Source organism: Coptis chinensis, chromosome 6, assembly GCF_015680905.1.
Source record: "Coptis chinensis isolate HL-2020 chromosome 6, ASM1568090v1, whole genome shotgun sequence".
NCBI classification, from domain to species: Eukaryota; Viridiplantae; Streptophyta; class Magnoliopsida; order Ranunculales; family Ranunculaceae; genus Coptis; species Coptis chinensis.
The window spans coordinates 3,657,498-3,721,616 of record NC_141461.1 but is presented as its reverse complement, the minus strand read 5'-3'; the positions used below and the strand labels follow the sequence as shown (position 1 = coordinate 3,721,616).

Sequence of the window (64,119 nt, the reverse complement as noted above, 5' to 3'; positions counted from 1 at the left end):
GATAAACCTTTATCGATAAAGATAACCTACATTCAGGTCCTTGACCATGTCTTTGATCTAATAAACCTTTATCGATACCTGAATATGTAATTGTAGGTTATCTTAACTTACATTGACAAAGTCGAAAAACTTGATGGAAGTCATAGACCCTTGACTGCGATTTACGACAAACTCAATGAGTTGAGTGACTTCAACATGCTTGTAATCTAAAGGATAATCGTAAGGATACTTTATCAGTACACGCCTCCTAGTAAAAAGAAAATATTCAATGTACAAAGAAAAATCAACATCTCTCCATAGAGAAGGATCCTTTGATACTCAGTGCCAAGAAGTATAACATAGCGGTGCTTCCACTGTCAAATCTTTGAGATCCAATTTCTGGTATATGGGCACATCTTTGTCCAAATCTTCCCATCCTCTACTACCACTCCCATCATTCTCTTTTATCTCAATTTCGTGTTGTCCTACTTTGTATCTCCTCTAGTATGAAATGGTTTATTTGGGCTAAAAGCATAACAAAATTAAGTCTACGTTTAAGTGATATAAGAAACAAAATAAAGTTCCTTTGTTAAAAACATAGTCAAATAAACTAGAAAATCAGAAAATTTAATGAAGAAAATAGAATGAAATCTTCACCATGAGTACAAAATATTCCAACATTATTAAAATCCTTATATTCTTACTTATGATCATCTATGTTGTCAAGGCGTGTTAAGAAGGTAGTATGCATAGTTTGTGTAATTGCAGCTTGAAAGGGAGTGTTAAGATGTATGTAGGCGTGCGCTATGATTTGTTCCTTGTATATAGGCGGGAGCCTATCTGTGTGTTAAGAAGAATGGTAGTAGGTAGGCACCTATCTATTGTGCCTTATATATAGGCGCACGTCTATCGGTGTGAAAGTCTGAACCTAGTCTAGTTGTCCTATTTTCATGTCTTAGGATTATATATATATATATATATATATATATATATATATATATATATATATATATATATATGAAACTCTGGGTAGAGTATGACAAACTCTCTAGTTCTCATCTTATTTTCCCGTCTCCATTCTTCTTCTTCTTGGTTTTTCCAATTACAATAATTTCACAATTCTCCTAACATTACCATTAACAAGTACAAACCGAGACGCTACTATTTTTACTAAAATTATTATGTATCTTCCTCACACTATAATATCCTTTATTGTATGAGGAAAACACTTTACAATCCAGTTGTAAAAATTGTATCAATATTATATAGTATACAATCATTTGAGAGCTTTGAACAAGCAATTAACCGAAAAATGGACATAACTCAAATATTTAACAAGACAAGATCAGAACAACAACAAAAAAATGCCATCAAGATACCCTCGATAATTTAAACACGTGGGTAACTGACAAAGCAAGCAAATACCGTTGATAATTTAACAGAAAAAACCAACTAGTTCAGGTATAAGAAGAAGAGACCGGTTCCTCTATAACCGGGTACAGAGATCAATTTCTGTACCACACACATACACACACATCTCGTATCTCGGCGCACACACACACATCTCGGAGCACACACACAGATATCGAGGCACACACACACATCTCGGATTCGGATCAACGACGAGATAACACGGTTACAGAGATGATCTCTGTACCCGGTTGTAGAGATCTCGACTCCTAAGAAGAAATCACCTACGTTGGACTGTTGGAGACCTTGGAGTTAACCCCGTACTTCTGTTTTTCACTTTGACTAGAGAAGGCTGAAATTTTTTCCTGGACTTAGCTTCGTGGTCGGTAGATTTGTCTCTACCAAAATCTGAGGAACCGAAACGCTTTCAGCAAGACCCAAACTTTAGCCTTACGAAACTTGGAAGGTTGATGATGGAACTTGGAAGCATGGCTAGTTCGAGCCCCCCGACCTAGGTATTATCACCTAAAGGTTTTACCAAAACTAATCCGATTTCCTATCTACCTGACAATCAGTTTATTTTAAGGATATCGAGTAAATACTTTTTACACATAGAGACACTTTTTTACGGGGTATGTTAATACATCATCTTAAATGAATGCCCACCAAAACAAACTATAGAATATATATAGATGCTTATAATTTTGGAAACAAGGAAGGCATACCGCATACACAGATATTGTTGGAATCTCTTAGTGTATTTCGAAATACTTGTGTATGTGTGCAAAGTGGAGGAGATGGACTATGTGTGTTCTCTCCACTTTAGTGCATTGTGTTTAGTCCCACATTGGTTAACCACCACTAGCAAGTGAGGTATATAAGGAATTCCTCTACCATAACCACCACTAACAAGTGAGGTATATAAAGAATTCCTCTACCATAAGGGCGTGCCCTTAAGGTACAAATGCTTTTGTGTTAGGAGGGAGGACTCACCCAAAGCCACACGCGCGCCCGCCCACACCGAGTCGGGTCAGGCTTGGGCTTGGGCTTATTGTCATTGTCTAGTGGTTAACTAAAAGCCTGCTACCTTATCAATTTGTCATTGAAAGGGGCGAAATCTTTCCTTAAGGACAGCCTAATCCGCGCTTTGGTTATTACCTTTTATTCTGTCCTTGTCTCTTTATTGTTTTCTTTATCCGCGTACAACAATTTTAAGAAAAGAACAAGATGTCTACACCTGTTGACACCACGCCGATCAAAGAAACCAATTCTGGAGTCATGGAAGTTACTTCGACTATGAGAGATGTTACACCTCTATTGAATGCTCGCAACTTACCCAATGTGTCAAAGATTGAATCCTTCAACTGTTCACACTTCAAGCGATGGAGAGAAAGGGTATTCACAGCCCTGGATGTACTCAACTATGCAAAGTATATATCTCACTGATACAGCACCCGTGGAGGGTTCTAATGATTTCGAAAGAAATCAAGCTACTTGGCTCAATGGGAATAAGGTATGTTGTCATGCTATTTTGAGTACATTGTCCAATGAAATTTTTGATATTTATTGTTCAAATAAGAATGCACATGATATATGGGAGAGTTTGAACAAAAAATACATAATATAGGATGCTGGTACTCAGAAATATGCTATTGGGACTTTTCTAAAGTTCCAGATGAGAGAGGACAGAGATGTTACGTCTCAAATCCATGATTTTCATGTGCTGATTAATGATTTGAAAACTGAGGGTATTAATTTACCCGAAACCTTTGTTGCTGGATGTTTGATTGAGAAACTCCCCGAGTCTTGGAAACACTATAAAAATAGTATGAAGCATAAGAGCAAACAGATGACTCTTGAGGATGTGATCATTCACATTCACATAGAGGAAAAGAACAAGACTCGGGATGATGTGTTGTCTAAGGAATTCCATTCTAAAGCCAATATCATTGAAGGTAATCCCAGCAAATCTAACAAAACCTCTAAAAAACAGAACTATAACAAAAAATAAGAATTTCAAGGTTAAAGGTAGTTCTTTTAAAAGGAGTGGTACTGGCAATGGAAATTGTTATGTTTGTGGTAAACCTGGACATAGGGCTTTTCAATGCAGGCACAAGAAAGACATTGATGATCCTCCTAATGCTAATATAGGTGAGGGAGATGATATTATTGCTGCTATGGTGTCACAAGTGTTCATGGCCACTGGGAAGAAGAACTGGGTACTAGATTCTGGTGCCACCCGCCACGTCTGTGGTAATGTTGAAGCCTTCTCAGACTACATACTAGTGAAAGATGAAAAGGCATATATGGGTGACTCAAGGTCTGTTCCTGTTGAGGGAACATGCAAGATTCTTCTGAAGTTAACTTCAGGGAAAACCCTTTCACTTAGTAATGTACTGCATGTTCCTGAGATTCGTCAGAATTTGATTTCTGTGTCCTTACAAGGAAAAGTCAAGGCCAAGGTGACTTTTGAGAGTGACAAGTTAAAATTCGATGAAGAATGAGGGTTTTGTTGGGAAAGGTTATTGTAATAACAATGGTCTTTTCATGTTGAATGTACTTGACAACATTATTATTAATAAAAATGAATCTGCTTCTGCTTACTTGCTTGACTCTTTTAATATATGGCATGGTAGACTAGGACATGTGAATGTTCAGTATATGAAAAGAATGAAAGCATGTGGTTTATTGTCTGATATTTCTGGTTTTTTCTAATGATAAATGTGAGATATGTGCTGAGACTAAAGCCACAAAGAAACCTTGCAGAACTATTTCTAGAGATAAAACTGGATTGCTAACTCTTATTCACACGGATTTGGGTGAATTCAGAAGTACCATGTCTAGAGGGGGGAAGCTTTATTATATTACATTTATAGATGACTTCTCTAGGTACACCATGGTATATTTACTTAGAAACAAGCATGAGGCAGGTGAGATGTTTCTCAAGTACAAAGCTGAAGTTGAAAACCAGCTTAACTGTAAGATTAAAAGACTTCGGTCTGATAGGGGTGGAGAATATAAGTCTAACCCCTTCCAGGACTTTTGTGACAAGAATGACATTATTCATGAGACTACTCCACCATACTCTCTTGAGTCAAATGGAATAGCCGAACGGAAAAACAGAACACTAAAAGAGATGATGAATGTTATGCTTGTAAGTTTTGGAGCTTCCCTAAACTTGTGGGGGGAAGCAATCCTATTTGCTTGCCATATACATAATAGGATACTCAACAAGAAAACCGAGAATAAGACACCATATGAATTATGGAAAGGTCATGTACCTAACCTGAAATACTTCAAAATGTGGGGGTGTCTTGCAAAGGTTCTAGTGAACGAACCTAAAAAGAGAAAATTGGGACCTAGAACTGTTGATTGTATGTTCATTGGTTATGCTCATAATAGTCTTTATATAGATTTTAGTAGTAAAATCTGATAATAACCTTGTCGATGCTAACACTATTATAGAGAGTAAAAATGTTGATTTCTTTGAAAATTTGTTTCCTTTGAAAATTGGCATTGAGAGGTTGGTTGCTCCTAGTGAACAACAATCAATGAGATCCTGAAATTTCTGAACAAGAAATTCGGAAGAGTAAAAGAGAGACGAAAAATCCACCAATTTTGGTGATGACTTTTACACGTTTCTTCTTGATGATGATCATGTGACGTATAATGAGGCAATCAGTTCTCGAGATGCACCTTTCTAGAAGGATGCTATAAACTCAGAACTAGATTCGATTATAGCTAATCACACATGGGAGATAGTTGATCTACCTCCCCGAGGCTAAACCTATACGTTACAAGTGGATCTTCAAAAAGAAACTGAAGCTAGATGGTTCCATTGAGAAATACAAGGCTAGACTAGTAGTCAAGGGATTCTCCTAGAAAAAAGGTATTAACTATTTTGATACTTATGCTCCTGTAACTAGAATTTCTTCTATAAGAGTTCTAATGGCTCTCGCTGCTATTCATAATTTATTTATTCATCAAATGGATGTAAAAACTGTATTTTTGAATGGTGATCTTGATGAAGAAATATATATGATGCAGCCTGAGGGTACTGTAGTACCAGGGAATGAGCAAAAAGTATGCAAATTGGTTAAGTCTTTATATGGGTTAAAACAAGCGCCAAAATAATGGCATGAAAAGTTTGACAGTGTCATAATGTCTAATGGATATCACATAAATGATGCTTTGATAAATGTATTTACTTTAAATCTTTTGATGTGAATACATATGTGATTATCTGTCTATATGTGGATGACATGTTAATCATGAGTCCTAGCCTTGATGTTGTGAGAAACACCAAGATGTTCTTATCCTCCCAATTTGAAATGAAGGATTTGGGAGAAGCTAATGTGATTTTTGGAATCAAAATTATCAGAAATAGTGATGGTTATACGCTTTCATAAGAGCATTATGTTGAGAAGTTTTTGAAGAAGTTTAACTTTTATGATAGTAAGCTTGTGTCGACACCTTATAAGGCAACTAGTGAACTTCAGAAAAATGATCAACATAGTGTCCTTCAGTCTAGATATGCCCAAATTATTGGTAGTCTCATGTACTTGATGAATTGCACTAGACCTGACATTGCTTATGCAGTTAGCAGGTTGAGCAGATACACTCATTGTCCTAGCAAAGAACATTGGAGTGCGTTAAAGAGACTAGCCAAGTTCTTGAGAGGAACAATGAATTACGGCATACATTTTAGACGAACTCCACTTGTGATAGAGGGTTATTGTGATGCAAACTGGATATCTGATTCTCATGATATCAAGTCCACTAGTGGTTATATTTTCACTCTTGGTGGAGGTGCAGTCGCTTGGAAATATTCTAAGTAGACCTTGATAGCTCGTTCAACCATGGAGTCCGAGCTTATTGCTTTAGATAAAGCAAGTGTTGAGGCTGAGTGGCTTAGAAACCTCTTGGCAGATGTTCCTATTGGTACAAAACCGCCTCCAGCTGTACCTATGCATTGTAACTGTCAGGCTGCAATAGCAAAGGCAAAAAGCAAATTGTATAATGGGAAAAGCGACATATCCGGCCCGGACTTGATCTATAAAGCAACTATTTGGAATGCGAGTTGTGGCTTTTAGGTTATGTGAGGTCGAGAGTTAAATTTGGCCGATCCTCGACAAAAACCGCTTAACAGAGACAAGTGGTTGAAACGTCGGGGATGGGACTTTTGCCTTAGATAGAGGGCTTACACCGACGGCAACCCCCACCTATGTGATTGGAGATCCCATGAAGTAAAACAAGTCACCTGGTCCCTCATGCTATGCTATTTCTTTCTTTGAGGCGTCACACCCTATGACTAGATAGCATTTTTGTATACTTTGTATAACTTGAATTACAATGAGAAAAGGATGAGTTATTTTACTCTTATTGGAATCCATAATCCATTTTTTATGAGATAGTGTATTTTAACTGCAATGTACACTTGATGGATATCCACCTACGTGAATGTAGAACTGGTCGGTTCTTATGAGTATCCGTGCAAGTACTCTAGAGAGCATTCATGGAACACGAAGGCCCCGGGGCCAAAAAAGCAACACCGCAGAATAGGCATATAATGAAAGAGCAGTGTGGATGCATGTGATCTATTTTACTACAAGGGAATGTTGGTTCAAAGATTTTTTAATCCACCACTTTCACGTATTATAAGACATGTTACCCTATGATTTGGTTCAAGCACGCAGCAAGCACCAATCTTCTTATTGTTTTTTCGATTCTCTCTGGCATTTCGTTAACCCATTTCTTTTGTAATATCATATTCCAAAATAGTGGGGGACTATTAGTATTTTGAAATAGTGGGGGATTGTTTGAATCATCTCTAAGTGTATTTCAAAATACTTGTGTGTGTGTGTGCAAAGTGGAAGAGATGAACTATGTGTGTTCTCTCCACTTTAGTGCATTGTGTTTAGTCCTACATTGGTTAACCACCACTAGCAAGTGAGGTATATGAGGAATTTCTCTACCATAAGGGCGTGCCCTTAGGGTACAAATGCTTGTGTTAGGAGGGAGGACTCACCCAAAGCCACGCGTGCGCCCGCCCGCACCAAGTCGAGCCGGGTCGGGTCGGGACTTGGGCTTACTGTCTAGTGGGTAGTGGCTAACTAAAAGCCTAAACTTGTTTTGCTTTTGCAGCAAGTTTCGGTGGGTGTCCTATTACGAGTTGGTTTCTGCTACCTTATCAGTTTGTGAAACCGACTTTGAGCAGTCCTTCTCACATCTAAACACCGGCTACCTCCTCTATATAAACACTATTGTGTGTCCATAGAGAGTATCCATTCCAGACTAGAGAAACAGAACTCGTGAATACCAGACAGCCCTTCACCCCACCCCACACGAATCAAAGACAGAACCTCATCCCTATTCTTCTTCTCTTCTTCCCCGCCGGCCGCCGGAAAGAGTTATATTCTTTGTTCTAGAGGGTAGTCGTTTCTAGTGCAAAGTCGGACTCTTTAACCATTGAATCCTCGTGGAGGAAGACGCCACCTTTGTTGTCTTTCGCACCATTGGAAGGGCTTAAATTTTTCCTTAAGGACAGCCTAATCTGCGCCTTGGTTATTATCTTTTATTCTGTCCTTGTCTCTTTATTGTTTTCTTTATCTGCATACAACAGATACACGTCATAATTTTATCAACAATAGGCAAGTAGCTCTGGAAAACGATGAACCTATAGCCCCTGTTATCCCTCTCCTTGGTCCGCCGTCCGCCTCTGCTTTTGTTGCTGTCAAAAGTTCAACCCGGAAAGGAAGAACCAAGCTTGCTAGTGCTTGCAAAGACATGATAATGTATTGAGACTATTGTCAGTATTATCGAGTATTAGTACTGAAACAAGACGAGTTTCATTGCAAGGCTTAATTCCATAACTGGGTCTCCTCTACAAACATCTTCATGGTGTTGAACACTTTCGGTCAGGGGCAGATGCAGGATTCTCCACAGGGGGGACTTGTATGCACAGTTCCGCTATATGTTTTTAGGATTCTCTAACAGTGTCACTACAGTATGAATAGTTACCACTATTTTTTTTTGTGTGGGGAAGTTAGGGAGGGCTGCAGCCCCAGTGAGCCGTCTATTGGATCCGCCCCTGCTTTCGGTACATTTTGTCAGTTTCTCCAACAAATACTCCACAATGTGAACGGTGAACACAACATTTTGTCATAGAAGTCTTGTGTTACACTTTCCTATAATACAAAAGTAACAAAACCATATATATTCTGCATATAGAAAGAACAATCAACGTGAATATCTTCTATATTCTCCAACAGTCATTAACGAAGGACTGCGTTAATTCTCGCAGAACACAATGTTTGATTACAAGTTTTGCAACACTAGCTTCAGTATGAAGTTTTGTCAGTCATCACATAACAAGTAGTATCATAAAGTGCTAACGAATGAATTACAGACCAATCTCCCACAATACAGAGACAAAACGTGATTTAAGCACAACATAAAACAGACTCACAACAAAACCAAAACTGACAGAAATTCTTGGAATCATTTCCACTTGAACACCTTTAAATGGTAAGCACTTTTTCGTGTTTCATCATCACCATCAATTACTTCACTAAGCGGACGATACCTGCCCCAGTCTGGTGAACACCTGGAGACATCAAGGTGTTCAAGCTCCGTACAACCTTTAAGTATAACTAGCAATGCCCCTCCTAGTAAACAGAAAATATTCAATGGACAAAGAAAAATCGATGTCACTCCAAATAGAAGGATCCTTTGATGCCTTACACCAAGAAGTACAGCACAATGGTGCTCCCTCTGTTGCATGGGTACACCCTAATTTTCTCTGTATCGCGTACCCGTGTTCTGCAGACACAAGCAAAACAGACCCTAATTCTCAGATCTCGCCGTGTCCAAATCATGGTACCCGTGTCCAAACTAGACACTCCGTCCCGTTCCCATACAACACAGGTGCTCCCACTATTAAATCTTTAAGATCCACTTTCTGGTATATAGTTATCAGCACATCTTTGTTCAAATCCTCCCATGCACTACCACCACTCATTTCTATTTGACTTTTACTTTGTATCTCCTCTAGTATGTCAGAAAACTGCAAACAAGTAAAACAGGAGCACAACAATCAGATAAAAGGCTTGAATATTCTAAAAAACGTCATTCTGCAAGAAGTTGTACGCGTAAAAGGCTGAAAGTCTTTGTTGAGTTTGCTTGTGTCGAAATATTAGTGGCCACTTAAAACCGAGGCCCAAGGGAGTGCCCTGATAGAACTTACAAGCATGATATTGCACTTGGCAATTAGACTTGGGTAGTAATGAAGTATCTACCTATTGAAGAGTGCACATAGACCCATTATTGATGGTCGCGGGGCGCATGGGTACGGCAATGCAAATCGAATAATGAGATCAAGTCAATCATCATATCATATCATATATGTATAGCAAAAGTTAAATCGTAATGCAAACCCTAATCGGGCTCAGTTAGTTAGTTTTAAGCCCACTTGAAAACGTAACTGTTTTGGAGTAAATGCAGTTGAATCTGATACCCCTTTCAATTCCCCAAAAAAGAAGTACTCATCCACAAATTCTCAAAAAATACAAGGACTAAAAAAAAACAAAAAAATACAGCTTCATAAATTTTACAGTCTAAAAGAGATGCAAAATTGCAAAATTTGAGGTTAAGCCTTAGAAGACGAAGAGTTTTTTTTATTTTTATTTTATTTTTTCATTTCATTATTTCCGCGCGCCAAATCTCAAAACCTTCATTCTCTCTCTCTTTCTCTCTCCTAATGCCCTAATATTGTTCCAAGTTTGATTCTTTAATGGCTGAGGAGAAGGTGGAAGGCGTTTCTGGTGGTGGGGAAAGTGGTGTTTCTAGGGTTACAACAGCATTTCCAAGTGGGGGTGTTGTAATTGGTGGTTCTTCTTCATCTTCAAAACCTAGGCAAAGATTTAGTATTGAACTTAAAACAGATGAGACAACTATTGTTTCATGGAAGAAACTTGTTAAAGAATCTATTAACAATAATAATAATAATAATCCATCTGTTTCTTCTTCTGCTGCTGCTGCTGCTGAACCTCCTCCTTCTGGTGCTCACCCGGCTCTCCAGTCCAGAATTGCCCCTCAGGTATGTTTTTCAACAACCCCTCCCCCTTGTTTGAATTACATTGAATTGTATGCTTTGTTTTATTTCTAGGCAGTTTTTGTTATATTATATATGAACATTACTAACTTCCCAATTAAACGTTAGTATTGAAAAAGTTTGTTTTTTTTTGTTTTTTTATTACATTGTAAAAAACTATATGGAGAGACTAGATGAATGTAGATACACTGAACCTATTTCGAACAATCTCCTTAGACAACCTTGAGTCACATCAACTCTTTGTTGGATTTTTAAAAAAACATTGCTTAGGAATTACTGATTCTGTGCTTCTCATGTATTACATCTTTTGGTTTGGGTTTTTGTTTTGTAGGGTCAACCTGCAGAATGTGATGCACCACCGACAGATCGTTTTAGTGCTGTTATTGAGAAAATTGAACGCCTCTATGTGGTATGAATTATATGAATGAGTTCATGCTATTGCTTTTTGTTTTTGGCATCATTTCGTTGTTGCTTAGCAATTTGTACCTTTCAGGGTAACGAAAGTAGTGATGAGGATGAACTTGCCGAAGTTCCAGACGATGATCAGTATGACACAGAAGATTCATTCATAGATGACGCTGACCTGGTTAGTGTCAAGTCTAATTTCTCATTTATTCTCTTATGTAGGCGTTGCTCCTAGTTATTCTCTTATATACTCATTACTAACTCTATCTCTCGTAGCCACGCTTATAATCCAATGTTAAACATTCTCATTTCCGCTTCATGAACCAACCTGCTTGTTTGATGATTTTTTAGGTCATTCACATAATGTAGTGTCTGGAGCTCATATGATAATCATGCTTTACCATTTTCTTTACCTTCCTACTTGGGATGTCGTGATTAGATTTTAGAATCCTCGGTTACCTATTATACCATAATACAAAATGAATATCCCTTGTTTTCTTATGTGCAGGATGAGTATTTTCAAGTTGACAAGTCGACAACAAAACACAAAGGATTCTTTGTTAACAGGGGAAAATTAGAACGCACGTAAGTTTATTCAACTCATCCCTTTTAATCATCTTCCTAGATTCGTGATCGTGTGTTTTCAAGTTTTTATCAGCTTCTTATTGTGTTTGTTTGTCCTAATTTTCCTATGAACTCATTTTCTTTTTGGCATTTATTATTATATTTTGAATATTATCACATACTAAATCAATGGAGAGAAAGAGATTTTATTGGAGATTGTTACAATGTTTATCGAAATTCTGCGAAATGTCTGCATCATATTAAGAATTCTTCTGTAGAATGATAGACAATTTTTTTCACGAATCCCAAAGTTTGATTCCTTTCTTTAATCTGTTTTTCCTTTTTCTATATGCTAGTAATGAACACAGCTCGTCCCCTAAGCACCAGCCAAAGAAAAGGAGAAGAAAAGATTTGACAACTCATTCTGAGAAGGAAGATGACCATTTACCAAATAAACAGGCAAAAGTCGGAAACGTGAAAATGAAAAATGCCGCTAAAACTGCACCATTGGTGGATAGCAAGTCCTCTAGCCCTTCTCATAGTTTATCTGGCAAAAGTGAGCATTGTCAAGATGAGAAATCTTTTGATAAATCAAACGCTCCACTAGGACCTTCCAAGAAGAAACCTTCTGACTTGAACATTAAACTGGAACAGTTTACGTCTTCAGATGTACATAAGGATCGGTTGGAGACAAAGGATGGTGAAAAACATAAGAGTGGAGTTAACCAGTCCAGGGATCTTGGCAGTAAAATGAAGGCCGCTAGTGAATCCTCGGATGCTATGCACCACATATATCAAGATAAAAATTATTTTTTACAAATGGATTCCCAACCCAGAAGACTGACTAATGAGACAAAAGAGTTGGAGCCGTCCCACCAAAATTCAGCCAGAGAGAGAAGCATAGCGTTCTTAATCGCCTAACTTCAATGTTTCCAGAACTAAGAATAATGTGCAAACAACTGTAAGTCCCTATTATTTATTATGACGTTTCTCAATTATGATCATTTTGAATTATTTTAATGTCTTTTGTTTTTTACCTTTATATATTCATTTATTTTTGGATCGGTAAGTAACATGTGATTTCTTTAGTCCAGCCTAATTTGCATATGGGCTGGCATCTGGGTTTCGACTCGGTTATTCAGCTGAAATCCCAATCAGTTACTGTTTCAATCTATTAACAATGATATTTGCATACTTATCTCAAATTACTATTTGCATCCAATGGCAAATGCCCTCTTGCGTGAGTCCAGACGCTAACCCCAACATTTTTGGGTAATACAAAGATGATGCGGTCGTCTTGATAGCTAATGAGTTCTCTCTGTTTTGCATTTTATTTGCAGAAGTTGACATCAATGCATTTGAAGGATGGATCTAGTGTTCGACCAAAGGGCAGTATGCTTGAAAGAGCCATTAGGGACTTGGACGACATCGTTAAAGAGTGTAAGTTTGGCAATTATCAGAAACCTGAAATTCTTTTCCTGGGATTGTTAGAAGATCCTGGATTTTCTTTTATGGGGGAGGGTTCATTGGGAAGAAGTTCGACTATACAAAATTTAGATTGGTAGTTAACTTTAAATTTCTCAATGTTTTTGCACCTAACTGTGGTTTCTTGTTTTGTGCTATGCATAAGGGATGTGCAGTTTTCCGAAAAATTACCATTATCAAATTTGCATTAAAATCAAATTTAGAAATCGGAGTGTTGGGTGAATTGAACTTCAAAGAAACAAAGAGCTGGTTGTTGGTAATCTTCATTTTTCTTGATCGACGTAAAACTGAGTCTAACAATGACAAATTGAAAATTGAAAATTGTAATTAACTGCGTTTAGTTGTACAAAATTTAGACTAATCGTCAATCTAATTTTAGGTTGTACTCAAATTCAAACACTTTGGTAAACAGTTTTACAGATATCTTTTGTTAGTTTGTCTTTTCCTTCTTCTTACATTTTTCGGAATAAATTCTTCATTGCAGCAAGACCAATTATGGAAATTGATAATACGGATAGTTCATCCCAGGGAGTCAAAAGAAGATTGCCTCGAGAAGTAAAACAAAAGCTTGCTAAAGTTGCTAGACTAGCGGTACGGGAATGTAGTTAATTGTCTGTTGCTAGTTTATTGGAATTCCAAGATGCTTGTTATTGCCCCCTTGGATGGGAGTTCAAGCAATTGGTTGTGGTTTTTGTCTCTCTTGATTTTGGTAAAATCCTAATCAGTTTCAGTTTTGAGGGTTTCAGCAGTCAAGCCAAGGAAACATATCAGATGAGCTAATTAATCGCCTTATGAGTATTCTTGGCCACATAATGCAGCGGAAAACGTTGAAGGTATCTTGTTTCAGGAAACAAACAAGTTACTATTTGTTGCTTTTACTTTTCACACCATTGATAGTGACTAATTATTTGGCTATTTCTGTCATTTTTGTATGAAATTTTAATATGCATGCTGAATTTCTTATTAACCAATCTTTTGCCTTGGGCGTCCAGATTTTAATTTTTTTTTTCCTGGTATTACATGGAAACCTAACTGTTAGCCTAATATGCCTTCAACAGAGAAATCTGAGGGAGATGGTTGTACTTGGATTGTCTGCAAAACAAGAGAAAGATGCTAAATTCCAGCAAATAAAGAAAGAGGTGGCCGAAATGATTAGAATGAGGCCCCCCTCTTTGAAGTCAAAGGTAGGCGACAACCATGATTTGGATTAGGTTATTATTTTTAGTAGATATTATACTCAAGCCGAAAGTAAAAGACATAGTCCCGACTCCACCAAAAATCTTATTGCTGCTCTTTGTTATTTGATGATTTTCATATTGGATCTTAATGCGCTATAGAGTTCGTTGCACTGTTCATCAAACTAATGTCAATTTCGCCATGCTCCTTTAGGGGTCTGGGCAACAAGATGGAGCATCTGATGACTTCCAGGAAGTACGCGGCTCTGAGGAAAAGGGAGTTTTGAAACTAAAGAGTAGCATGGACAATGCAATGGAGGACAAAATATGTGATTTGTATGATCTGTATGTTGAGGTACTAGGTATTTCATATAATTCTCATTTTTAGCTATTGGAATATCTATGGTTTAATCATATATGTTTATGTCTTGTAGGGAATGGATGAAGACAAGAGCTCGCAAGTCAGAAAGCTATATGTTGAGGTAGTTGATATGTCTGTTTCTCTTCTTCTAATTTTAATTCTTTTAGGGTTTATTTGCATATATATGTTTTTAAGATTTTACTGACTTACACAACAACATCCAAAACAAAACCCGAAACCCCATAGCTATTAACACAAAAGGAGCTCTTTAGGAATGGTCTTCGAGGATCATTTGTTTAGGGTTACCATTAACAATATTTCTTTTCTCAGCAGAGCTCCATCTGTGCACTTAATAACTGTCTTAAATTACTTGTAGGGAGGTGGTTCATGGCGAGGTCTCTGTGATCATTTCTTAAGTTACCTGTAGGAAGGTGATAAGTTCTTAGCTGGTGCACAACCTATAGTAGATGTTCTAGGTCATGTGCGTATCATATAAAACAAAATGACGTAGTGGTATTGAATTTTCCATTAATTTAAGAAAGATAACAAGACGAAACCTCTTTACTGAATTGGGTGGGAGGAGTTCGCGGTAACAAAGTCATTCAAACTGTTACAAATACAGAAAAAAAGGGATTTGCAGTTTATACCCAAGGAGTTACAATCCAATTTTATGATATTACAACTGTATTTTTGTTTTTCTTGTCTGTATACTTTCTGTTCCGAATGTGAAACAATTGTGTATGTACGGCCGTGATGGACATTATTTAATTATAGAAGAGAGACTTTACAGTCTTAGAATGGTTGTTTCTCAAACCACAGGTTCATATTCTTTCTCTTTCAAGTTTCAACCATTGCAACTTTATTCCCCTAAACCAAGTGGGGTGTCTTTCTCAGTCTATCAACTTATTATACACTATGGTAGACTGCATCAATTAAGTTTTGAAATCGCGACTTCCCCTTTTTTTTGTGCTTCTGTTCTTCTGCTTATGTGTAGGCTTAGTGTCTAAAAACTTGTTCCGCTGTTTTCTTCCTTTTCTCCGAATCTAGTCCTCTGTGTTAATTTGTGGGAAATTGTTAATATTTATTCACTACTCAAATTTTAGCTGTGGGAGTTTCTTTGACATTTTTCTAGCGTTAAACCCAGATATCATTCCCTATTGAAAGTTTTGGATTTTAACAAAGCAGGTAGCACCTGGCAAGTGGCTAAAGCCATCTAAAGTTCACTGACATTGTTGAATATGATTTTGCACTCTTCTTCAGCTTGCTCAATTGTGGCCAAATGGAACCATGGACAACCATGGGATTAAGAATGCTGTTTGTAGATCCAAGGCACGGAAGAGGGCTTTGCATAGTCGGATAAAGGTATTTGCTTTGTCTTCTTGTGGGTATGAGCTTAGTTTTTTTGTTTAAAAATTAAAACATTTATTTTTCTTTTATTTTTATTTATTTATTTAATGTATTTTTATTTTTATTTTTTAAAAAAAAAATCCCTCTTCTTTTCTTACTGATTTTATACGAATCAAATTGCAAAGAGTAGGGAGACATGCAACATTTGGACAAGGTTTCTTGAAACACCCTTTTCCTGCCGTAGTTTGTCATACATATTTATATGGGAAAATGATGATTTATCCTGAAGTAACCAAGGTGGTGATTCCTGTTAATGGTATACACTGAGCATATCACAGCAATATTTTTTTAATATTTTTCCTTTCCTTGATAATATGTTTTCCTTAAATATCTAATATGAGAGAAATCTCATTGGCCATTTTACTTCTTTAAAATATACTCATTTTATATTGAACAGGATGCCTAGAAAGGCCTAGAAAGAATTACCTATAGGTGCTGTAGTCCCATTGGGCTTGTTTTTCTGCAGAGCACGCCTTTGCTTGAAATCCACAAGTAGTTACTTCATAGTTTTATACATGTGTAGACCCAACCAAGTAAGCACTTAATCTGAATAGTATGTTTGTCATGCCTCTAAAAGACACGTAGTTGGTTTTGTTCAAAAGAGGTGTGCTGTGTAAACTGTAAAGTGTCCTCTTATCAAGTAAATAGTGATCTCATTATTAAAAAAATGTCACTTTGTGATCGTTGAAAATTACTGCATGATAGAATCAGGAAAAGATCAAGCAACAAAAGCTGTCATCCGCACCAAGGATGGAGGACACTGTTCGTGGAGAAGCTAGTCCCATTGCTCAGCAGCGACCTGTCCAAGAAAGGGTTGCTAATGATTCAGGTAGTCAACTGTTAACTTCACCCAACAGAATAGTTGCTACTACTACTCGACAGTCAATCAGCAGCTTGCCACATCAGGAAAGATGTCCCATCCATCCACCAATGGCTCTTGTCTGAATCGACCAAAACAAGAAAAAATGAAAGGGAATTCGGAAGCCTTCCCGGATGAGGCGAGGAAAACAACAGATGACACACTATTGAAGAAAAAGGTGAAGAGAAAGCCAGAATCGGACATGCATTTCCATCCAGAGAAGTTACCATCTCAAGAGGGAAAGGAAAGGCACAATTCCCACAAGCAGGATGTGAGTTATTCCAATAAATCAAACCTTCAGTTGACAAATCTTCCAGGCTGTGAACAAATAAGTTGACATGTTTGAAGGCAAATTGTTGAGTAGCACAAACCACTAATGCTGTGCTTTACATCTGAAAGAAAGGAAGTGCCGGAGTACAAAGCAAGCTCTCTGTCATCTTCCAGCCTTCCTGCCTACAAAATCTTAGGCAGATGGTAATTTGTCGTTGAATTTGTAGCCGAATGATGTTCATAAATGTTTTGTGCTTGTGTCTAGAGCTATTGGTAGATGGGATTACAGGAAAAGTTGTATCAAGTTTGATGTTTGAACGTGAGCATGTTTCAATTTTTTTAAGTAAAGAGTTTTTGGTTTTTGAATGCCCAAGCAGCATATTAAACAAATTAGCATGCGTGAAGAGGTTCTATGATTACCTGATTTGCTAATCATGACGATATCACATGTATGAATCTGGAAGTCCGTTCTCTCTTTCCGTAAATTTTCTTCCTAGTCCAAAATCACTTTTTAAGCTTGTTCCAGCAGAGGAAACTAAAAGTTTGTAGCTTGTATAACTGTAAAGCAGAGGTTTATGACAATTACTATGATCCACTTCTATAGTTCTATGTCCTTGCACAAGCTGCGCCGTTCTTGATGTGCCAATGATGTGAGGCATAGAGTATTACACAACTAAGAACCAACTCTAGTAACTGGTTACTGTGATTATGGATACCATTGTTGGTCATTGTTAACTCTCTAGATACAACCATTCTTGCACTTCATCATGTACATGGACCAAACCATAGTACAAAATATCCTGATATATCGTAATATTTGGGGATATCTATCCAAATTTCAAAAAAAGATATATAAATATCACGATATGTTCAGAGATATATACGACTGCAAATATCAATGATATTTAAACGATATTTGCGATATTTGTGATATTTTGGGATATTTGGAGATATTTTGTGTATATAACAATTTTATTTAATATTTACCATTATATTTCAAATAAATATAAATAATGTATCATGATATATCAAGAAATATCTACAATATCTATGATATTTATCAATATTTTTGGATATATCCATAATATTTGCATGTGAAACAATGTCAAATATCCTCAAAAAGGGGGATATATCCACAATACATATCCAGAAATGGAATATCGATAAATACCCATATCCTGATATTTTATACTATGGACCAGTGTAGTAAAGGCATTAAAGCGCACCTAAGGCGCAACACCCTCTTGTGCCTTAGGCGCAAGGCGCGAGGCGTGGCGCGCGCCTGATTGAAGTGAGGCGCGTAGTAATAAAAAAATAGATATATCAAATAAAAAATAAAATAAATATTAAATATGACATGAATTATCACTGATTTGCTTAGCCAAACTTTAAAATTAATTTTATATGATTGTAAACATAAAACCATTGTAGTCATTTAAAAGAAAAATCTTAAGCAATAAGTAAATAGCAAAATAAAACGCGTATCTCTCAATACAATCTAGCTCAACTTCAATAAACTAAAATAATGAACCGATAGAATTAAGTCAAATGAGTTCTTCATAAAATAAAACACGTGATTCAATTTTAGAATCCCGTAAAACTTCATTTAAAATTTAATCCATCTTTGTGTCTTCTCTCAATCCATACAACTTAACAAAAACTAGTCAAAATTAAGTTTAAAGTGTACTCCACAATGAAACTTACTAAATTTGTACAATTTTTATATCATACAACAATTGGATCGAGTGTAAATATGTCGCATTATAGCAAAATTGTAAAAAAAACGAAAAAAAAAGTAAAAGTTGATAAAGTTGATAAGGCGGGAGCCAACTAAAGCGGTCGCCTCGGCCCCCAATTTGTTGGTCAAAATTTGGGCCCCAAATATAATCTTATATCCATTAGGCCACATGTAAAGGTTGTTCCCAAATCAAATTATGTATAGTCAATTCAAACATTGGCCCATGACACCTCAGCAGTAAAAGACTTGTTTTTCTCAATAATATAGGCCATTTTAAAAAACTTCGCCTTGGGCCCCTCATACATCGTAGGGCGGCCCGGCCTCACCGATCACAAAAAGCACACGCCTTAGGTTACCTTTACCGCAAGCGCAGAGGCTTGACTACAGTACTACACTGCTATGGACCAAACGGCTTTGGAACCTCTGTTCAAAAACTTGCCACGGTTGATTGGAATGCCGTAGTCGATAAGTGACACAGCCTACTTAAATCTCTCATGCCATGACTTGTAGATGTTGGCAGACAATTGACTTGACTTTATGGAAGTCCCAACAGGATCCTTGTTGGGTGCTCGGTGCGCCGGTGCCCCTATATTTTCGATTAGGTTAATCGGCAATTGAAAATTTTCAAAAAAGCACATAATGAAAGCGTTTTAGTTGGATTCTCATGATGTTAACATCACAACTTTGGTTAGAAAAGCAATTTATCCCTCAACTTCTTTATTTCATGAAATGAGTACCCCTTCTTTTCCAGTTGAAAGATGGTCCTTTCTCCCTCTCCCACTACGTAGTGATTGATCATTGATGTTAACTACCGTTAATTAAGCATGTTGGACTATTTTAGAGCTTAAGTGTGCCATTACTTTCTGTTTTCGTTGCTTTGTGAAGTCTTTTGCTAGTGCAGCAATATAAACAAGTCCACCATTATATTGGCTCATCTCACCCACCAAACACATTTCAAACCTGACAGTGTTCTACATATTATAATTAGGGCTTGTCGCTATTGTTTTCTAATGGTATATGTATTTCTATCTTGTTATGTCTCTATGCACATGTACAGCATGGATTTTTTTAGTGCCATCGTGTTTTGCTAGTCTTTGTAGTTTGTACTATAGCAGTATCAATTGTCAATGCTTACACGATTGTTTATTCTTATTGCAAGACCAAAGCACTTAAAAATTAGCTGAAATTGTACTTAAAGCAACAACAACTTGGCGTAGAAGGTGTCTACAATCTTGAGATATTGTTATGAGCAAAATAATATGTAAGGTTTGACTCCCTTACTGAGATGCTTCTAAACCAAATACAAATGAATAAACTAAGGTTAATGATTTTCAAGATACGCCTGTCATGTCAGAATTGAGAGAATATGAGACGAGAAAGGATCCTGATCTTCACGAGTGATTAATTCAAAGAATAAGTATGCTGTGCTAGGTTGTTGCCAATCCATGAACACATGAAAACCATTTCTTTAATTTAATTATTTGAACATGAACTATAAACAAAGAGAGAAGTCTTCTCTTATAATTAGAGATGGATAAGAAGGTATGTACTATGTAGATACCCTCCAAAACTAAGATAAAGGGATCAATTGGTCCTTGACACACCACATTCCCCTTCAACGGGGGGACTGTCTTCACGTGCACGTGTGGAGTCCCCGTTGAAGCGAGTTTAGTGTGTTCGATTCCAAGACCAATTGGTCCTAATTCTATATAAGATTACAATACCATCTTTCTTGCTTTGCAATCCTGCACCTATAACCCAACCCTGTCCAACTTACGATGGAGATTGACTCATTTTGAAGTATCCGGAGTGACATAGAACATAGCTTAGGGATGATTATGCATTATATGCCTTTGGAGTCGACCTTGGAAGTAGCATTACAGACTCCACAACAGCACATGACTTCTTGCAAGAAGTATACCGATCCATAAATCCAAAAGGATCACCAACTACTTTTGATATCTTCCAATATTTTTCGATTTCTTTCTGATGATCAACATCCTTGGAACACTCTACCAATGCCGCTGCAAAAGGATCTCTTTCTAAGCTTCTACATGCATTTCTTTTACCACTTGAGAATATTGTTTCTAAACTAAACCTTTTTGAAGGAGTGGAAACAGCCGAGGGAGGTAATGGAAGCACGTCGATACTCTTTGAAGGACGATGATTTGATGTTTTTGGTATTCCAGGCTGTTGTTCCCATGAGAATGGAACTTTGGATGAATAAAGTGAAGGTGAGGGGCTAAAAGGTGGTAATTCACATGAATTCGAAGAGAAAGAAGTAGATCGAAAAGAAGAGGATGAACATGAAGAATGTGAAGAGAATGAGAAGGATTTTGATCCATGAGAATGAAAACGTTTGGTAGTAGGAAATGTGGAAACTGACTCCATGGCTAGGAATTGAAGAAAGGAGCGAGTGATGGGCAATGTTAGGCTCTCCTCATCCTTTTGTACATGAAACGAAGCGCATGTAGGTCCATGTGCTTGACACTCATGCTTGAACTAATGCCATTTGTTTATATCCATTTTACTACAACTAAATAGTTAGTAGGAAACACAATTCTATATTTCTATTCCATCTCTATATCCTATATCCACTTGCAAATTTATAATGGCTAAATGTACTTCCAATATATATATAACTTATGTGTTATGAAAACTTCATAAAAAGAGATACCATGATCATTGTGTTGGACAAACAAATGCCGGGTATAGTAGCTAGATATATTTAACTAAACTACTTTTTGAAGACATGTCTTGTTAATGGGAAATATAAAATATTTTCATTTTTCATGTGTATACAATTTTAAATGATTTCCTAGTAAGTCTACGCAATTAAACTTTTGGACTCAAATGTCGTGGTAAGGTGATTCAACTTTACTTTCGAAAATCTTTAATAACGAAAACAAAAACACCTTTGGAGCTAGACACTTTTATGTCAACTCTGTGTCCAAAAATATATATTATTCAAGTATATGAGTAAGTGGTGAATGCATTAAAAATTAATCGTTTTTGTAGGTAATATTGTCAAGTTAACCTTCATATTCTTGAACATATATAGAATGGTAATGTCGAAGTAGAGTGTCCAAGAGGTTTTTCCTCACACATATATCTGATAGATTTGGAAAGAAAAGTAGCAATCACAAAGATTCTTTTTTTATTTTTTCGATAATCAATAACCAAGATTCTAAAAGCAACAGAGCGTGTTCTCTTAATATTTGGTAAAAGTGTTTCATCGGTGTATATAAGATTAAGAGAAAATTTTATCATATTATGTGACTAGAAAAAAAAAATTATCATAAAATATCATATGTGACAGGCGACACGTTAAAAAACAAATGATTTACAAATTACAATATGCAAAATGTTGATCGTCCATTATCAGTCCCGGAAGAACAATTAAATTCACGTTATTTCTAACGATCGCCATCTCAATTTCCACGAGGCTCATTATTAGCAGTGATAATAATAACAATGGCCCTCAAGAAATAATATAAATTCAGCCTTTAAGAAAAATATAGTAACATGGATAATATGGAAAATAACTTATGACCCGCACTCATGAGCTTAAATGGGAAATGCAATCAGTCATTATTGTCCTTGTACCTCGCGTGTAACTCTTTAAGACCCACTATGTCTAGACTCAACACCTTATACCCTTGCCACTATACATTAACAGCAAAAGATTTGTGTGATCATCTAAAATGCAGGTCTTAAAATTTTAATTTCGCTACAGAAGAGACGTGGACTATTCTTGCCAAACTTGTAGATTTCAAAATATTCCTATACCCAGTTTTTAGTAATTTTGTCAGACAAATTGTTGACATTTTTCTTTCTCAAACTTCCAATACAAATAATAAAATGTAACAGTTAAACGACAAAAAATTTAAAAAAAAAACAAAACAAAAGTACAAATCCAATGTAGCTTTGTTTTTTCCCTATAGGCTATACCATTTACTAGGACATTTACAAAACCTTATTATCAAGTATAAGAGAAAATCACAAGAAATTATTCTCATGTATTTGTCTATTTCGTGAACATCAATCAAGAATCACATGCCAAAGACATGGAAGGTCTGCTATCTGCTTCCATGTGACAATGGGCCCAATTGCGTTCTTGTCTGGTTTTTGTAGTGTTTGGTTCACTCTAATCAAAATTAACTCTACTCACGTGCAAATTCAGAGCCATTGGATTGAGCTTATTAAGGATGGTGAGGTTAATTACCTACTCACATGGCAACTATAAATGTTACTTTTTTGTTTCTAGGCCCACTAAAATGCGGTCCACCTATTTTGAGACCCAGGATTTGGCACACTTGAGGAGTTGAGGGTCAATAGCGTAAAAACCAAACAAAACCCTAATGGTGAGCAACACATTTTCATCTATTTAAACCACCCTTAAACAGTTAAACCCTATCTTCTCACGTTTAGAGTGTGGAGACGCCGCCAAGTTTATTACGTTTAGAGTGTGGAGACGCCGCCAAGTTTCTTTTGTGCTGCATGAACACCAAAGTGTTAGCATGCTGCTCTTCTTCATATGAGTCTTCTATTTCTAGTCAATGGTGTTTTTCTCATGAATCAATTTCTCATGTTACATTTCGCAGTTACTTTTTTGTTGGTAGAGATTGGATGCATAATATGCATTTGGTATTTTGAAATAGTATTCTTCCGTGTTTTCTTTGTATAAGTAAATAATATGTTATCATATTATAGTTTGTGTGCATTCAACGCCACATATTTTGTTTTATGTTAGTTGATTCGAAAAAAATTATTTTTCGACGACATCCTTGCAACTATGGGGACGTCGAGGAAGCAATAAGATTAATGAAACGTTTAAAATCTTGTTAAAACACAAATGATCAGAGACTGCATGAATGCGGTGGATAAAGAAAAAATAACCGAAGAAAAGGTTAATCGATTTGAAAATGATCAAAGAAACACAAATGTAATTGTTTGATACTATATTAATGTAAAATCAGATTACTATCTATACTCATTTAAGGTGAATCCATTATTATTGTCATGGATTGTAATAAATTGATTTGTTTGATATCTGTAAATTGCTGTTATTGTGATGGATTGTAATAAATTGATTTGTTTGATATCTGCTGATGCAACAAATAAAACCGAGTAAGCCTCCGTGTTCTTCAGGTTTCCTTTAAACTGAAAAAGCTCGACAGTTGCTTTCAATCAATCAGCCGTACGAAATTAATCAACCTAATTTCTAACATCCCGGGCCAGCGAAACTTTATGTCAATTTTTTTGTTGGACTTCTAGGCTTCTAGCAATATACCAAATGACTATATTTACCGAGTGTTGTCTGCAGTCATAATCATACAATGTACTAGATTCCTATTGCCTGATGAAGCTAACCGACACTATTTAGTTCACATCATACCCATCAATTCATTGCAAATTAGGGTTTTCTCTCTAAAAAAAATGTTTTTTTTAGTGTATTGGGCGAGAAGAGACCCTAATTTCCCATCTAGTGGGGAAAAATATTAATAACCTCATGTAGTTGTAGTGTAATACTAGTTAACCTTTGTTTCAAATATGCATTCAACTATATTGATACACTAATTACTCTTTTGTCGAACCCTAGTGTATGATGACATGTAGCATAGAAGGGAAATAATTTTTGGTTGATTATTGCACTTTATTCCTGATATAGATGAGATCAAGAGCTGATGAGGTTCTGATTATCAGATTGCCTGAATTCGATGTCATACACTATCCAACTCAGGATTTTAAATAGCGGTATCATAAGGCAGCTCCCATATATAGAACCATGGGGCTCGCCTTGACTGCAAAAAATTGGATAAGTATCAATGGCATGAGTATGAGTTGCCAATCTTGAAACTCGTGTACTGGACTGGACGGAGAATATTAGCAGGGCCTTATTCAAGGATGACAGGCGCAAATCAAGAAAAGGACTAGTGGTAAAGGATTGCTATTAGACTGGTAAGAATCTTGATACCAAATTGCAAGAGCCAAACATTTAGAGGATTGCAAAAAGTTCTTACATTCTCAGTGCCACTTGAGAAACCCAGCACCTTGCCCCATAATGAGAAGAACTTTTCATTGATGTTTTGGAAATTGTTTGTATGTCAAAACTCTATGTGAGGATTTCATCCTTTTTTATTGATTATATTTTCCATTTTAGTTGAATTCGCTATTTGGGACAAAGTAACTTTGTTTTGTTTCTGACATTTCTTGAATGTAAGCATAGATTTTGTTACGCTTTTAGTAATAGAACCCTTTGCTTTCTTGCAGTTTGGAAAACGTTATTGTTAGTCGATGTTTCTTGTGATATACAAAATAAGACCACTGAAGGAGATTGATGGGAGTGCTGATAGTAGTAGTAGAGCATGGGAAGATTTGGACAAAGATGTCCTCTTAACCATCTATGAGAAATTGGATCTCAAAGATTTGATAGTGAGAGCACCGTTGAGTTATTATTCTTGGTACAAGGCATCAAAGGACCCTTCTCTCTGGAGCGCACCCAATTGTTTTATGTGCTCCGATAATTTTCTTTTTGTTGCAGGGGGTACCTAGCCAGTTTTCTTTCGCCTATCCTTTGGATTACAAGCACGTTGAAGTGACTAAACATCTAAACTCATTGAGTTTGTCATAAATCAGAGTCAAGGGTCTATAACTTCCATCAAGTTTCCCGGCTTTACTGATGTTGATGATCTCCTTTTTGTTGCTGAAAGGTACTTTTAATCTTTTTACCTTAAGAAAATAATAAACCCCAAATACATTTTTGTGTTTATTCTTGGCTTTGTTCCCGCCACACTAATGATGCTTACCTTGATTGCATACGGTCCTGGGTTGTTCTATTTTAATTGTTAGATATGTAGACTTATATGAATCAAAGTGAGGTTTAAGCGCTTATTTGATGTCACTTGCACCAACTTTAAACACTCCAGATACCAACACTAAATCAGTATCATGCACCATGATTCAGAAAGGTTTGGAATAGGAAATTGGTCTCAAACAGTAAGCGCAGAACAGTAAATGTAAAGCTTTTCAGTTGCTTGTGTCTTGATTAACTTTCCTTCTTGTTAAAAAATACAAATAGAGAATTTTCTTTTACTAAGAAACCTGCATAATTAAAGCAAGCAGTCGCTTTTATCTCTGTCTTCCTATAATAACTACCAATTGCCCTATTCATCTTGAGGTCTTGAGGAGGGAGCTACTCTCATTGAATAAAACCAGTTCTCATTGGAAACAAACTAGCTAGTTTTGCAAGACTCTAATTTATACAATTGATCATTCAATTGCTCATAGTTTATCCATAGTTTCGTAGGCTAATTGCCTTATTTTCAAATAATTCTGAACTCTCTGGTTGTTATATCATTGTTATCCTTATTTACTAATGATTGCTTTTGTAAGTCAGTTTACTTAATTTTCAACTTCCAAGAAGTACTTTTCTCAAGTCTCAACTCTAAGAGTCTAGCGTAGCAAAGTACCATGCATATACGGCAGACCCTCCCTACAAATTCCCCAAGAAACCATACTCTTTTGCACTATCACTCGTCATTCTAATCCCAATTTCATTCCAACTATACACAATGAATCCCTTTCTCCTCCTTGTTACCTGTGCCTTCTTCTTGATCACTTCCGTACTCCCAATTACTACACGACTTTGCCGTCCATCAATACGAACCAAAGCACAAACAAGACCAAAACCACTCCTTCCATCATCAGTCTGAACCTTAACTCTCCTAATCACCTCTTCAAGGCTATGCACATAACACCAGTAGATTATAGTGGGCCAGCAGCCAGCTTTTTCAGGAGAACTGATTGAAACCTTTGGCTATGTTACCCAATTCTCTGTTGGCTCACCGCCACACAGATTTTACTTCCTCATCGATACAGGAAGTGACTTGACATGGCTGCAATGCGATCCATGTCAGCAAGGTTTCCTCCAACTTGATCCTATATTTTATCCTACCACCTCGTCTTCTTATATAGCTCCTCTTGGTGACTCTGAACAATGTCAAGCTCTCTCATACAGATTGAACCATCAGGCTATCGACCCTGAGTCTCCCTTCTGTTGGTATATAATTAGCTACCTTGATGAAATTTTTTCCATAGGAAACTTGGTAACAGTGAGAAAGTCACTTTCAACGACAGTGTAGCATATCCCGATAGTGTGTTACTTGGATGCACCCACATTAGCGGGAAGGGAGAGAATGGAGATGCGTTACAGGGCATAACTGGCGTGTTGGGTTTAGGACGTGGACCAGTGGGCTTTACCAGCTCAACTGGGAGTTCAAGCTTTCGGTTATTGTTTTGTTGGGATATTTAGCACTACTATGGATTCTACTTTGGATTTGTACAATGAGCCTCCCCAAGTTGACGATAATGCCATCAGTGTTCCATTGCTTACTATCAATTTATTACACATACAATACTTCCTTGGCTTGACAGGGATAAGCATTAATGGACAAATGGTTCCCATCTCAACCCCCTCATTCGATATAGACCCGACCACTGGGAAGGGTGGCGTATATCTGGACTCAGGTGCCACATATAGTTCCTTTAGACCGGATATCTACGTACTCCTTCGTGATATGTATGCTTTCTAGTTTTCGATCTACCCATTAGGGATCCCGGTAACCGGATAGACACGAAGCTGCTTATGAGATTACAGATGCTTATAAATATATACTCTGCCTACTTTTTACTAAATGATTACTCCTCTTAGGTGGGATAATATGAAATATCTGTCGTTGAACCAAGGGATAAGGAGCTCATCTCCTTTGAACAACCAATATCAGTGGTGCACCCACTGCAGAACCACCACAACATTCAGACTGGGAGATCTGTTATGACAGTTCATCAAAACCAGAAAATGTCGGCTATCCAACAGTTGAACTCCATTTTGGTGGAGACAAGATGATCACTCTGAAGGATGACCAAGTTTTGACTCCAGCCCAAGAAAATGTTCTCTGTTTTGCGTTTCTACCCATTAGGGATCCCGGACACAAAGTTTCAGATATTATAGGCTATGTTCAGACACAGCAGCCTTTTTATAACACAGCTTGTGATTACTTATGATCTGCTCCATCTTTGGGCCCAATTCTGACTTACGGATAGCTGCTCTTGAAATGTGGAAGGTGGTGGTTTCACAGTTTTAGTTATCTAGCTAGTACTTCCATTCCCACTGTGTAGTGGGTGGTTTATTATGAAGTAATACAACTACCGTAAATAATTGTTGACAATGTTCTTCTCTGCTTAACCTTATATACTCTAACACCTGATCGGGAAGAATGGGCCTTGACGGATGCTTATAAATATATACTCTGCCTACTTTTTTACTAATGATTACTCCTCTTCGTGGGATAATATGAAATATCTGCCTCTCCTGTTTTTCATTTTTTTATAGAGCAATAATCCCGTTAGTCTGAGCATATGCTAAATCTTGACAAGGTTTCTAGTCTCCGCTCTTTCCTGATTGGCGTGGCCATAAGAAAAAAATCAATCTAGTTGTTTTTCTCGTGCGTCCCGCAGTCTTGCATCTGTTTGTTTAATGCCATTATTCAGTTTACATAGTATCCTTACGTCCACTGCAAATTGAACTAAGATTGGTTTATGAAAGGGTTTTGTGATTTGTTTGAAGAAAGTGTGGATTGTGGTAATGGTACCAATTTTTTCCTGTATCATTGTTTTTCTTCTTTTCTTTTCAAATTTTTTGAATGAGATACTTTCATAACCTCAGTCTCAATGTGCTGAATTTGGGAAGTGTTTTAAGGGGAGATCCACTATCCAGTCAGTAGGCTGTTTTTTGGATCACAAAATAGGGCTGTCGCTGGTGTGAGCACCAGACACGAAAAATTGGATTATTATTTAGAGGATTTCAAAGGCTTCTTAGCCCAAGTTGTGCAGCTTTCTCTCTTACTCCTTTTTAGCTGCTGGCTAAAGCTTTCCTTACAGGAATTGGGTAACCCATAGGAATTTCACTCACTAAAAAAATTGTCCATTACTGATTTAGATGTTATTCTTCAAAGAGAACTAGAAGGTAGTATGCAACACCTAAAACTTTATTAATTGTTTTTTGCATTCTTGTTCTTCTCTCAAAGGAGTATCTGCTACATATCAATAAAAAAGGAGGATCTGCTGATTCACTGAAGGCCTGCTTGATAAAATTTCTCGCTTGCTGGGCAAATATTTGTGGGAAAACAGTTTCCCACTTAAAAAATTTGCCAGGAAAATAACCTTTTGCCGCCGCTTGTTTCATCAAATGCAAATGTTGGCAGATGCCATTTGCCAGGTTTGGCAGCGCTTGATAACACAAAATTTGTCATCCGCAAGTTTGGCAAATAATTTTAACCCTAGTTTTCAATCATTCGCTTTTCTCACTCTCTATGTCAACGGTAGCTGACCTCAACTCTCTCTCCCTCTCTCTCTTTAAATTTTATATATATAAACAAAAAAAATCATTTTAACTGTGATTGCTATGTCAATTTGACAGATTTGGGGAGATTGGATTCATCTCTTTCTTCTTTTAATTTGAATGAATCAAGGTGATGGTTTTCACATATATTTTTTCAAATATATGTATTGCTAAGTTTGGTGCATACTTACTTTAACTAGTTAGTTCGTTAATTAGAGCTCATGCCCACAATACAATGTGTAATTTGAGTCGCACAGCTGGTATTATTTGTCTAGGGGTTTAAGTCGACATGGTGTTCACATATTTAGAATACGGTTTCCATATAATTAAGTGAATGGTTTTTGCATATTATATGTTTTAAGAAAAATTAGCTATTTCAATGTATTGTTATCATTTCAATCCATGTTTTCTTTTGTAGTGACTCATTGAGCTTCTTGGAAGCTCATCCCCCTTTTTCTCACTTATTCTTTAGATTAGTAAGCTTTCACGTTACACTTGAGGGATCTTGGGATTTGTGGATATAGCAGGAATTAGAGTTGGCCAGATTTAGGGTCTCTTTTATTGTTTTCATTCATTGTTGGATGTAAGACTAAGTTTGATTTATTTGGAGTTCTAGGTAGTGATATCAATACTTTTGGATTTTAAGTTATGTTGAACCTTCATTATTGAATAATTAATGACATTTGGAATAAATATTTAGATTTGGAGAATATTGTTTGTGGAGTGTTTTATCTTTTGATATTTTGGATAGTACATAGGTCTTAAGATCTATTTTAAGATCCGGGATGTCACACTATTTAAGCTTTTTACTCGAAGAATTATATTATATATTATCTACATCTATTGATAAGTAGATAGTCAATTTCCTTGTTGGCTCCACCTATTCTATTTCATATGCTATGCTAATTTCACCATTTCTCCGGTTGCTCCTTATAATAACAATAGTCAATATCTCCAAACCTTACTATTTGTTATAACTTCCGAGGAATTATATTACTTATATATACACAGGCTTTAGAGTAATTATCATTCTTTATATATACACAATGTTGTTCAGTGATTATATAAAATGGTTGTAAGTGTTAGTTTTATTACTTGTTAAATACGTAGTTTGATTATTTGACATTTGAGTTTCTTTTCTTAGTTATGGCGAGTCACCAGCAAACCCGTTGGTCTCCGATGATGGATGAGATCCTGATTCAATTGTTGTTGGAGAAGTGTCTAAATGGTACTGGTAGAATGTCAAAGAATCGGTTTGACATCGGGACCTTAAAAGAGGCAGCTAAGGTTTTGAATCAACGCTTGAACTTGTCAATAGGGGATGTACATGTCTATTCAATGATTAAAACTATGAAGAGGGATTACATAGCTGTCAATGAACTTATCGAGACTGCTGAGTTTGGTTTTTCATACAACCAAAGAAACCAAATATATTGAAGTTGATCATCAAGCATGGGATGCATATTTCAGGGTAAGTTATTTGCCTATTGTAACACCCCATTTTTTTTGAGTAACTTTGTAAATTTATTTGTTGCATGTGATTAAACTGGAAGTTCAATAGTTGATATTGGGAAATGGTTTATAATGTAAAAGCCTGTCAATTTCGTGTGGGTCATTTAATTGGAGCTTTTGATTGAATTGGACATTGTCATTTCCTGATTTCTTGTCTTTTTGTTGTTGTAAATATATAGTGGATGAAGGTGAGAAGACTTCAAAACAGTTTGGTATTATAAATTTGGATGTCCTTCTTTGGGTTCTCATGTACAGATTTTAACATAAGAGGTTTCATCTTGGTAAATGCTTGGCACTGATTTGTTCATGTCTTGAGGAATTGAAGTTGATGGATATTTCAAATACCTTTGTTCTGATTTAGAGGTAAAATAGCTACTACCTCCTGTTTGATATGGCCTACGCTATGTGAAGGTGTATGTGAAAGGTTATTAGGCAGTCGATAAGTACACCGTCAGAAATCTGTTGTCTGAAAATCAGGATCTGCATCAGTTTTGGAGCCACGTTTTCACATAGTTTGGCTAAGATTCAAACCCATGCTAAAACATGAAAAAGCAAGACCTGTGTGTCTGCTTTCCAACCCTTTTGGCCTCGACACATTCAGAGTCCTGTGGAGATCGATACGGTCTCTAAAAGTTTGGTTGGCAGAAAACTGTGCGTCAGAAATCAGTTTCTGCGCACTGTGTTTGAGCCTAGTTTTAGCATATTTATAACGAGATTGATAATTTTTATAAAACATAAAAAAGTAAGGTCTGTGTGTTATCTTTACAATGCAAAAAGCCTCGTTGCTTTTGGATATTTGTGGAAAGAGATCCCAAATATTTTTCTAGATGGGCTGAGGTTGGGACTTCGAGTTCTACATGAAAAGTAAGTTTACATATCCTAGTTTCTAAATAATCAAGTCACGTCTCATTTAGATAAATGTAGGAAAAACTACAGTATTGACAAGTTGGCTAGAAAACTTACCGTGTTATCATTTTATGTGTATGAACTGTTTTGGAAAATATGTCTAGAAATGAACAAAGAGTTTCTTAAACTTTTCTTGGGTGTTTTATATAGCGTTTGTAGCATACTTTTCTTGGGTGTTTTATTATTGCTTTTGGATTCGCTTTATTGCTTGAGGAATTTGATGCTTGGATGTCGTGGAGACTGTTTTGTGCTCTAGAGTTCTGAGATGTGCTCTAGATAAGTTCTCTTACTAAAATGGGACAATTATATCATAACAAGGTGTAGGAGTTACTTAGTTGTTCTGGCATTCATCGAGACAGGTTAAGTAGCTAGGTTGAGCAATGAGATATATATTGTTATGATTTCTAGGTTATGTCAGGATTTAAGTTTATGAAATGTTGAAAATACAGAAGAGACTCTACCGAAATTTTTGTAGGATTTTTATGTCTTTATATAGTTTGGGTTTTGCTTGGTTGGCCTGTATCACGTCCTAAGTTTTGTAATGACTATAGATACCATGTGTCTTTGGTATTCAGGCATTACGAAATTTGGGGCGTGACACCTATCTTGTAACAAATTATTACTAGAAGTTATATAACCATAGCGTGTTTATAAGAAACTATTTATTGTTATAGGCACATCCTGCAGCGAAGCACCTAAGAGGGAGGATGTTTCCTCATTTTGCCAAAGTTTGTGTAATTTTTGGGAATGACTTTTCACATCATATCTTGGTGATACGTTGAGTGGTGAAAGCTTTGGGCATTGTGAAAAGTTGTTCCTTTATGATCACCCCTCCCCTTTAGTGGAGTATCCATTCCCTTCTGTGGAGCATTCATGGTAGTATACTTCATAATAGTTGTTGAACGTACTTGTTATTTCTTGAGTTTGGTTTGTGTTTTAGATATTTTAGAATAAGATTCTTCATGCAATCCAATTGTTGAAGAAACTTAAAACATGATTAGTATGTGTTCAACTTACATTATTAAAAGTGTTTACTATAATTATTTTTTTGTGGTATTTGAATTAATATGGGTGGAATGATTTGAATGTTTAAATTAAATTATTGTGTGCTTGTGCCTTGTGATGGTGTGTGGTTGTGGTGGGATGTGTGTGGTGTGTAGTGTTGGTGGTTCAAATGTGTGTTGTAGGTGGTGGTTCAGATGTGTGTGGTGTGTAGGTGGTTGGGTTGCTTGTGTGTGACTGTGTTGGCTGCGGTGTGCTGCTGGTGTGCAGGTGGAAAAAAGAAAGATGAGTTTAGGGAGACTGCAGAAGAGTTCAAGATCCCCAGATACTGAATTTATTTTGAAAACTTTCTTAAACTAGATACTGAATTTTTCTGAATCATCTCGACTGTGGTCTGTGATATTTTTATTTTAACTGTGATATTTTTATTGTCAATGTGGCGCCATTGCACCTAGGAAGTTGTTTGAGGCTTCTTTAACAGGAGATGTTGGGGGTGAGCTACATTTGCTTAAAGAACAACTACTTTTGGTCTATGGTGTTGCACTAACATTTGTTGAGAATCCTTTGCATGTTGCTGCTATGGCTGGCCATCTTAGTTTTGTGAAGGAGATGATTCTATTGAAGCCTGAGTTGAATCAAGATGGGTTTAACCCCATACATATAGCTGCTGCAAATGGTTATGTAAGAAGTGTAGGGAAGCTTTTGAAAATTGACCTTTGCTTACTTTCGTCTTACAACTAAAGACGGGACTGCTCTTCACTACTCCGCTATAAAAGGTAGAATAAATGTCGTTAGGAAGTACAATTTTAGAGTCTATTCAAGGGGAAACTGCTCTTCATCTTGGGGTGCAAAACAGAATTTGAAACATTTAAAGTCATGGTTCAAAAGCTTCTAGTTTAATTAGTTGTGTATCCCTCTTTTCATGAGAGACGAGTATGTGAACCGAGATTGCAAGTTTTTCAAATCTTTAAACCACTAAGTGGTTTGGATTTATTTTTTGAATTCTGTTATAATCTAAAAAATAATATAAAAACATTAGGGGTTTTATAATTTGAGGGCGTGAATGAGCCTTTATTTTAAATAATATGCTAATTCTAATTTCAATAAATGAGATAGTTTTAGTAAAAATTGTTTTAAAAATATGAGGCTAATTAAAGAGAAAATCATTATAGATATTACAAAATAGTTAGGTTGGAAATTTTCCCTCCTAAAATCAATCCGAAGAGTGTAGAGATTGCAAGTTTGAATTCCACCAAGTGTTGGTTGGGATTTATTTATTGGCCTTTAATTTTTGGTGCATGGACCAAGTGGAGACGGTTGGGTCTACTCAAAATAGCCCTTCGGACAGTGTAAGCCTTCGGGCTAGAATCCTTCAATGTAACCGGTGTGTGTGCCTTAACCCTCTAAATATTTTTTTAAAGAAAAAGTCAAGGTTAAAAAGCTGAAACTTATTATTCATAAGTTCTGTAACAATAGCGCCATGATGCTCGAGGTAAATTTATTCTAGTTGCTTTTAAGTAAAATTGTTGCGAGTGTATGTTTCCATTATTTGGACTGCAAAATTTCATTATTTGGACTGCCTAGTCCATTCAATTTGACATTTTTGCCTCCGTCGCCCGCAGGCATATGTAACAAACTCAAAACAAAAACGCCGTCAGCATGTAAGAGAAACTATACCCTCATCTGTCGAAGAAATTTCCTGTGTAAGCGAACTTCAAGACAACCAATTAAGTGCTTACGATGAAATAAACGTAAAGCTTCATTCAACCATAAACTCTTTATGTTTAGAGCTTACATTATCAACCAACTTCATTTGACACGTAGGACTTCTCTTCTCATGCAAAAATTTTACAGCTCTTCACTTGGAAGGAACAGGTAAGATTGCAATCTTGAAATCTTTAAAATCTTTACTGAAAATCTGCTGGCACGTTTTCTAGTAGCTGCTGCCATCTCAAGTCTCTCAATATGTGGCATTCTTAGAATCTGTTGGATGGCATTTGCATATTCATCTGGATCTGAAGCAAGGAATCCCGTCTGATTCCCATCTTCTTCCAAAACAATGTCCATTTTGGGGCTAGCCGAATTGTGAGCTGAAAGAACGAGCCGGATTGTAAGTCAGAAAAACTGAAAGTTAAATGTAGTTCAGGTCAAACATAGATTATGCATAAAATGGTCATGCTCCGACTATTGGAATCGCGCCTGCAGCCATGTACTCCACAACACTGATACCAAAGTGCTTGTCTGTCATGGAATGGATTCCTGCAATCGCCCTCCTAAAAGTCTTACCAAGTCCCTGCTCATGTTAATAATTCACCAAAAATGAATATATCTGATTAGAACTTACAATTAAAACTTAGCCATACGAAACCAAATTACATTTTTAAACATAGATATTGATGTTAAGAACTATACTAAAAGATAGAAGTGTATTTGAACTAATTCGGGTCTCTATTTTGAAGGGAGTGAGTGATGCCACTAAGATCCTTCGGCTGTCTGTGACAAATATATTCCCCTTCAACCAAGTCTCACCGACACCGTTTATATCAGTGGGCTAAGGCAATCCAACAAAACCAATATACTTTGCAACCGGCAGCTGCTTTCTTGAAAATAGTGCTAGTAATATTATAATCTCATGACAGATAAAGGAATACATATGAAAAAAGATTACCCAACATCCTACGACACCTACCATTGTTTCATTGCTAACCCTATTTAGTTTGACTTTCGCCTCTTGGCATGTGTAATTCATTTTCACGTACAAAACACTCCATGCTGTTGTCGGACTTTTATGTGTTCTGATGGCATTAGGATTATTTTAAATAACATGCAATTAAATTGGGGACCCCTGTCCCATGTCTTTGAAGAGTTTCAGCCACATTATGGTAAGAGATTAAGAAGATTACGAAGACCAAAAAGTTTCAAACCTCTATAGAAATTTATCCATGTATTCACAACAAAAATGGCAATTTCTTTACAGTGGGTCTGATACTCTAATTGGATTGGTCAGCATCTGTAATGTGCTGGTATCAGTAGGTTAACTTTCAGACAATCAAGAATGTGCAGTTCAACATCAAAGCCAGAGAGCTCATAATAATGTTCCCTGTAGGCATGATATTCACTATCCAGCATGAAAACTTTCATGTCTGTCATGAACTCAAGTATAATAGGAACATTCACATGCATTAAAAGGACAAATACCTGAGGAAAAGAAGGAAAAATGATTGGAGACCCACCTGTACATCAAATTCTTATAAAATTCAACATCCTTCTCCACCTTTAGCTCAATAGCTTTGTCTTTCAGTTTCTGCAGCCTATCCTCGTCCTCCTTGTTCCTGCAACTGCCCACAAACTGGAGCTTTGGCCTGGGCAAGTTTGCTTAACAACGGAGAAGGCCTCAAGTTGAAGAATGTGGGCCTGAGAAATAGTAAAGCAAGCAAGTTCACCTAACTAAGTGAACTTACAATGAGCTTTCAATGGAACTGATTACAATGTGTTTCTGTACACATTGTGAGAATAAAAAACTATTACCTTCTCTGAACAAAATTGTGCGACAGATATGAAAGGTGGATTTCTGTTTGACCCTTCCAATGGGAGCTCCTGTTTAAAGTACAGGTGAGGTTGTAACCAAAGCACACCAGATATAACATACGCACACACAAACACAGGTGTAGGTGCACGAAAAAAAAATTTAATATTCCCCAAGGCACAGTTCCCATCCTTCTATGTACACTCGTCTGAGAAAAAGCTTACTTGTCAGTTCTGACACGCATTGTTAACCAATTTTCTAGCACTTTCTGGGATTTACCCATTGGTTGAGCTTATTGATTCATTCCATTTTGCTCCTACTGTCCAATTATGTACACTTGTTTTCAGCTTCTCTATATCTTCCTAACCTTTTAGATTTTGAGATGTCCATAGCACATCATCTTTCTTAGTGCAAATTAGTCACATGGTTCCCATGCTTACAAGAACAAACAATCTTACAAAGGCAATTCTATTGTTCCAGAGATCTTGTTTGTCAAGCAGATGAGAAATCACCCTTTACATAGAATAAATGTTTTTAATATAGTTGTTATAATTTTTAAGAGAGGAGAAAACAATAAATAATTACCAATCAAGATTTCCTCATGTAGAGAACTATTAAAATAACCTGAAGGCCTGAAGTATCGCAGGGAGGGTAAACTTTCATAGTACGTTTAGGAATTCCCCAGAGTTTCTCTATGTGCAATTGTGTCCAAGAGGAGTTGACCATTGCAAGGAGTGTGTAGGATCCCACGAACCCATACATCCAGCTAAAGATAGTGTAGTAGATAACCTTGCACCAGGATAGCCAAGTACTGCGACAAGTGAAGGAATTGTATAGTGCTGCATCAGATAACAGAACATAGTGTATAAATGAATAATTTACTTACAAAAATGATAACTCTTATACTACTGATACCTTGAGAAAATAAAGAAATTGAAAAGGCAAGGGGAAACGAAGAAACAAAATAAAACTGAGACCCTGGTGGTTGAGTTTTGTCCAAATGATCAGTTTGGTTCGCAACTTCGCAAGATCTAGGATGAGGTCCAAAATCCCCTGGCATGGGCCGCAGACCTCAATGGCAAACAAAAAAAAACTTTTCCAACTTCTTGCCTTCACTTTATATTTTGCCTAAAGGAATTAATAGGCCATTTGACAAACACAAGTCAAATGAATTATGTGTACTTCTTATCATTATTTCAATAAAGGTAACTTAAACTATGGTGGTCAAACTGACGTCCAGATGAGAAACATAATTACAATGGTTCAGAAGCATACCTGTTTGCAACTAAAGCATCATTGTTATAAAAAGGTTTTACCAACGAGCTCAATAGTGTAAACGCGAACTCCAAACCATGTTGGTACTAATTGTTGGGTAATGTGTGTAGCAAATAACTTTGCATCCAAATATCCGGGCAAGTGGATAAGTAAATGCATATCCACTAGTATCAAAATAAAATGACAGTGTATATTTGCAATTTTGCATAAAGCCTCCCATGCAAGATAAACCGACCCAAAACTTTGGCCAACCATAGTGAAATGAGGGTAGGTGCGTTCTTCAATCCACTTCCTTCTATACAAGTGAACCACCTGACCAAACAGAAGAATACCTTAGGAGATGAAGACATGTAAAAGAAAAAATCAAACTACAATGTTTACGCTAGAAAAAACTTACATGCCAGAATGAGAGATCATCCTCAATATACATGCTAAGAGTTAGCTTTCTCTGAGTCCTAACAATTCTATTAAAAATGAAATTTAACTTTTAATTAAAAACACGCTTTTAGAAACTTTTTTTTTCGTCTGATTTGTAAATTGTGGAATTACTAAAAGGCAATGGGTAAAGTTAAGCATATGGAAGTTGATCCCATCCATGCAGCTAAAATACAATACATCCTTAACAATAGAACCTGTCTTCTACCTGATCAACCAATAAACGAACATAGATGATAATATACGCTCTCAGGTTTGAATACAAATATAACCATACCAAATGCAAATAAATAATTTTTTCAGCTTGTTGCACCCAACGAAGCAGCTAGAGCAATCAGCTAAGAAAGTATCCAAAACCCAAACTGAGATGCTACAATGGCTTAAGAGAAGACTCCGTTTATTTTGATAGGATTATGATGCTTTAATAGGTAAGATTTGTTAAGGAGTTGAAACCAGATAATATATGAATCTAACGAACTGCTGCTACTTTAGTAATATGAGTTTAACTAAGTGAAGCAAAACTTATCAATTAACAAATCACCAAATCTGTAATAGTTTTTTTTTTAAAAGAGTACAAAAACTATAATTACCTGAGGCAGCTGAAGGATCTTCACTCCAAACCAATAAATTGCTCGAATCATCAAGGTTTCAGGCGTAGCATCATGATCTCCAATATAGATAACAATATCAAGATTGGGATTCCCTTCTTGAATTGCTTTGACAGCACACCAAAGCACTCTCCCCACCTCCACCATCATTTGTAAACAGATGGAAATAAACAACAGCTCTTTTTATATTCTTTTGGGCTTTAATTACAACGAATAAAAAATTCGAAACAAGCAAAACTATCACAGATATCAGCACCATAAACAAAACCTTAAGCTCCATCATAGTTCTAAATTTCTAATCTCGTTATCTTTGAATGACAATGCAAGTTCAACGTCGTAATAAGTTGACAAAACCCAACAAACTTCAAAGGGGGTGAAAATAGTCTTTTCAATGGGTGAAAAAACAGAAAATAACCATCTGTTTCTTTCGCCCTTACCAAGCTCAGGAAATGTGGAAAACAGAAATGATGATTTAAATATTTACTTAAGTATCAGAAATTTACATAAACAAAAAAAAAACGGAACAATAGCAAATTCATACTAGATTAACTAGAGAATATAGATCTCAAAAAACGCAATCTAGCTCATTTATCACACATACAACACGAAATTGGACTTGTAGCTAAAAATTAGATCAATAGCAAACCATGGATATCAATGGTTTAGTGCTAGTAGAATGAAAATACATATGTAGCATCACCATTAAAAATTGAGAGAGAGGGAGTGAGAACTCACTGTCGGCTGCTTGAGAGAGAGAGAGTGTGTGAGAGATAGCAATGGTGATTTGCCAGTGTTTAGGGTTGAAGCGAGAAAATTTTGGTCGATTTCCTCGGGCAAAATAAATCCAGTCCCGACTTGGATTTTTTTTTCCGGTTTGGAGTGGGAAAAAAGGGTCACGTGAGGGTTTTGCCGGCAAATTGGTTTTATTTTTGCCAGACCCATATATCGCAACAAGCAGCGGTAAAAATGTGTTTAAGTGGGAAAATATCAATTTGCCAGCGGGAAAATAGGTTATATCAAGCAGGCCCTTATTTTCAAAAACGTACGTTCTCAACTGCCTATTTCTCCTATTATCTTGACTCCTAATTGTCAGTAACCTTACAAGTTCAAGAACGTTTTTCCATCAAGAACTGATTAAATTGCATAAAGCGGAAGCATATTTTCTCATCAAGTATCTCGCGAGTAGTTCTATTCATTTTTGTGGTTTTCTAGCCTTCTTGTAAGTTCATAATTCTTTGTTGATCCTTTGGTTCGGGCTGCTAAACTTTCGATTGTACTACTTACTACAGTGTTGTATAGCAGTGGAAAAGTAAGAGCCAAGAAATAATGTGAAAAATCCCATGGTAGAAACGAGAACTACTTGGTTTTACAGGTTAAAGGCTTGAAGAAGATTATATTTCATGAAACAAGTACCTGGTTGAAATGACAAACAATACCTATCTATCAATGAAATCACAAGAAGCATCCTTATACCCTTCTAGGAAACCCCACACATCTAGCTCTCAAAGAAACAATTGTTGAAACATGTGTCTCCCTAAATTCAAATTGGATTAAGGGCTGTACAAGCTATTGAAAAAAGCAGTAGCAACAACAATGTAACAAGCTTGAATCCTCGCTTCACAAAGGAGGAAAACGCTCTTGTTTCTACTTAGTTTCTGCTATAATTCCATTGTCCTCATTTTCAGATGGAACAAAGTACATATGTAAAACTTTTCACTGACACATCCAAAGGCCATAATCATCAACACCTTCAAAATTTGATAAATAAAATTCCAGATCCTGGATCAACACACTTTTTCAACAAACTCCACTTGGAGTAAGGTTTCTAGCTCTTTTTTCTTAGGGTGTCTTCGAGATTGAAAGTTCCAACTTCTAGTTTGTAAATCAAGCTACTTTTAACTTTTATTCTAACTTCTCGTTACAGCTAGTGGAAAGTTTCTCAACTTCCTAAGAGTATTCATTCAAGACTTCAAGGTACGTATTTGGTAGAAGTCTAAACTATCGAACTCCACTACATCTTGTACATCATATGGCAAAATCCCTTAACAAGTCAGCAACTTTGGGAGTTCACTTCAATTACACCATTAACTTCTCCAAACATTTCACCACCCTTCTCCCTGTTAAGAATGCACATAATCATTGCATCTCTATATACCTATGGACTAAAATTCCTACAAATTACCTTACATTGGGCTAATAACGATCCATATTCTATATTTCTATGATCTCAGTCCTCTGACTCCACAAGATTCTCATATGAAAACACATGAACATATACCAAAAACAAATTCTAAGCACTTAAAAGCACCAATAAATTCAAAATTACTCACATAATTTCTTTTTGAAACTCCTTATGCAGTGAGTTTATAGATTATGTAAGTGCCTTCTAGCTTAGTTGGTAAAATCCTTTGGGTGATGATACCAGAGGTCTGGGGTTGGAACCCCGCTACACACAATTGAGTTACTGATCTCTTTAAAAACAGGCTTGCCCACACATCTCTGATCAAGTTTATAGATTCTAATCATACAAAGATCAAAAGTCTAAGTAAATAAATAAAGTAACATCAACCAGTGATCATAGTACCAGCTCCTTCATCAGTAAGAACTTCAGTAAGTAAAGAATGCTTTACCCTTCCATCGATAATGCTAGTCGTCCTAACTCCTTGCGCAAGCGATCTAACACAACAATTCACCTTCGGAATCATTCCACCAGCTACCTTCCCGTCCTCCACCATCCTCTTCACACCCTTAATATCAATTTGCTTCACCAAAGTACTAGGATCATTCTTATCTTCTAAAATCCCAGCAATATCAGTCAACAATATCAACTTTTCGGCCCCAAGTGCCGCCGCTATCTCTCCCGCCACAGTATCAGCATTAATATTAAAAGTCTACCCATCCTCATTATTCGCCACAGACGCAATCACAGGAATAACCCCAGTATCAACAAGTGGGCGTAAAACTGACGCATCAACTCTCACAATGTCGCCCACAAACCCAAGCTGTACAGATTTCTGCCTAGCAGTTAATAAATAACCATCTATTCCAGCAAGACCAACCGCCGTCGCGCCTGCCTTATTAATAAGTGAAACTAAACCCTTATTAACCTTCCCCACAAGTACCATCTGCACGATTTCCATAGTCGCCGCGTCCGTAACGCGAAGACCATTAAGAAAATGAGGCTGAATGTTAACTTTATTCAGCCAAATATTGATTTCTGGACCACCCCCATGAACTAAAACAGGTCTAATACCAACACAAGACAACAAAACAAGGTCTTTAATAACAGAATCTTGTAGAGACTCAGATTTCATAGCTGCCCCGCCGTATTTTACGACAATGGTCTTGCCACGGAACTTTTGTATGTAAGGGAGTGATTCTGAGAGGATTTCTACTCTAGTTTGAGAGGGTGTTGGTGTTGGTGTTAGTGTTAGTGTTGGTGTTGAAAGTGGGATCGATCTTAAAATATGTGAGGAAGGGTGTTTGTTGATGGGGTGAAAAAAATGGAGATTTGAGGATGGGTTTTGGAAGGAGAGGGTTGGTGAAGGTTTAGCTGTCAACATTTTTTCTTCTTCAATCTTTTTTTCAGACAGAAGAATAAGTAGAGATGGGTTTACAAAGTTTCAGCCCACGATATTTTTCTTTTTTATATATCGGAAAATGTTGGCATTTCGATTATTATTTACCAGTTTTTTTTGTTCTAGTTTTCTTATTACTGGAACATTATTTGATGCTTTGGTGCTTCGAATCGGAATGTAAATTAGTGGTTTAATTATATTCCTCTCAATATTATTTTTCGTGGAATGTGATGTCTAGTACTGTACAACTGCATTCACCAGTGAACCATCCTTCTATCTGTATAACTGTATTTATAATTTTCTATTTTTGGGTAGAAAGTATAAACAATCTCATCCATTGGTGTGCGTGATTTTGGGCATCAGATGTCAATATATGCTCTTTACTAGCTTTCGAACCCATCCTACGAACTGGATACCGATATATTAAATTATTCTCATAAATATTAACAACTATGTTGAGCTATAAGATATGAATATTATATTGATCACCCATCCAAATTTATTGCAGCGTGCAAATTCTACACTCCGTAAAAAGAACGAACCCCACTTCGATTTTTTTTCATCAATTAATGTAGAAGTCTGATAAAACTTTTGTAAGAATGTCCAATGAGGCGAGGATTATATTGAAACTACTTGAATAGCAAAGCATTTCCGATCATATGAAAAGTGATATGATAAACACTATTTTAACTGCAAAACAATACTTGTTGAGACATTCAAACTCATATATTATATAACTATGTTTTGAGGTTAGTTCAATGCATTTGCATCCACTTTCTAATTTTCCATTAATTATTATTTGAGGTTAATTCAATGCAGTTTCATCCAATTTTTGATTTTCCATTAAATATTCTTTGAGGTTATTTCGATGCATTTGCAACAACTTTCCTATTTTCGGTTAATTTTTCTTTGATGTTAGTTCCACGCAGTTGCACCCAGTTTCCGACTTCCCATTAATTATTCTATGAGGTTAGTTCTCGATCCACTTGCATATAGTTTTTGATTTCCCGTTATTTATTATTTGAGGTTAGTTCAATGCATTTGCATTTAGTTTCCGATTTCCTGTTAATTATTCTTTGAGGTTAAATCTATGCAGTTGCATCCAATTTTTAATTTCACTTTAATTATTCTCTGAGGTTATTTAGATACATTTGCATCCATTTCAAATTTTCCGTTAATTATTCTTTTAGGTTAGTTCCATGTAGTTGCATTCAGTTTTCGATTTCATGTTAATTATTATTTTGGGTTAGTTCCTTGCAGTTGCATCCAATTTATAATTTTCTGTTAATAATTCTTTGAGGTTAGTTCAATGTTGTTGTATCCAGTTTCTGATTTCCGTTAATTATATTATGAGGTTAGTTCGACATGATGCAGTTGCATCCAATTATTAATTTTGCGTTAATTATTCTTTGAGGCTAATTTAGTTTATGATTTCCCGTTATTTATTCTTTGAGGTATGGTTAGTTCAATAGTTTTCGAGTTCTTGTTTATTCTATGAGGTCAGCTCAACACAGTCGCATCCAATTGTTTATTTCCCGTTAAATATTATATGAGGTTAGTTCCATGCATTTACATTCTGTTTCTGATTTTTCGTTAATTATTATTTGAGGTTAGTTCGATCAATGCATTTGCGTCTAGTTTATGATTTTACTTTAATTATTCTTTGATGCTAGTTCTATGCATTTGCATCCTATTTCTAATTTTCTATTAATTATTCTCTGAGGTTAGTTCAATGGATTTGCATTTAATTTATGATTTCCCATTAATTATTCTTTGAGGTTACTTTCACGTAATTACATCCAGTTTCCGATTTCCCGTTAATTATTCTTTGAGGTTAGTTCAATGTCGTTGTGTCCAATTTTCGATATTTCGTTAATTATACTATGAGGTTAGTTCGATACAGTTGCATCCAGTTGTTGATTTCTAGTTAATTATTCTTTGAGGCTAGTTCAATGTATTTGCATCCAGTTTTCGATTTTCGTTAATTATTCTTTGAGGTTAGTTCAATGCAATTGCATCCATTTTTCGATTTTCCGTTCTTATTCTTTGAGGTTGGTTCAATACATTTGCTTTTAGATTCGATTGTTTTGTTTCGTGATTTCCCGTTAATTATTTTTTGAGGTAAGTTTAATGCATTTGCATCAAATTTTTTATTTCCCGTTAATTTTCCTTTTAGGTTAATTAGTTTCATGGAGTTGCATCCATTTTCGATTTCATGCAAATTATTCCATATATTACATTAGTTTCATGTAGTTGCATCTAGATTCCAATTTTTAGTTAATTATTCTTTGAGGTTAGCTCGATTTAGTTGCATTCATTTTCCGATTTTATGTTAATTATTCTTTGAGGTTAGTTAAATGCATTTGCTTTTAGTTTCCGATTTTCACTTAATTAATTTATGATGTTAGTTAAATGCAATTGCATCCATTTTTCGATTTTTCGTTAATTATCTAAACTTAGTTGAATGCATTTGCATTAAGTTTCCAATTTTCCGTTAACTCTTTTTTAGGTTACTTCAATGCATTTGCATCGAGTTTCCGATTTTATGTTAATTATTTTTTTAAGCCAGTTCAATGCATTTGCATCTTGTTGCCGATTTTCCGCAATTTATTATTTTTTGAGGTTAGTTCAGTCATGTTTCCAGTTTCACATTAATTATTCTTTGAGGTTAGTTAAATGCATTTGTACCCAGTTGCTGATTTCACATTAATTATTTTTTAAGGTTAGTTTGTTTCGATGTATTTGCATCGAGTTTTCGATTTCTCGTTAATTATTCGTTGAGGTTAGTTAAATGCACTTGCATCCAGTTTCTAATTTCTCGTTAATTATTCTTTGTGGTTTGGTAAATGCATTTGCATCCAAGCCAATTTCCGATTGCACGTTAATAATTGTTTAAGGTTAGTTCAACATTTGTATCAAGTTTCCGATTTCCCCTTAATTATCTATGGGTGTGTAATACTAACTTCTATTGATTCTTATATAGTGTCCTTGCAAACATGACATTAAAAAATAAATAAATTAATTAAATGAAACCTGACTCGCTATATGATATATATCATCATAGAGACAAAATTATCTATATTACGATAAAAACATAAATCCAAATTAAAAGGTTTTCCGTTAGGCTTTTTTATGGTTTACAATATTTAATCACATTGAAAATGGAAACACATTAGTCTTTAGGCTTTTAGGCATATCTCAAATGCTATTTAGGCTTAGGCTTTTAGAGAGATGAGAGATCTAACGTGCTGCACCGTGGGATTTGAAAAAATATTGTGTTTCCATTAATGTGCATTGACCATACCGTGGTAGCAACATTGAACAGTTGGTAAGAATTACATCTCGTGAACAATTGGAGAATCAAGTTGTTGAGCAACTATATTTTATAGAATATGCAAGTATAATTTTATTTTCTTAATTACATTTGAGTGTTTAGAATGAAGGAAAATAAAAAATATGAGAAAAAGCATGTGAGAGCGTTTTTCCAATATTTGGCTAATTTTTTGGTAATAATATTTGGTTTTTTTGGGAGCATGTGTAAACTTTCAATTTTCTCACATATTTTCCCATAATTAGGCAACAAAAGTTGGAGTTTATATGAAAGGTCCAAAAAATAAAGCCAAGAGGGTATAACTATAATATATATATTCTTTTTTTTTTGGTAATAATGTTTGGTTTTTTTTGGAGTATACGTAAACTTTTAATTTTCTCTCATATTTTCCCGTAATTAGGCAAAGTGTTTTACAAAAGTTGGAATATCTATGAAGGCTCAAAAAAATAGAGTCAAGAGGGTATAGCTATAGTATATATCTAATTTTTTTTTGGTAATAATGTTTGGTTTTTTTTGGAGTATACGTAAACTTCTAATTTTCTCTCCCATTTTCCCATAATTAGGCAAAGTGTTTTACAAAAGTTGGAGTCTCTATGAAGGCTCCAAAAAATAGAGCCAAGAGGGTATATCAATAATATATATCTCCTTTTTTTTCGGTAATAATGTTTGGTTTTTTTGGGAGTATACGTAAACTTCCAATTTTCTCTCATATTTTCCCAGGCAAAATATTTTATAAAAGTTGGAGTCTCTATAAACGCTCCAAAAAATAGATCCAATAGGGTATAACTATAATATATATCTCATTTTTTTTAGTAATAATGGTTGGTTTTTTTTGGGAGTATACGTAAATTTCTAATTTTCTCTGCTCCAAAAAATAGAGCCAATAAGGTATAGCTATAATATATATCTTATTTTTTTCGGTAACAATGTTTATTTTTTGGGAGTATACGTAAACTCCAATTTTCTCTCATATTTTCCAATAATCAGGTAAAGTGTTTTACAAAAGTTGGAGTCTCTATGAAGGCTCCAAAAAATAGAGCCAAGAGGGTATAACTATAATATATATATATATATATATATATATATATATATATATATATATATATATATATATATATATATATATATATTTTTTTTTGTAATAATGTTTGGTTTTTTTGGGAGTATATGTAAACTTTCAATTTTCTCTCCTATTTTCTCGTAATCAGGCAAAGTATTTTATAAAAATTGGAGTCTCTATGACTCTATGAGGCTCCAAAAAATAGAGCTAACTTTTTTTTTGGTAATAATGTCTGGTTATTTTGGGAGTATATGTAAACTTCCAATTTTCTCTCCAATTTTTCCGTAATCATGCAAAGTATTTTACAAAAGTTGGAGTCTCTAGGAGGCTCCAAAAAATATTGTCAAGAGGGTATAGCTATAATATATATATATTTTTTTTTGTTTTTTTCCATGTAATAATGTTTGGTTTTTTTTTAGTATACGTAAACTTCAAATTTTCTCTCATATTTCCTCGTAATTAGGCAAAGTGTATTACAAAAGTTTGAGTCTCTATGAAGGCTCCAAAAAATAGAGCTAAGAGGGTATAACTATAATATATATATAAGGATGGTAACTAGTAGCGGGAACGTGCTACACACGTGATAGAGCAAGTATTGTCGTTCACTGCAATAAGAACTCTACGTTTGGTCATAGGGCTGAAAAATTGGTCTAAAAAGTAGAATAATTAATCTTTTCTAACTACGCATACTCAAAATTGTCACCAAGTACGGTACGGGTTTAAAACAGTGTACTTGAAAAAAAAACTTAGTTCGTGTTTTAAACGGAACGTATCGGAAAAAAACAAAAAAAACAAAAAACGTAGGGCATAAAAAACGGGTTTAAAACGGTAAAACGGATTTAAAACGTATAATACATAAAAGAAACGGTAAAAATCGATGATAAAAAATATAATAGATAAAGAGTTTGATTTTTTATAAGAGTGGAAAAAAATGCACATAAAATAAAAATAATAATAATACAAATGAAAGAAAATTCAAATACATGAAAATATCAAATTATAATTACTCATCCAAATACTAGAAGTTTTAGATTCAATACCAAAACACGACTCTAAATAAGATATTACTAATTACCAACCATAATGGCATAATCAAATACTACAAATAAATTAATAACTTTAAAATTTCCAATTATTAATAGTCTGTGTTGCATGGGTACGGGTACGAGTGTCCGATTTGGACACGGGTACGACAATTCGGATCGGACATGACAAGCTCTAAAATATCAGACCACAGGGACACGACTAATATTTTATTTTGAATTTTTTATTATTAAATATATACATTATATATTCCCATACAATTTTTATAATTTCTTTTTTATAATTACATCAAATTTCGTTAATGACAATATTGCCATAAACCTTACATCAATTTTTTTGATAGTTACAAGCAGCTAAATATATTCAAGTAGTATACCCTAAACGGTTAAATCCTTGGTCAAGTCAAAATAGTTTCTTATATGAAAACAGAGCAAAATAGATCAAAATGTTAGCAAAACATGGCTGATTTGTCTTGCGTGAATTGATTTGCATCCACAAAAATGTGGGTCATTGGTTTTCCACCTTTCCTCAAACAATCCACAACATGTGGTCTCTACAACAGCAAAAACTAGCCTAAAATTGGGCAACTTTAGTCTGACCCATCCTTAAACTGGATGATTTAAGACAGCAAAACTTGATGTCTTTCGGCACAACAGAAAGTTATTTTTATAAAGTCAAAACTACTTCTTCTTCTTCTTCGGGGTAGATCTAAAAACCAGGTGCTGCAAAGTTATCAATGGAAAACTTGAAGAGAAAGAAACCAAAGACAGATTATTAAAATAAAGGTATGTAACTGAAAATTCCACTTACAATTTATAACTTCCCTCTTAATTTGACTATAATTTTTTTTTCTCAAAGTACTTTGATCACTCCGACCACGTATCTGTGTCGTATCGGTGTCGATGTCGACACGACACGGGACACGACAGAATGAGAGGCGTACCCATGCAACACAGTTAATAGTCCAAAGCAAAATAGAACTGTCTCAATAAGTCAACCGTTAGCCCATTCTTCAAAAAGGTAAACTCTAAAATCCCTTTTTCTTTTTGCATTTTCTTTTAGATTATTAAAAAAAAAAGTGGTTTTAAACAGGAGATTTTCAAAATCTCGGGTTTTAAACGGTTTTTAAGTTTAAAACGCTTTTAAAATGTTTAAAACGCATTTTTTTGAAAAACCCAGGTTTTCAACTGGAACAAAACGCATTGCCAATATCTCGGGTTTTAAACACACTTCGAATTTGGTGACAATGGCGTGAATGCAAAAAAAAAAATGCTTTAATGTTTAATGAACAGTTTCAGACTTATAAAACTTCTGCAATGGTCTGAATGAATGGTTACAGATTTTAGGCCAAAATATACTGCTTAAAAATCCAAGCACACATAAAACAGGGCTAATTCTAAAACCTCATCTGGAGCCCAATTGGCAACATCTTTTCTTTCTAAATAAACTTAATGAGTGGTTTAGGGAAGTATCCAGAGAAGTTAAACTTCAATTCTGATAAGTACTGCAGAGTCTTTACATCACCAATACATAGAAGGTATGCATGTTGTTTTTTTGAGTCAATCAATTAGTGGAAAATGGTGCACATCGAAATTAATATAAGATAATAGTAATGTGTTCCTATTGGAAACGAAAGCTTTGAAATCCAAATAGTGCATATCTAACTTTCAAAAATGATATATAGGAAGCTTATAATGAAATATCATTTCCAAAAAATAAGACATAAATAAAAGGGGAAAAAAAATGCAAGAGTCGAACACAATGAAAACCAAACTATCCTGGCATAAAAACTTCACATATATTGTCCATGTGCACTATATATGTTTGGCGACATGTCAAATCTTCAGATCCAACACCTTCCTCCTCCTAGTGAATTCCTTAGCATCATCGGTTGTAAGAGTACTTCTGGATTGAGACTGTTGCTGATATGAAATGCTCATTATTATCTAGTCTTCATCTTCAGTGCTTGGCATTTACTCTGGGGTGTAAAATCTTGCTTCGGGCATGTTGGTATAGTTTCTTCCAAGTGCATTAATTGGCCTAGTCTACTTCGTTAAGAGCTAGATTGTTCACTCATGTAACATGCTCATTGTTACCTTGGCGACTTGGTGTTCGGTCAATTTTGCAGGTAGAATAAAGGTATGGTGTGTACAACCCATCTTGGTCAGACTCAAATGGGTTAGGTGCACCAGATATAATTTCGTCACGATTAGTTGGTCAAGGAACCTGCAATAATTGTCACCATTACATACAAAAGTTGTACCAAACTATTACAAAATAATCTCATTATCCCAGAGACTCGGACAGTTGGACTATATGTAAGTCTAATTATCCTGGGAGTAACATAACATAATCATCATTCAGTAGGTATAACTACTTAAATAAAAATAGTATTTCATCAAATTTTCATTATATGAATTATTTTTGTTTATGGTAATTAAGTCAGACTTGACGCAAAATTTATCTTCTCAATTATGACAGTTCCGGTGTAATTTTTTCTTTAGAATATAGTATGTACTCTGGATTTGAATTATGACACCGAGAAAACAATGAGTGTTCAGTTTGAGAATCATTAGCATAAGCTTGATCTTCTGCACTGGCACAAAACATTAGATCATTAGATTATTGATCTTTTGCATTGGTACAAAATATTATATCAGCTTCTGAAACCAATATCGTGACGTCGTGGTGTTTGTGCAAATCATCTTAATCTACTTGATCTTACACAAAAGCATATGCACTAATGTGTTATTTAAATTCCCTGAAATCAAAACTTTTATTTACCAGAGTAAGGAAACATGGGTTAAAAAGTTCAATATGAAAGCTGAGTGTGTAAGTAGACTATAAAGAACAACTTGCACTAAAGATAGAAGGTAGAGGAGACAATAGAAATTAATTCAATCACAAATTCTTACCTCTATCAGTGCCTCACAGATGATCCTATTCGAAGCTCTCGCCGTAATTTAAAATGTGCATTAACATATTGATTTGAAGAAGGGATAGATCAGCACAATTCAAAAGAAGCAAATGCAAAATTGCACCTGCAAAAACAATATCCAAAGTTAATCATTTTTTGGTATAGTTATAGCGAAATGTATTTCTGATTCAATGATTCTGACGTAGTTGTCCATTATCACGAAACCATTGGGCTAAATTTTTTTCTAGTGTGGAGGCCAAGAATACATTGGAATTTAAGATTTGAAAAGCAAATAAGTAATTGGTTCCAGGTCATAAAGGCAGGATGAAGTCATCAGGCAAGGTATTAAGGCAAGTGTTGCAACTAGGGGTGTCTCTTTTTGCCGAATTTCCAATTTTTCCAATCAGGTAATTGAACAAAATTCGAAAAAAAAATTGGATCGGATTTATAATTCAAAATCCGAATCCGATCATTTTTCGAGCCAATTTATTCATAAAAATATATACCTGTAAATCCAGAAGATTTTTTTCCATTTTTAGAAAACAAAACAAAAACATAACCTACCTGATAATTGGAAGAACAGTTCGTCCCTAACAACAATGATATGAAAAAAAAATGTCATTGAAACCATACAATATGGCCAAATTCCAGATAGAATATTATGTAAAAGTTTGTCCAGACCATAATCCATTATTTATCGTAGTTAACGTTTCATCTCAATGGATTGAAACATTACAAATACGGTAAATGCAATGCTTGCTATTGGTGGGTGCATGTTTTTTTCTCGTTTTTCTTGGATCACTTGTTTGAATGAAAATGGGTTTTCTCAAAACAAGTCGCATTTGTCAACCATGGACATGGTTTTCTCTACAATGAACATTGGATATTCCAAAAATAATTGAAAGTAAAGAGATCTTTGAAATTTTACCAAGGATTCGAAATTTCCGAAGTTATTTGAAATTTTTGAAAGTTCCCATATTTTTGAATCCAAAAAATTGGATCGGTTTGGCTAGCATATTAGATTCCCTAAAAAATTTGGAAAAATTCCGAAGGAGGTTAATCCGATCCGATCCGATCCGAAGTCACCCCTAGTTGCAACTCTAGTAATCTTAATCAGGTAATTGACCAATAAAGCTTTTATATCACAAACATTTTAGAGCATTACATAAAGGCTTCCTGTAAATGAGAAGATTTTTTTTCCATAGAAAGGTGACCTGGATAGCAAGAACAGTTCGTCCCTACAATGATATCGTATGAAACCCAATATGGCAAACAGAAGTTGTAGTTTGTAGTTAACGTTATCTCAATCGAAACGTATAACGGTAAACGGGTACATATAAGTCAACGATGAGCATAACAACATTTGTCAACCATAGTGACGTACACATTGGATACCATATAAAAAAGGGGGAATTAGCGATGCCCCCCATATTTAAAGATCTCTTTTGCGATACCCCCTATATTTGCAATTTCCGTCAGTCAACAGTTAGTTGACCGAGTCAAATCGTAAGAAAAAAACCCAAAAAACTCAAAAAAAAAAAAAAAAAAAAATGGTATATGGTATGTAGCATTCCAAATAATGGATGGTATATAATATATATCATCCTTTACTTTGAAGACCAAAACTTCCAGTAAGAATTGTAAGAACCAAGTGATAATGGTGCTCAAATGGATGATATATGGTATGTAGCATTCCAAATAATGGATGATATATAGTATGTAGCATTTCAAATAATAGATGGTATATAGTATGTATCATCTTTACTTTTGCAGACAAAACTTATAGTAAGAATAGTGAAAACCAAGTGATAATGATGCTCAAAAGAATGACATATGGTATGTAGCATTTCAAATAATGAATGCTATATAGTATGTATCATCCTTACTTTGACACATGGAGGGGTATTTTGGTAACATTCACTATTTAATTAGGTCGATTTTTATTTTATTTTATTTTTTGAGTTTTTGAGAAGTTGCAAATGTGGGGTATCGCAAAAGAGATCTTTAAATGTCGCTAATTCCCCTATAAAAAAACATCAAATCGAAATCTGGTTATAAGGCCAACGTCGAACATGCCATTATCTTTGGTCCATATACCTAGTAAACTATAAACTGAGTCCTAAGGGTGGTTAGAGTTGAAACACCATCATATTTTGGACAAACAATGGTTTGATACTAATCAATAAAAAAACATAATGAAAACAATCACAAAAAAAAAAAAACCATGATAACACTGTAAAGTGGTACATCGAAAATTTACCTACAATAAGGAAATTATTGATGAAAGTTGTATCAAGAAATTTGAGCTGGAACAGTCAGCATGTGGCCCGTTTTGAGAAGCCACGACCTGAAGATAATCAGGTCAAGGGCTATTAAATGAGAATTTTAGATAGCAGAATCACCGTTCTACAACTTGCTGCTGCAATAGATGGCTTGAAAGGAAAAAGGACAAAAATGCTGGAGCTCTGATGGAGATCAAACAACTTACAGCTGCAATAGATGGGCTTGAATCGTCGCCAGGATTAGGATGAGTAACATCAGCCCCAAAAATGATAGTTCGTTTGTCAGTGACCATATGCATTTCATCCTTAATCACCGTGTTAACTCCACCAACCTTCCACATGAAACAGTAGGAATCTCATAAAAATCAAGGAGACAATAAAATCTACAGAAACGCATAGAATGTTAAATGTTGGGGGAGGGGGTGGTGTTCCAAAAAACAAATCGACATTAGTCTGAGGTACGCATCTAAACACCTTGATACATGTTCCACACTAATTTCATCACATATTTTTATAGCAAACAACCATAATGCCTCTTCCGAGTATATTTGCCAATAGGTGCAATTTATTTTTAAAAAGTTGTTCAGTTTCTTTGCCAAATTCATCAAGTTAGATAACAAAATCAAAACATTGGTTTTATCCAATTTCGAACCTCACTCAATTAAAAAAAAATCCAAGAAAAAAAATGACATTCCCAATTGACAAACATGAAAGAATCAATCAAATATATGACTCTAATGGAACAAGGGAAGTTAGGAAGGAACTGTTGACTAAAATGGAGAAAGCAAAAAGAAAGGTTTTCAGATGCTGCTGCTACTAGTCCTGCATTCTCCAGGACAAGGGCACATATTGAACAGCTACTTGTCCATTTCCTCTTAAATTGAAATGTTCTCTGCCAACATTAAGTCAACCATTTTAATTCCCACCTTCTCCAATCCTGATTCAACATCCTCTGGCTTGAGGACTTAGTTTTTCAAGCCCTACACTATCAACAGTCTCAGAAGTTACAGTGAAAACATTGGAACTTCAGCAGCAACCAGTATTGATTTGTTTTTATCTCAATGCAAACATATCACAGACGAATTCCAGAATAAGGGTCGCCTTTTTTTCCCAATCTGTCAACACGGTATTAAGACTTGATCCATATTCCCTTCTATTCATAGAGCTTTAAAATGCATAGATTACTTGGGTTTCAAGCTCTTTACCTGCTGTGATTGGTTCGTTCCCCCTTAAATTTCGCTATTTCTATCTGTATGTACACATTTCTAAGCTGTCGCTTCTATAGTTATGCACACAAGATTTTCAGGAATCGATATTAAAACCCGAAACTAGCTAGCATTTCAATTTCAAATCAAAACTTAAAGGTGCACTATAGTAAAATTCAAATGTTGTTCTGTATTTTAAGCTTCAAATTCTTAATCATTAGAATATATATCCACTAGTGAGTAAGATAAAGGAAGCCCTTGAAGCGCTAATTATATACATAGAAGGTGAAAAGTTATTGAATGTATATACACTTTTGAATTAGATCAATATATACATAGACTGATGAGACGTGGAGACTCCGACATCCAATGAGCTTATTCTTTTAGTAAAGTGATCATAGTACCAGCTCCATCGTCAGTGAGAATCTCAGTAAGCACCGAATGCCTGATCATTCTGTTGATAATGCTGGTGGTCCGAACTCCCTCTTTAAGCGAATGAACACAGCAATTTACCTTTGAAACCAACTCACCAACCACCTTCCCTTCATCCACCATCCTCTTTACTCCTTCAATATCAATTCGTTGCACCAAACTTCCTGGATCCTGCTTATTGAGAAAAATACCAGCAACATCAGTCGAGAATATCAACTTCTCAGCCCCAAGCGCCACAGCCAATTCTGCGGCCAAAGTATCAGTATTGACAGTATCAGCTCCAACAGCCGCAATCACAGGAATGTAACCACACTTAGTAAGGGGAGCACTAACTGTGGGGTCAAAGCAAGCAATGTCACCAACGATAAAACCACAACTGGAAGATGTTGAACATTGAAGGAGGGAGGGACATACTAAAGAAGTAAAATATAAGAACTAACTTTAAGTAAGTACTTGACCAGTACTATAAGGCCGGAACTCGATCGTAAGTGGAAATGCTACACATTAAGAACTTACATACACTGATCATTCCCCAATGGCCCTCTCTCTAAGCATCTTAATGCCCTGGTACCTTCCAAGCATTAGCAAAGTACCCATGGGACTTGTACTCAAAAGATCACTCAATGCAGAGGCATCCACAACTCTTAATGCTTCAACTCCGAACACCTTATAGTCCCTATCAACAACAGACCCAACACTGCATCCTCCATGACCATGTAAATAAGACATTTTATTCTTCTTGCAAAATTCTCTCAATTCCTCTTCAGTTGACACCCCCTTCTTTGTCTCAACATTATGTTCTTGTTTTTGTCCTGAAATGATTTCATCCATCCTGTCGCAGTACTTGGTCCCTAGAACAGAGTCCATAGACCGAGCAATCTTCTTCATCTCATGAACCATCTCAACGAATTCTTCCAAGTCATTTTCCTCTAGAAGATAGTTATATCTTACCGAAACATTTTTTCTGGGATTTGTACTATTCAGCTCTAACTTCCCTTTAGAACTTGGATAAGCTAGCTTTCCCAGTAGAACCCTTCGTGGTCTGGCGCTGGCTTTACTTCCTCCACCATACTGAAATAAGAACCGTGAACTACTCGCAATTCCTACAACTTGAGAGGCATCCGATTGTCCCTCATTACCTATTCCAGCATCCAGTAGAAATTTTATGCCAGGGTGGTCTCTGATATCTTGACCTACTTGGGGTGCATCGATCATGGGTGCAATGTTGAACTTGTTAAGTAGTTCAGAGGGTCCAATTCCACTTAACATGAGGATTTGGGGACTCCCCATTGCTCCTGCAGACAACACCACATCGCCCTCGGATTCTGAATCAGACGCTGGATTCAAGTTTACCTCATAGGAGCTGTCCAAATCCTCATGGCTCTTGATGAACCTGATGCCACAAGCCCTGGGCTTAGTTCCATCACCTGCATCTGCTGTATATTAGTTCACTACAGAATCATAGATGTTGGCATATTTTGACCAAGGATAGGTTCCATTTTAACACAACAAAGAAACCACGCACTCCATGAAATGCCCAATAATTTCAATGTTTCGGAATCTTATATGAAGTTAGGGGTGTTCATGGCTCGTTTTATCACAATTCGCCATAGACCTGGCTGGTACATGTGAACCTTGTGATCGGCTATACCCCATCCTACGACCATGAAACTGGATCCATGGCGCAATAGCCTAAACTTGTATGATGTGCCAAAATTTGTAAATCTACAAAGATCTCAAAGAGCCAAAAACTTCTAAGCAAGAGCTAATAATTTTCCTTGTCATTTTATTCTACATTAGTTTTTTATATACCTTGAGAGAAGATGATGCTTTTAACCGTTGCGTTCAAAAGAACTGTGAGCCTCTCGGGGTCTCCAGCATGTAGCAGATGAGCAGAACAATGTCTCATGCCGTTCTCGTCAAATATGGTACCGGTTATCTTTGTCCCCTCAACATGCTCTAAGCTATAACCATTAAATGGTACGTTTCCAGCGGCAACGAATGCATCTCTCGCAAAACTCTGCTGTTCACTCAAGTTTGGTTCAAAGACCACTCTAGACTCCACCCATTCGTAAGCCTCCTTCACTAAATTCTCATCCCAACCAGATCTAGCTATGTACTCCTTATTAGTTCTAGTGTAAAGTCCACCATTAATCGCAGTTGACCCTCCCAAGACTCTTCCTCTTTGATTTGCTACTCCTTCCTCTGATACAAGTTCCTGTACTATTGATGTGAATTCATCAATTTGTGACATAGGGCGAAAGAAATTCTTTTTTTCCATTATAAGAGGGTCACCAAATGGTGACCCCCCTCGTTCTACTAGCAGCACTGTGAATCTTTTGGACAATGTTGCTGCGAGGGGGCAACCACTAGTGCCTCCTCCCACAACAATATAGTCATAAGATTTTCCTTGCACTTGTTCAACATCGGAAATAATGTTAAGAGTTCCATGGCCTGCAATGAAAATACAATAATTATGTAAGGATATCACTGAACTTAATTGTATAGGAAAGTTTTAAAGATACAAATTTGGTGCACTCACCTTGAGACATTATAAGAGATGATGAATATAAGGACACTCACCTTGAGGTAAGACTTTGAGAGCCTGGGAAAATGCAATAATTATACGTACACAATAATAAATAAATCGACCCAGTCTGCACGATTCTGAGTTTCTGACTATGCAACAACCGATTATTGGTCAGCAATAAATTGTTGTCCAGTCCATTAATTGTTGTCCAAATGTTAGAAATTCTCCTAGTTGGTTTTTAATAAATAAGATTTCCATTATTGGTCAGCAATAAATTATTGTCCTGTCTATTGCTGTTGGTTTAGAGGGTAAGAAGTCCTGGTTCGAGACCTCTTAGTTCCAATTTGTAAAAAAAAGATTATTGTATTTTGTGTAGAGTGTGGACTCGGACTCGACGGACTCGGTGAGTTACTCGGCTGATTTTTTTCAAAACTTTGGCAAGTCATGCAAAATGAGTTTGAATAGAGAGTCATCGAAATCCAATTTAGTGGAGACATATAACCCGGGCGAGTTCCGAGTCAACTTGAGGAGTTTTCAAACTGTGGTGTCAAATATACGCCCACGTGTCCATGACTTAACACCCCTAATTTTTCTCTGTTTCCAATTTTTCAAGTTTTTCTTTTCATTTATAACCAAAAAACTAAAAGAAAATAATAATGCACAATAAAAGTCTTTCAGCAAGTTTTGCCAAAACATACTAGTTGGGACGGGGAAGCTGGCAGTAGACTCAAGGCAGCAGCCATTTCCATAGCAGAAGATGCAGCTGAATGGGGAGAAGGAACAGCGGAGCCTGTGGACACATAGAGAGGACGAATCTCTTCAGTTGTGTGCGCAAAGCAACACACTCTTCGCATGCAGCCCGTGCCATCCTTGTAGAGGCGTGTCCTATCTTTGTGCAGAGTGAAGCCAACACTCAAAAACTCCATGAGCATATTCACATAAATCACCCCCTCCTGGCTTCTCCCTTCCTAACTCCGGTCAAGGAACACAACCTAGTGTGAAACTTCCTTAGGTCTCTTCTTCTAGCATTTTCACCCGGTGAACAAAAGGACACTCCGTCCAGTCATGAGAATATGCCATTGAACAAGGTCGAACCTTGAACGAGAACATGCAAAATTCATCAGTTGTATAAATGTTGTTCTTAATGTCGGGGAACTTCTGTTTTAAAATTAGTCGAAAGTATTTTGGATTGTAGACAATAGTATTTAATTTCTCTCAAGGATACATTTTGGACACACTAATCTGACAAACGATTGGGTTACCAACTGAAGAAGTTGGAAGTGTCTCCTTCCTCCAGAGGGGGTAGTGGTGAGGTTCAGTGAGGAGTCCTAGAGTTGGTGCTTAGCAAGGCGCCTATATAAATTGAACATAACCGTACTTGATTGTTGGATACAACATTTAAGTTCTTACTGATCTTAGATAAATTCATTTAGGGATATAAATGTTCAATTTCTTTTGAATATTGGCTTCTGACTCAGTAGCTAAGAATGTACATATATTAGATATTCAAGTAGACTTTCGACTGTTGAATTGTTAGCTATCAATGTAGCAGGCCCGGCCAACAAAATCCTAATCTCCAATTTACATCTAATTTGGAATCAAAATTTACTTAAGTATTATTCACTTTCTTTGGTATCGACTATAGATTAACATATCGAGTTGGGATTAGAATATCACTATACTATCTCTTTTTCTACTACACAACATTAAACGTACTCCTACAAAATTTTGAACTATCAATACTGTTCTTGGAAATTTTATTTTTTACACATTGTTTATGCTATGTGCTAGGAAACTGGGTGAGACCAAGTCAGTGCTCAAGAATCATGTTTTTGCCATGTATAAGCGATGTCCTACAATTACTCCCTACTGAAAGGAAGTTTGTAAACCTAGAAATAAAACTCTTCGCCAAAACCCTTCAAAAAAAATTAGAAAAATATAAACCCTTCAAACAAAATATGCAATGAATCATTAGCTATCAATATACATATATTATTTATTCAAGTAGACTTTAGGCTTTTGAGTCATTAACTATCTATGTAGCAAGTCCGGCCATAGGCCGGGCCAAATGGCTAGTTATGTATAAAAGACTCATCTATTTTTTTAATAGGAAATAATTATGTTATTTAAGTGACATTAGAATTTTTTTTCTAAATTATTAATAGTGGGAAGTGAATCTGATGTTGATGGAAGTGAATCTTGATTATGAACGAAGTAGTGGAAGTTGATTGATTCGGTCAAACAGTTTCGTTCCTCGCAAATGTTCAAGACACGTGTTTAATTGAATAGATTTTGCATTGTGTGGGTAGGTAGCCTATAAATTGAGTCTGAGCATGGGCTCTGAGTGTGGGCTTTTTGGGCTCTGAGCGTGGACTTTATTATAGGTAGGTAAGTAAGCTGGTTCTGAGCATAGACTCTGAGTGTGGGTTTTATTGGGCCACATTTGTGGGGGCCGGAATATCGCCCTCTCTTTGTTACATTTACAAAGCCTATGTGGCAAAGAAGTAAATTTATTGATTTATTATTTATTATTTTTTTATTTTTGGTACTTGGTAGATTTGTAAATTATTATATTGATCGGTAAAATAAAATTGATGGGAATTGAAGGCAAATAGAAATATCTTTCGTGATATAATTTGGAGTTTGATATACGGTACTCGGTATAAATTGAAAATATGCAATGGCAGTTTGGTAAATAAAATTGTGTGAAAGAAATAAAAAGAATAAAAATAGGGTAGGCAGTTGAAAATTTGGTAGGAAGTCAAAAGCTTGTCATTACATTACATTTACACTTGCGATCAAAATCTCTACTAGTAGTATATCCTATAATGATCGTGGCTTCTTAAATTCATCCGAGTCTTTTTCTTACGCATAATACCCCTGCATGAATAATAAAATCAGATGCCTAGATATTTATTAATGAGGACTATTTTGTCTTTTTATGCCTTTATAAAATTTCAGTACCGATATTGTCCTTAAATAAAAATATTGCTTAACACTTTTGAATAGGAGCAATCAGTCTTTTCATGTGGCAGTATATTAAAAAAACCAATTCCACGCCATTTTGAATTGTACGCCTTACTATAAATTACTATAAATAGCATTTAATTAGCAATAATTGGGTTATTTAATAAGATGTTAAGAAAGGAAAAAGTTTAGGAATACGAAGCAATTCTTTTCCCTTCTCTCCCATCTCTTCTGTTTCTCATATTTTTTTTCCCTCATTACAATGAAATCCTTTGTGTTCTAACACTCTAATCAAACATCTTACAACTTTAGTCAATTTATGGGACAAGTGATTGCTTGAATCTATTGAATAGTGTGAATTGTTAAGGAATAGTAGTAACATGTTTCATTTTTGTAACAACTAAGGTCTGTTGTGGAATCAAGCACTTCTGATTATGGAAAGGAGAAGTTGCAAGAGAGACTTCCAAAGCTTTATGGTGGTGTTGTTGTTTTAAAGGTTTGGTCCTAATTTTCAATGAACTGCTTCTCTTTTCTTAATGGTGATAATGGTGTCGATTTTTTGTATTTGCAAATAATTTCCAAAATAGCCAAATGACTACAATCTAGCTTTCTTGATTAGCAATTGCACGAAAGTTTTTCAAAATTCTTTACGAGGTTTTAAATTTCGATCTGATGTATATTTGGGTCAGTAAGTAGTTCATAATCCAATAAGACTTCATATAATGAAGTGAAATACTGAAGATATTTCATACATACAGTTTGCAGCAACTTGAAAAGCACTTGATCAGATTAAGTCATTTCAAAATAATAAATAAACTCATGATACTATCTAAACCAACCCTTGCTTTTAAAATAAGTAAAGACCACATTTAACCTAGCTATATCACTTTTTTGTATCGTTACTTATTATATGAAACTAATGAAACTAATGATCGAATAAATCCATTTGGCAAACTAATTAAAATCCGAGCTGTCAGATACCTTTTGATTTGGATGTCCATGTAATTGATATGGTCTTTTTATGCAAATTTTGGTTGTGCATTTGATTGAGCAGACTGAGAATGGACTCGTGGAAGCAGTAGCTGTTCTTAATTGTGTCGAAAATGCCACATATGCGTTATGAGTTAGATGACACAAAATTAGGTGAATGCTTCAAAACCAAGTTTGAGTTTATGAAGGTACTAATTGGATTTTCCATGATAAAAGTCTTTCTTATTAGTTACGTATGCACTGCCTTACCATTTTGAGTTTATGCCCATGCATGGGAAAGATGTCGAGGACAAATAGCTAAGCTAGACTGCAGTGCTTTCTGGGTTCAGTGCGATCATCACCAGACCAGGGAGGGCTTGAAGAACTTGTTTATATAAGCGACCAGCTATTAAATCAAACAAGTATGCAAACCATGCTGCGCATTGTTTTTTTTTTTTTTTTTTTTTTTTTTTTCCTAAAGTCTTAAAGTCTTAAAACCCGTCCCTCGAGTTCGATAGTTAACATGATTTTTTTGGATTCTAATTGTAATTATGTAGAAAAGGCTCATCTATTTTTTTAATAGAAAATAATTATGTTATTTAAGTGATATTAGAAAGATTTTTCTAAATTATTAATAAAAGAGAGTTTGTTCCGAGGGAAATTGGAATAATTATATAATTTAAGTGATATTAGGGAGGCTTTTCTAAATTATTAATAAATAGGGGGTTTGTTCTAAATTTTTGTAAGGAAGGTGTTTCGAAATTGAGCAACTATAGAGATTACAAATTGCCTACTCGAGAGTGGAGAGGGGTTCCTAAATACCCGGCTATCATATAGTGTAGAGAAGAGATGTACACATTTCTAAGCTGTCGCTTCTATAGTTATGCACGCAAGATTTTCAGGAATCGATATTAAAACCCGAAACTAGCTAGCATTTCAATTTCAAATCAAAACTTAAAGGTGCACTATAATAAAATTCAAATGTTGTTATGTATTTTAAGCTTCAAATTCCTAATCATTAGAATATATATCCACTAGTGAGTAAGATAAAGGAAGCCCTTGAAGCGCTAATTATATACATAGAAGGTGAAAAGTTATTGAATGCATATACACTTTTGAATTAGATGAAGAGTACCTACAGTTAGTGGTGTCAAATGGGCCGGGCCGGGCTGGCCCGGCCCTCAAACAATAAAGCCCTCATGCTTTGAGGGGGACCAGCCCCCTACCCTCATTTACTTTGAGGGCGGGTCGGTCGGGACCAATGCTTAAATCTCGAAACCTTTACCGCCCCTCTCAACCCTCTCGAGGGGCTTGAAGGGCCGGGCTTGAGGGCCAAACGTGAGGGCCGGATACTATGTTATACATTTGATTTACAAAATAAATTTAGAAACATTAGTTAAAAATGATAAAATCGAATGCACTTCACAATTAAACCTTCAAACTACTAAAAAAACTTGTTAAAGTTGTATTAGTCAATTAAGATCAATTAAATTCATTTCATAAAATATTATAATTAAATTATAAGGTTGACAAACTTAATAGATAAACGTTTTTTTAATTGATTTTTAGCATATTAATATTAAAATAAACTATATTGTAAAAAAATTTATTAAAATATATGTAATAAATGTTGAGGGCCTAATGAGAGCCGGGCTTAAGGGAGGGCTTAAGTTTCAAAGTCTAGGCCCTTACCCTCCCCTCAAAGGCTTGAGGGATTGGGTCGCCCAAAATGTGTGAGGGCCTCATTTTGAGGGCTTTTTGGGCCTATGGGCGGGTCGGGCGGGGGCTAAGGGTTTGAGGGCCATTTTGACACCCCTACCTACAGTATCAATATACATATATACATAGACTGATAGACGTGGAGACTCCGACATCCAATGAGCTTATTCTTTTAGTAAAGTGATCATAGTACCGGCTCCATCGTCGGTGAGAATCTCGATGCTTGGCCCGAATGCCCGATCATTCTCGTTGATAATGCCGGGTGGTCCTAACTCCCTCTTTAAGCGAATGAACACGACAATTTACCTTTGAAACCAACTCACCAACCACCTTCCCTTCATCCACCATCCTCTTTTACTCCTTCAATATCAATTCACCGCACCAAACTTCACGGATCCCGCTTATCGAGAAAAATACCCGAGAACATCGGTCGAGAATATCAACTTCACCATTGGCCCCGCCCAATTCTGCGGCCAAAAGTATCGGTATTGATGATGATCGGCTCAACGGCCGCAATCACAGGAATGTAACCACGCTTAGTAAGGGGAGCACTAACTGTGGGGTCAAAGCAAGCAATGTCACCAACGATAAAACCACAACTGGAAGATGTTGAACATTGTCGGGTGTCTTGTTTCACGAATGAAACAAGATGTGTGTGCACCTTCTTGATGAGCATGTAGTCACTGGTGATTTTCTTTGTTGGCACATCGGTAACTATAATTCCATTGAGGAACTGTGTCACAGTCCCGATTTTTTAAACAATTAAAATTAATGAATATTTGAAATATAAATATCTCAAACATCACTCGGTTCAATTGTCTAAAAACTCAGGCTATGACGGGGGATACAACACATGTCAAAACCTAAAACCCACATCACAACAGGATCAACTTAACAACAAAAATCTCCAAATTTCTCAACTATCACTTTATTAAAAACTTTCTTCCATCCCAATACAAACATAAACAAACTTTAAGAATAACAATTTCCAACATCGTATTCTCATGTCATATAAAAATGTAACCTACGTTATTACATCCTTCCAATAAGATCAGACCTAATAAAAGAACTAACGGACTGTTCCAGGCAAGAATCCAAATCACACGCCGTGGTTCTACTGCCTTCCACCTATGTTCCCAAGAACACACCCACGTTGCTAAAACAAAGCAAACATGGGTCAGCAAAATGGAATTTGCTGGTATGAGTAGACTAATCACATATAAACATTATCATACTTTAATTATCCAAACAATCACTTTATATTTTTCCATAACTTAATCATTCACAGCTTGGAAGATAGGTAGTTCCGTCATTTCAACCGGCATAGCTTCTTCCCAAGCAAGACTTCCGTCTTATTAACTAATTCTAATAACTTGTTTTAATACTAAGTCATTTAATTCAAACTTACCGATATCCACTGCTGTATAAGGGTAGGACCGCGTCCCTGCACAAAATGTTATTAAGTCCTACCCTCCTGCAAAAGAAAGTTAGAACTTCTATATAATATGTGTAGATATCCTATAGGTATTCCAATGCAAGCCCAAATACACTCGCATAATCAAATCAATTTCTCTTATCAAATAATCAATTACTTTTCTTATACACATATTTCACAACCTATGTACCTTAGGTCATTCCCGCCACATTCAAGGAA

At 35.8% G+C, this 64,119-nt stretch overlaps 4 protein-coding genes, 4 long non-coding RNA genes and 2 pseudogenes across 14 annotated transcripts; 3 read left to right on the top strand and 7 right to left on the bottom strand.

The window, feature by feature from the left end:
• Positions 1-10,020: 10,020 nt before the first annotated feature.
• On the top strand, positions 10,021-17,393 carry LOC147490841 (wound-responsive family protein). The gene is given in 15 exon segments (XM_086565688.1): positions 10,021-10,486; positions 10,833-10,910; positions 10,995-11,087; positions 11,415-11,491; positions 11,827-12,381; positions 12,383-12,431; positions 12,811-12,910; positions 13,440-13,546; positions 13,705-13,788; positions 14,014-14,139; positions 14,345-14,485; positions 14,565-14,612; positions 15,752-15,853; positions 16,604-16,774; positions 16,777-17,393. Coding segments are annotated over 15 exon segments (2,355 nt in total). The 5' UTR covers positions 10,021-10,180; the 3' UTR covers positions 17,095-17,393.
• A 2,824-nt stretch (positions 17,394-20,217) lies between these two features.
• Positions 20,218-21,300, bottom strand: LOC147490840 (uncharacterized). The gene has a single exon (XM_086565938.1). It carries the CDS (start codon positions 21,154-21,156, stop codon positions 20,602-20,604), a length of 555 nt encoding a protein of 184 aa, XP_086422064.1. The 5' UTR covers positions 21,157-21,300; the 3' UTR covers positions 20,218-20,601.
• Positions 21,301-23,896: 2,596 nt separating this feature from the next.
• LOC147490839 (uncharacterized) lies at positions 23,897-32,659 on the top strand. Of its 2 annotated transcripts, none has more exons than XR_015199171.1 (4): positions 23,897-24,726; positions 25,039-25,478; positions 30,312-30,638; positions 32,260-32,659. It is a non-coding gene; the product is annotated as an uncharacterized LOC147490839 (long non-coding RNA). The 2 variants fall into 2 exon arrangements; XR_015199170.1 differs by having other exon boundaries at positions 23,897-24,884.
• Positions 32,660-34,328: 1,669 nt separating this feature from the next.
• On the bottom strand, positions 34,329-39,655 carry LOC147490838 (GDP-Man:Man(3)GlcNAc(2)-PP-Dol alpha-1,2-mannosyltransferase-like; annotated as a pseudogene). The gene is made up of 7 exons (XR_015198187.1): positions 38,414-39,655; positions 37,389-37,700; positions 36,738-36,924; positions 36,116-36,184; positions 35,821-36,001; positions 34,774-34,880; positions 34,329-34,679 (listed from the first exon to the last, which is right to left on the bottom strand). The product of XR_015198187.1 is annotated as a GDP-Man:Man(3)GlcNAc(2)-PP-Dol alpha-1,2-mannosyltransferase-like (transcript).
• A 1,232-nt stretch (positions 39,656-40,887) lies between these two features.
• On the bottom strand, positions 40,888-41,994 carry NAGK (N-acetyl-l-glutamate kinase). The gene is given in 1 exon segment (XM_086565195.1): positions 40,888-41,994. A coding segment is annotated over 1 exon segment (999 nt). The 3' UTR covers positions 40,888-40,995.
• A 5,997-nt stretch (positions 41,995-47,991) lies between these two features.
• LOC147490836 (uncharacterized) lies at positions 47,992-49,847 on the top strand. Of its 2 annotated transcripts, none has more exons than XR_015200279.1 (3): positions 47,992-48,229; positions 48,303-48,464; positions 49,292-49,847. It is a non-coding gene; the product is annotated as an uncharacterized LOC147490836 (long non-coding RNA). The 2 variants fall into 2 exon arrangements; XR_015200278.1 differs by having other exon boundaries at positions 48,624-49,847.
• Positions 48,144-50,720, bottom strand: LOC147490835 (uncharacterized). Its single transcript, XR_015200280.1, has 2 exons — positions 50,360-50,720; positions 48,144-49,670 (listed from the first exon to the last, which is right to left on the bottom strand). It is a non-coding gene; the product is annotated as an uncharacterized LOC147490835 (long non-coding RNA).
• A 3,369-nt stretch (positions 50,721-54,089) lies between these two features.
• LOC147490833 (protein HOTHEAD-like) lies at positions 54,090-57,086 on the bottom strand. Of its 4 annotated transcripts, XR_015200277.1 has the most exons (4): positions 56,823-57,086; positions 56,093-56,734; positions 54,721-55,713; positions 54,090-54,612 (listed from the first exon to the last, which is right to left on the bottom strand). XR_015200277.1 is itself a non-coding variant. In XM_086569377.1 (3 exons), exons 1-3 carry the CDS (start codon positions 56,830-56,832, stop codon positions 54,806-54,808), a joined length of 1,560 nt encoding a protein of 519 aa, XP_086425503.1. In that variant the 5' UTR covers positions 56,833-57,086; the 3' UTR covers positions 54,090-54,805. The 4 variants fall into 4 exon arrangements, 3 of the variants coding, with proteins under 3 accessions (XP_086425503.1, XP_086425504.1, XP_086425505.1); XM_086569377.1 differs by having other exon boundaries at positions 54,090-55,713; XM_086569378.1 differs by having other exon boundaries at positions 54,090-55,707; positions 56,823-57,085.
• LOC147490834 (acetylglutamate kinase, chloroplastic pseudogene) lies at positions 54,224-54,785 on the bottom strand (annotated as a pseudogene).
• A 4,335-nt stretch (positions 57,087-61,421) lies between the features above and the next one.
• Positions 61,422-63,280, bottom strand: LOC147490832 (uncharacterized). Its single transcript, XR_015200281.1, has 2 exons — positions 62,566-63,280; positions 61,422-61,881 (listed from the first exon to the last, which is right to left on the bottom strand). It is a non-coding gene; the product is annotated as an uncharacterized LOC147490832 (long non-coding RNA).
• Between the last annotated feature and the right edge of the window lie 839 nt (positions 63,281-64,119).

Excerpts from the sequence above, each read along its gene's own strand:
- LOC147490833 (XM_086569377.1), bottom strand. Across the intron at positions 55,714-56,092 it reads AAGCATCATCTTCTCTCAAG|ATGCAGGTGATGGAACTAAG; the intron begins GTATATAAAAAA and ends AATATACAGCAG.
- LOC147490840 (XM_086565938.1), bottom strand. The coding sequence starts at position 21,156 with ATGGAGTCAGTTTCCACATTTCCTACTACCAAACGTTTTCATTCTCAT.